At 50.4% G+C, this 60,948-nt stretch overlaps 3 protein-coding genes and 1 non-coding gene across 4 annotated transcripts; all 4 read right to left on the reverse strand.

The window, feature by feature from the left end:
• Positions 1 to 6,422: 6,422 nt before the first annotated feature.
• On the reverse strand, positions 6,423 to 11,589 carry SELENOW (selenoprotein W). The gene is made up of 6 exons (XM_063110260.1): positions 11,465 to 11,589; positions 9,950 to 9,974; positions 9,808 to 9,861; positions 9,568 to 9,642; positions 9,358 to 9,456; positions 6,423 to 6,812 (listed from the first exon to the last, which is right to left on the reverse strand). The coding sequence occupies exons 1-5, from the start codon at positions 11,509 to 11,511 to the stop codon at positions 9,376 to 9,378; spliced, it is 282 nt and encodes a 93-aa protein (XP_062966330.1). The 5' UTR covers positions 11,512 to 11,589; the 3' UTR covers positions 6,423 to 6,812; positions 9,358 to 9,375.
• A 19,708-nt stretch (positions 11,590 to 31,297) lies between these two features.
• Positions 31,298 to 40,312, reverse strand: NOP53 (NOP53 ribosome biogenesis factor). The gene is made up of 12 exons (XM_063112690.1): positions 40,089 to 40,312; positions 39,584 to 39,648; positions 37,699 to 37,807; positions 37,061 to 37,260; positions 36,594 to 36,664; positions 34,410 to 34,505; positions 33,972 to 34,076; positions 33,671 to 33,868; positions 33,044 to 33,219; positions 32,748 to 32,814; positions 31,874 to 31,950; positions 31,298 to 31,767 (listed from the first exon to the last, which is right to left on the reverse strand). Exons 1-12 carry the CDS (start codon positions 40,310 to 40,312, stop codon positions 31,707 to 31,709), a joined length of 1,449 nt encoding a protein of 482 aa, XP_062968760.1. The 3' UTR covers positions 31,298 to 31,706.
• LOC134389868 (small nucleolar RNA SNORD23) lies at positions 32,595 to 32,705 on the reverse strand. The gene has a single exon (XR_010024824.1). It is a non-coding gene; the product is annotated as a small nucleolar RNA SNORD23 (small nucleolar RNA).
• Positions 40,313 to 41,902: 1,590 nt separating the features above from the next.
• On the reverse strand, positions 41,903 to 60,172 carry EHD2 (EH domain containing 2). Its single transcript, XM_063110586.1, has 6 exons — positions 60,083 to 60,172; positions 57,491 to 57,951; positions 56,781 to 56,878; positions 52,255 to 52,667; positions 46,540 to 46,704; positions 41,903 to 43,921 (listed from the first exon to the last, which is right to left on the reverse strand). The coding sequence occupies exons 2-6, from the start codon at positions 57,892 to 57,894 to the stop codon at positions 43,370 to 43,372; spliced, it is 1,632 nt and encodes a 543-aa protein (XP_062966656.1). The 5' UTR covers positions 57,895 to 57,951; positions 60,083 to 60,172; the 3' UTR covers positions 41,903 to 43,369.
• Between the last annotated feature and the right edge of the window lie 776 nt (positions 60,173 to 60,948).

Genomic DNA, 60,948 nt, shown 5'->3' on the forward strand with positions numbered 1-60,948 from the left:
CCTGCGGAGATCCGGGGATACCCACTGGGGTCCAGCTGTGATTCCTGGTCTTCAACAGTGATCCGAGGTGAACTGAGAAGGTGCAGTCCTCAGACTTGGCCACATGTTGTCGCTGTTGGAAAAGAATTCACTGTGTCGCCTCCTTCAGCCTGAGTGATGTACTTGCTGAATTTTCTTTTCTTGTGTGAATTCTCAGTTAAGCGCAAATAGAATCACGGCACTTTCGTGCATACACTGAAATTAAAACAAAAGGGTGTGGTAGGTACTCACAGTGCTCACTAATTTCTCCAGTTCTCTCCTCCCTGAGCACAGGAAGACTAAGTCTCCGCCTGTGTTCTGCTGGTGGGCGGGGCCATAACTGGTTCTGGCCAATGGCATGTGACTAGTGAGGTGCGTCACTTCCTGTCTAATGCCTTAATAGGTAGTGCGTGATTCTCCATGCTCTCCCTGCCGTGCAGAGTGGAGATACCGTGGGCCCAGGCGCAGTAACAGGAGAAGGGATCTTCTATCAGTTAGACCTGCACTGTCCAATAAGATAGCCACGAGCACACATTACATGCATTGGGATGTAAACTTAATCATTCAGTTCCTCAGTCACACCACATCTCAAGTGCTCAAAAGAGACATGAGGCCCATGGCTATGGTTTTGGACAGGGCAGATACAGAAAAATTCCATCCTGACAGAAAGTTGTGCTGAACAGCATTGCTCTAGATCACTGACTGGGTGCACAGAGGACTGTTGCCCTGGAGAGGACTTTGCATGTGTTGTGTTAATCCACTGGGTTTGGGTTTGGTTTTGTTAGCTGGGTTATGCTTTAGTGGGAATTTGCCCTGCCAGATTTCTATCTTTAACAAAGAACTTAAGTGTCTTGTGGCTCTTAAATTATCAACGGAGGGCTGACCGGCTAGCTCAGTTGGTTAGAGTATGGTGTTGTAACACAGGTCAAGAGTTCGGATCCCCATACTGGCCAGCCAATTATCAACTGGTGCAGCAATGTGGCTTGGCTAACAAATGGAGAGTTGAGAGCAGAGGATGATACCATCCTGACCCCAACATGATCCGAGCTAGGAAAATGGGGTTATGGTCAACCTCCATTGGGCTTCAGTTGCTTACATGCCACACTTTGTGATCTGTCTCTACCTGGCTTAGAACTATCCATTAAAGAATTATCATACTAAGAAACGTAGGGTTGGCCAGTTAGCTCTGTTGGTTAGAGTGATGTTATAAGACCAAGATCAAGGGTTCATATCCGGGTATGGCCAGCCACAAAGAAAAAAAAAAGTCAGCAAAATCATTAGAAATGAAGACATGTACGGGCTTTGCTTCTTGCTGCTATTGTTATTGGTTATCTTGTAGCTTTTTCCAGATGTCACTGGGCATAGATCCGTGGAACATAGGCAGCAGTCTCATAGTCCTCAGCATATGGTTTGGGGGAGGAACTGTTTTAGTTTTGTACTCCTAGAATGAGTGGGTTAAGGTTTGAGAGTTAATCGGGTTAAAATTGTATTTGATTGAGGTAAGTGTGTACTTTGTAGCTATCAATAATTACAAAAACATTAACAGTTTCTCAATTCTGAAGATACTAAAACATCCAATGGTCTTCATGTGACCTTCTCCCATGGAGATCATAAAATATTGCTGTTGACCCAGCAGTTCCACTCCTAGGTATATGCCCAAAAGAACTGAAAACAAAACTTTATACACCACGTTCATAGAAGCACTGTTCAAATAGCTGAAAGGTGGAAACAGGGGACTGGCTGGTTAGCTCAGGTGGTTAGAGCACGATGCTGATAACACCAAGGTGCAGGGTTAAATCCCTGTACACACCAGCCCCCCCCCCAAAAAAAAAAAGTGTAAACAATCTAAATTTCCATCAAGTGATAAGTGGATAAACAAAAGGTGTTACAGCCATCCAATGGAATATTTAGCCCTAAATAGTTATGAAATACTGACACGTTACCGCTAAGTGAAAAAAGGCAAACACAAAGACACATATCTATGATTCCATTTATATGAAATGTCCAGAATAGACAAATCCACAGAGATAGAAAGTAGACTAGTGGTTGCTTAGGACTGGGGGGCTGGGAGGTGTTAAAGGCTATGAAAGTTTCTTTGCAGTGTCAAAAATGTTCTAAAATTGATTGTGGTGATGGTTGCATATATCTGTGATATACTAAAAGTCACTGAATTGTGCACTTTAATGAGTGGATGGTATGGTGTGTGAACTGTATCTCAATAAAGCTACTTTTAAAAGAAAAAATTATAGCCAAGGCTGTGACTTTTCCTTGTTCTCAGGCATATTTCTTCTCATCCTGATCACCTGACCAGTTTCTTCCAGACATGGTTTGATAGATGTTTCCAACTTAGAAACCTCAGAGACTAAAACTTTTGCATCCAGATCCCTCACTGCACTATCTGATTAATTTCCTCACCTCGCTAGGCCACCCAAAGGCTTGGCTCAGTCAGAGAGGAGAATCTGAGCACAATCAGGCATGACTGATTTACCAAAATATTTTCTAGGGTTTTTCTAACAAGATTGTTAGAGCTTCCAATTTGTCAGCCCACAACAGGATGAGAGCTGTCAAACAAAAACAGTAACACTTCTTCTGCCTTGGGGGCCTTTTATAATTATGCTGGTGGACTTTATACAGATGAAATTTGTTCATATGTGGCAGTGATCTGAATCAACTTTTTCAGGATACGTAGATGGTAGATGTTAGTTAATACAGTGGCCCTCAGTGAAAGGACATTTGAAAGAAACTATTTCTAATTTAGAAATACGTTCATTTATTAATATCCATGATGGAGTTTGGATGTGTTGTCCCCTCCGAAACTCATGTGGAAATTTGATCCCCAATGTGGCAGTGTTGGAAGCTGTTTGAGTCATGGGGGTGGATCCCTCATGAATGGATGAGGGATTAATGGATTAATGGGTTAATCTCCTCTCCCTAGGGGAAGGGAGATTAATGAGTGAGTTCTCACTCTGTTAGCTTCTGCGAGAGCTGGTTTTTTATAGGACCCTGGCACCTCTCTCTGCTCTCTCTTGCTTCCTTTCGCCATGTGATCTGCTTGTACCTGCTGGCTGCCTGCCACTTTCCACCATGAGTAGAAGCAGCCTGAGGCCCATGCCAGATGCAGCTGTCCCAGAATCATAAACCAAATAAACCTCTGTTCTTTATAAATTACCCAGTTCCAGGTATTTCTGTTATCGCAACACAAAACAGACAAACAATCCATCAGGACATATGCTTTATAAAATGGATTTTAAAGGAAGTTTTTTAAACCTCAATGATTTACCCACACCTTCATGGACCACGTCATCCAGAATCAGCTGAGGTAGTGAAATATCAAAATGGACTTCTTAAAAAATAAACTGGCTGAAGTTTGTTTGTACAGAAGCAAGACAAAAGTGGCCAGACTTCCATAGCTCTCACAATCTTGCCACGTGAAATATTAGTAAGTGGACTTGTAAGACTTCTAGCCACTTCCCACATGTGGAATATCGATGTGGCAGCTGGTACTGCATTAGATGATAATGATGCAGTAATGGAGGGTGTCGAAGCACTCCACCCTCGGCTCCATCATAGCAGCTGACCCTGAACGCTGACACAATGGTGTAACAGCTGACAGCCGGGTGCTCAGAAGACAGTCCCTGCGTCTTGATGGAAGAGGCTAATCAAACCCAACCAATTCCTAATCTACCTGTTGTATTAGTCCATTTCTGTTGCTTATAACACAATACCTGGAACTGAGTGATTTGTAAGAAAATGAAATTTATTGCTTACAGTTCTGGAGCCTGGGAAGTCCAAAGTCCAGGAAACACATTTGGTAAAGGCCTTGGTGGTGGTGACAGTGATCCAGGAGTCTCACATAGCAGAAAATGGCAGAGCAGAGAGAACTCCTGGTACACTCTCCTTTTTAAAGCCCTGAGAAATAAGTCCATGGCCACCATTTTTAATCCATTCATTAGGCATGGTTCTCAGAATCTAATCACCTCTTCAAGGCCTCACGTTCCAATTACCATAACAGGATTTCCCACCCTCAACAGTTACAGTGGGAACCAAGCTTCTAATATATGAACTTTGGGGAACACAATTCAATCAACCCACAGCAGCTGTCAAGTGCTAAGTTCTTTGTCTGGAATACATGACTCCATTATAAGACACCAGTCTCCTGTTGCATCTGTCAGCTTTTCTGCTGTGTAACAAATCACCCAAAACCCAATGGCTTACAACAATGTATAATTATAGCTCATGTGTCTGAGGGTTGGCTGGGGACCGTTTTGATCTAGGACATTCTTAGCTGGGCTAAGCTGGATTTGTTCATGTGTTTGTTCATGTGCCATGGGTTGGCTCAGGGGAGGGCGGCTCTGCTCTAGGCTGGGCTTCATTAAGGTTATCTTGCTGGGGCAACTCTGCTCCACGTGTCTCTCATCCTCCTGTGGGACCAGCAGGCTAGTCCAAGTGTGGCCTTCTCATGGTAACAGCAGGGACACACAAAAGCAAGCAGAAACACAAAGCCTCTTGAGGCTCAGAACTGGCACACTGCTACTTCTGCCTCACTGGACTAGCCATAGCCAGTCACATGGTCAAACCCAAAATTAAGAGGCAAGGAAGGATAATCCACCTGTAGTGGGAGGGCTATAAAGGAGGAAAGCACAGATACCAGAAGCATGAAATATGGGGGCCCAAAACACAATCTACCAAACCACCCATCTAGCACCTTCTTCCAATTAGCCTGTTTTTCTCCTAAATAAAGGAATCAAGGACTCACTTCCAACTGGAGGACTATACCAGTGATAGTTACAGGAAGCTTCTGATGGTATCTGAGACACCTTAACCTTGGGTGGCTGACCACCAAAAATTCAACCAAGTTACAATTACTATAACTCTGTATGTATTAATAATCTTAATATTAATAATACTGTAACATATAGCCAATGGGATAACCTTCTGGAACAACCTACAGACCTGTTAGAAATAAGGTAACCAGAGAAATTCAAGAAAATCTTTGACAGTACAAGACTTGGCTGGCCTGTTTGCCAGTAAGGAGTTCCTGCTTCTGACTGTACCTGTTTGCCCCTAAAGAGGCAAATTGGGTTTATAATTTGCTACTCAACGTGGAGGTCTAGCCAAGTTCTCCTCAGAACTGAGTCCACAGACTGCCAAAACCCAGCAGGTGATTGAATGAATGGTCCCAATTCTTGACGCCACCATTTCTACACGCTTTACCATGATTTTGCCATACCTCCCACCAAAAAGAGGGAGTATATTAGTATATTGCACTACCCCTTGATTTTGGGTTCAGTCATGACTAGCTTTAACTGATGGAATGTCAGCAGAAGCGATGTGCACGTAGGTCTGCAAAGCTCTACTGTGCCTCTTTTATCACTGTGAGAAGAACACACCCAACCAGAAGGCATTGTCTAGGGAGCTGTATGGCTTTTACTGATGCTAACTCAGCACCAGTTTTGCCATACATTGTTGGTGGAAGGAATCGTAAGCCCCCTGGATTCAGGGAGAGGGACATAGACCCCAGCCCTCAATGAGACTAGTGTTGTTATGGGATGGAGTACCCTGCAAAATTCATGTTGAAACCCTAATCCCTAGTACATCAGAATGTGACTCTACTTGGAGTCTTCAAAGAGGTGATTAAGTTTTTGAGATCATTAGGCTGGTCTCTAATCCAATATGACTGGTGTCCTTATAAGAACTGGCGGGCTGTCCAGTTAGCTCATTTGAGAGAGCGTCATAACACCAAGGTCAAAGTTTTTGGATCCCTGTATCAGCCAGTCGCCAAAAAAAAAAAAAAACTTGAAATTTGGGGGCTGGCTGGTTAACTCAGTTGTTTACAGTGTTACATCAAAGTTAAGGGTTTGGATTCCTGTACTGGCCAGCCACCCCACCCCACCCCCAAAAAAAGACAAGAATTGGAAATTTGGACAGAGACACCAGGTATGTGCAGGCAGAGGAAAGACCATGTGAGGACATAGCAAGGAGACAGCCATCTGCTAGCCAAGGAGAGAGGCCTCAGAGAAACCAAACCTGCCAGCATACTGATCTTGGACTGTGGCCTCCAGAACTGAGACAACACATTTCTGTTGTTTAAGCATCCCAGTCTGTGGTATTGTGTTATGGCAGCCCTAGCAGACCAGTAACTAGAGTCCAAAGAATTTGCAGCCACGGCAAGATTCTTATTTAAACAAAGGATCTGGGAGTCTCGGTTTGTTTAAATTAATGTCATCGTTGCACCTGCTTACCCCTTTGCATAATCTCAGAGTTGCCCTAAAGTGCTCACTTACTGGCATAGGGCCTAGCACACTGTGGGCACTCAACGCACACACAGTCATGAGTTTCTGGGACTGGGGACTGAAGGCAGGAGGCTCCAGGGGTAAAACAGGACACATTTCAGCACAAGCACATTCAGTTAAACTCATCCAATGTTTATTGAATAGTGAACCATTGTGAACACTGCCACAATCTGACACATCCTTCCCGATCCCTCTCTTGGCTTCCCCTTGAGAAGGAATCTTGGGGCAGGACCTCCCCCAAACTCCGGAGGGTAGACAGCAAGATGCAAGGAGAGATGGTGACAAGTGTGGGACAGGAAGGGTGGGCAGGGCATTGTGCAAGGGTAGATTCAGAGGAAGACACACACGCACTCCCACACAGAGGCAAAGACCAGGGGCGTCAACCTCTGCCCCCACCTGGCAGCCACAAGAACATCAGGGAAAGACCAGGTGTCCACAAGACATTTCAGTCCTTCCTGTCATGAAGCGTCAGCCAAGAGGGGCTAGGTCAAGGTCCCTGGGCTGTGGAGAGAAAAGGTAACAAAAACAGGATCAGCATGCAGGGACAGAGGCCAGGTTGGGGGTCCATGTGATGAGGAGATGGATGGAAATACAGGCCAAGAGAGAAACTGAGACACAGGAAAATCAGAAGCCCTTCGAGGGAAAGAAATTACACCCAACAAAGGGCCGGCCCGTGGCTCACTCAGGAGAGTGCGGTGCTGATAACACCAAGGCCCCAGGTTCGGATCCCTATATAGGGATGGCCGGTTAGCTCACTGGGAGAGCGTGGTGCTGACAACACCAAGTCAAGGGTTAAGATCCCCTTACCGGTCATCTTTTTAAAAAAAAAAAGAAAAGAAAAGAAATTATACCCAACAAAGCCAGCTGGGCTAAGACCTAGTTCTCAGTTGAGTTTGTAGCAAGGAATTTTGGTGAAGAAATGAGGCAGTCACGGAAGCACTGATAGGCAGCCACCTGCAGACCTTCCAGAAAACCTGCTGTGTACGTCCCACTGAGACACTTGGCTTCCAGAGAATCCATCAACAACTGGCATTATTTTCTTTGATACCCCAGTTGGCCCAAGCTCAGTGTCCCACACAGACCTCTTCAACTGATTGGTTTATCTACTGTGCAGGAGGGGAGTCACCTTGACCAAACAAAGGTCTGGCCCTTGCCCAACTCCTGGAAGGTAACATCTAAGCCCTTGGAATATCCTGCCTAATAAGAGTATCTTGCTTTACCTGGGCCATGCCAGTAGCCTAGATTAACAATGTGGTTTGTGTTGGGGGCATTGGGTCACATGGTATCAGCTTGACCTCTGGAGGGGCTGGAGACTAAGGTCAGCCACACAGGCAATCAGTCACGTCTACGTGACCAACCCCCAATAAAAACCTGAACAAGGCTGGGGTGGGCTTTTCCAGTCGGCAACATTGTTGCATATTGTCACACATCATTGCTGGCAGAATTAAGAGTTGTCTGCACAATTCCCTAGGACAGGACAACTGGAAGCTCCCAGCTGGTCTCTCCTAGACTCTGCCCCACATGCCTCTTCCCTTCACTGATCTTAATCTGTATCCTTTCAACTAATAAACTGTAACTGTGAGTACAGCAGGTCTGCTGAGTTCTCAGAGTTGTCCTACTGAACCGCTGAACCTGAGGGTGGTCTTAGGGACATCCTGAAACTGTACCCTCAAAACACACAAACAAGAACCTCTCCTCCCACACTGTCTGCAGTTTTCTTCCCCTCTCTCCTTTCTCTTATATCATCGCCTGATTGACCTCTCTGGAATCCAAGTAAACTTTGGGGTGAATTAAGTAGATGACATGCAACTTTGGAATTATGCAATTTTTTTTCTTTGGGGGAGATTCACTTCATTTCAGATCTGCACATGAGGCAAGACGTTATTTGTATTTTCATATTTCATTACTTTAAATGCCATGTCCAAATTCACATTGAACGTGACCTCATTCTACTCAGGTAAAGAATTCTAGGAAATTGGAGCATGAGGGTAAAGCATTTGAGGCTAGTCTTCCGGCAAAAAGCACACTGGGAACAGGTACTGGGATGGGACACTCAGTTATAGATTACCATGAAATGGGGACTGGTACTGAAGTTTAGAGAGTGGTAGTAAGTGGTTTTAGGCTCTGGCGTGTCAGACACCAGAACTTAGTTCTAGACTGGGTTAGAACTGGTGCCCAGTTCTAAAGTAGGTTAGGTTTGGAGCTCATCTGGAAAACATTATACATATGGCCTGAAAACTGAAAATAAGGTTCAGAGGGTAGTAGAAAGCAGTTCCATGTTCCAGAGGGTTAACACAGAAATTGCTACTTGTTCTGGAATATACTATTTTGAAAACTAGTACTTGACTCGGAGCACATTAGGAACTAGTAGTCAGATCTAGGAACTAGTAGTCAATTCCAGTGCTTAGGAATTGCAGTGCAATTCACACTTCTCAAGTGCTGCGTTGGGAAGGGGTGCCAAGGTTTACAGTGTGTTGGGAGCTAGTATTGCATTTGATTCTAGACTGTATTAGGGGAGCTAGAAGTTAGTTCTAAGGTCGTTTTGGAGCAGGTGATCCCTTGTAGAGTTAGCTTTTGTTTCTAGAGCATTCTTGGACAATTCTAAAGAGGGTGTTTCTGGAGTTGGGGTCAACTCTTGAATGCTCCTAGAACCAGATCTCAGGTTCAGAGACTGATAATTAGTGATGTAGTTGAAAGTGTTCAGCATGGGAACTCTGTCTCAAAACATGCTGGGAATTTGCACTGACACTTACACAGCCCAGTGGGTTGGAAACTGTTTCCTGGCAATGAAACAAAAACCCAAAGTTCCAGATTCTGAGTTGATGGGTCTCTTAGCACCTTTCATTCCCAAACCAGGAGACCCATTTTAGGGCAGCCTTATGACCCCACCCTGTACCACCCCAGGTCTAATTTCCATCCTCCCGCTCTAGAGACACACCTGGCATATCCCCATCTCCCAGATTCTCCACCCTAGGATGGGGAGTTAGTGCATGGGGTAGGGGGAAGATCTAAAGGGTGGATCCCCACTTCAGTCAGTTCCCCTCACCTCTGCCTTCACGGCACATTAGCCCTGAGCCAAGGCAGCTTTGATGGCGGCCACCAGCTTCAGAAACTTGCTCTCTGTGTCCACATAGCCATCACCTCTCTGAGGAGGGGAAGAAAAGGGAAGGAGTAAGCTGGGACCAAGACAGCAACCTCAGCCCCAATCCCATGCTAGCTCAAAAATGAGAAAGGACAGACGGACAGACAGACGTACCTTCTTGGAGTGAACCAACTTCCCTGCTACCATCACTTCAAAGAACCCGGTGGCCTGGGGAGTCCCCTCGCCGCACTGAGAGGGGGAGATGTTGGAGAGGCTGAGATACCCTCCTTTTCCAAGGGAACGGACAACATGGGCGAAGGGGGTAGGGGTAAACCTAACCCACCCCCACTGCCGTCCAGGCCTGAGGGACAAACTGACAATGTGTGATTTCTCTTCCCCACCCCCAAGACTCACAATATCCAAGCATCCGGGGAACTCATCTTCTAACTTCTTCTTGAGCTGAAGATACTGAAAATAGGGTGGGACGTCACAGCAGGGATCACGCTACACCTCCCCCACCTTCCAGGGATGCCTCGTGGTAGGCCACTCTGCTTACCTTGGACTTGTAGCCTCAAGCGCCACTGGTAGGAGAGAGTCCAGAGAGTGGACAGGTGGGCATCCAGGGAGAGGAGAGGCAGGCAGCAGAGGGGAGAAGTGAAGGAGGGGCAGGAAAAGATAAAGAAAAACACAAGTAACAGAACAGACGAGGCAACAGATATCCTCAAGAGAAAAGAAACACACACATCAGACACAGAGGTGGGAGGAGGTGGGGCACAGAAAAGAGGTAGACACCACACAGAGATATACAAAGAAAACCCAATGCGAGCAAGAGAGAGAAAAGGTAGAGAAGGGAGAGGTAGAAAAAGCGGAGGATGAGGAGCCCACAAGTATGAGACAGAGAAGGCAACAACAGGGAGGGGAACCAAAAGAACTGGATTAGGATAAGAACTGCATGAATAATATCCCTACCCACAGCACTTGGAGGGTCTAAGGAAAACCCTGCTTTCCTGGATTCGGAACCCCTTTCCCAGTCCCCTGGATGAAATACAAGCTTCCCCAACGCCCACAGTAGGCTATTCTGGGACTGGAATCTGGTGCAGAAGCCTCGTGAGCGCCTGAAAATGTCACTCCAACCTCTGCATTGTCGAGTAAGCAGACGTTTCTAAAGCCGGGATGGATCAGCGCCCGGTTGGGCATTACACAGACAGTGGGGCCAGAGGCCGGGTTCTAGTAACCTCCATAACCTGCAGTCTGCACCTCATGCTGCTGACCTGCCGTGCCCCACTCCCACCCAGCCTGTTTCATCATCTGTAAGATGGAGCTAAAATTCCCCTCCCTCAAAGGGTTCCTGGGAGGGGAAATTCACTGAACACGTATTTATCAAGGGCCTAGGTTTCTTGGAGGATAAAGCAGTTAACAAAACCGAGGAAATCTCCTGCCTTCCTAAGACTTTCCCTCTAGCGGGAGAATTAGATCAAACGTGTTTAGCGACGACATGCAGCACTCCACCGAGAGTAACTATTAATAACACCCTACCTCTCACTACAGATGGGGAAACTGAGGCCAGAAAAGAGGTAGGGTTAGTGACCAAGGGCACTCGGTGGGCAGAGGCCGGGAATGTATTCATTCAAGTCCTTTCCTTTCCAAACACTGGCAGGAACATCCTCGAACCTTCTCGACTCTAGGCGTCCCCACCCAGTGACTGTTCAGGATACTGGGGGAGGGGAAATCTAAGGGGGGACGCAGGCTTAGGTCCCATTACAAAAACTGACCTCCACCCCTTCATCAAAATGAACCCGAGTCGGGTGTTTAAAACGGGACACACACACGTGTCACTTCCACCTTTCATAAGCTGAGATGTCCGGCCTGTCACAACCCGGGAACGGGGACTAATGCCTTGTGCTGCTGGCCCGTCCTCGCGCCCACTCCACCCCATCCTGTCACACGGGAATCCCTCTTCGCAGAGGGTCCGCCAGCGGCCTCCCCCGACGCTCCCAGCCCCGGCTCGGGCCGGACGGAGGATGGGGCGTGAGCGGGGCTCAGGGAGGGGACCTCTGGCCGCCGCGCTTACCAATAAACGACTCGGACGGCGAGCCCCATGACTCGCGACCGCAACATCCGCGGGAGAGCGGACGCCACACCCGGACGGCTGCGCACGCGGACGCGGACGCCTTAGGTCTGCGCTGCGACGTCCGCACGTCCGCAGAGGCGGTTACTCCGCGTTCCATGGCGCGCACCAACGCCGGGGGAGCGCAGGGTGGAGCGGCACCACGGCAGGGCTAGGGGCCCCGACCGCCATCCCGAAGTCCCCACGCCGAAGCCTCCGTCCTGTCCCCCTGTCGGGCTAGACAGCGTCTCGGTCGAGGGAGTCTCCGGGACGAGCCCTGCACGTTCCCTCCCATGTTCCCCCCACCGGGCTGGAATGGTGCAGCCCCACGGGGGCGGTTCAGGACCAACCGCCCGGGACGGGACGGAAACGGAGTTGGCCGCAAGGGTGGGCTGGGAGGCGCGCCGCGCAGGGAATTGGTGGGAACGGTTCTCGGGCCCTTCTCCTCCCGGAAGAGGGCGGGAAGGGCGAGTCCAGAAGGGTTAGGGGTGGACGCTGGGGCTTAGACGCGGAAGCTGAGGCTTCCGGTGAGCGCTCAGGGGGGGACCCCAACTGCCGAGCAGCGGGGCCGGGCGCCGCCTGCTCCCCGTGCAGCCCCTCTGTCTGTGTCTTCCTGCCGAATCCAATCGGAAGGATTCATGGAAAGTGCAACTGAATGGAAGGGTTGGGGCGCGGATGCCTCTCTCTGAGCCTCAGTTTCTCCGTCTGAGAGACAAGCGTAATGGCCTGCGGGGAATGTTCATTCATTTAACAAATATGTACAGCGTACCTACATGCAGCCCTAGCTGCCAGGGACATGGCGATGAATAAATAGACAAAGTCCTTTCCCTCATGGGAGTAATTTGGGAAGTGAGGATGAAGGGCGTGAAGCAACGTGAAAATAGTACTTCCCTGCTGGGGTTGATGTGAACGTTGAATGAGGTCACACACATGGAAAGAACTAGAACAGCGTCTGGCACATGGGGATCGGTCAATAATGTTGAACTCTACCCAGGGTCTTGCTGCCCCCAGCTTCTATCTCCAGCCTCCGTGGTCCTCGCCTGTCAGAACCCTGACCAAGGTCAAGTGCCACTCCAACTCCTTCTCTGGCTGCGTGACCTCTGATCCAGGTTGTCTTGGAAAGATTAATGAGCGAATTATGTTGAGCACCTAACACAGGGCTGGGAGAAGAGTGAACCTCCCATAAATGTAGGTTTCTTTCTGTGGCTCCCAGGGCCTTCAGAACAGAAGCCCAAACCTTAGCATGACCTGCCCCTGCCTGGTCCCTTGGCTTTCCTCTTGTCTCTTCTCTCGATGCCCCAGCCACATGGAACCACTACATTTTCATGACAGACGTCACCCACTTTCCTGCCCCTGGGCCTTTGCACATGCTGTTTCTACCCTCTGCTGCTGCCTGACTCCTGCCCATACTCCAAGAATCAGCTCTGATGTAAGCAAAACTTTGTGCTTCAGTGGAAGACTATGCTTTGTCCATGGCACATCTCTTATTCATGTGCTAGGGCTGTCCTCACTAATTACCACAAACAGTGGCTTAAACTACTGGAATTTATTGTTTCAGAGTTCTGGAGGCCAGAAGTCTGAAATCAAGGTGTCAGCAGGATTGGTTCCTTCTGAAGTCTGGGAGGGAGAATCTGTTCCAGCCTCTCACCTAGTCTCTGGGGGTTCGCTGGCAGTCTTTGGCGTTCCTTGTCTTGTAGAAGCATCACCTGGATCTCTGCCTTCATCGTCATATGGTGTTCTCGGTGTATGTGTGTGTCTGTGTCTGTGTCTAAATTTCCCCATTTTATAAGTCATGTTGGATTAGTGGCCCACCCTGTACCAGTATAACCTCATCTTAACTAATTACAGCTGCAACAACCCTATTTCCACATAAAGTCACATTCTGAGGTTTGAGGGGTTAGGATGCCAACATATGAGTTTTGGATGGAGCACAATTCAACTCAACAATGCTGACCAGAGTTATCTGATTTAATACCAAAGTTGAAGGTTTGGATCCCTTTACAAGCCAGCTGCCTATATATAAATATATATATTCTATGGGATTTATTTTATAACTCTGTAAATTGTAGATAAGCTATCGCAGTGCAAAATCACTCTTCTCTACAAGCGTGCTAATAAATTCTGTGGTGGAGGGACAACCCTCACACCTCAAATGTTTTGCCTCCATTTGCACATTCATTTCAATATTCCTGATCTATTAATGTGTTCTTTGATTCTCCTTTGAACTAGTAACACCTCACGGTTCCCTCCTTAATGAGTTTAGTCAGATCTTTCACACGTGTTCACTTTTAGATCTGTAGGAGAGTCATGATTTTCCCTTTTTTTCTTGAATTATCTTTTAACAGTACTATATTCAAGGAAGCCCTCTCTGAGCCCCTTGGGCTGGTTCAGGGCCGCCTATGGGCTCCTCCATCGCTGCCCCAACCACTCTGGTTGTCATGGGTCAAGTGCCCCACTGATGTTCCCAGCACACCCCGCAAGCGGCCAGGCTCAGGGCTGAAGCTCAGAGGATGCTTTGTTGACCAGGCTCAGGGCTGAGAACTTCCCAGGGACCTGAAGAGAGAAGGGACACCCCCTCCTCTTTTGCCACTGAGAACAAAGAGGTCTCTGTTGCCCAGACGTTAGGGAGGCTGGAGGAATTAGTAATGATTTTTAGGCTTGGAAGCCAGGTCGCCTGCGTGTGCTCTCACTCTTGCTCTCGTAGTTATACACACACTTACCAACAGTAACACACAAGCACTCACCCCCATGCAGTTAAACATCCAGACAAAACCAACCCAGCCAAAGACACAACAATACATCAACACACACCTTTATTCAGCCACTCAACAACACAAAAGCACTCCAAGCTTTGACAACAGCCCAGTCCATACCCAGCCGGTGTCACAATACACATCTAAATGCACAACGCAAAATGGAAGACACCTCCACCCCGCCACATGGTGGGACACACATCTGTATCCCAGACACACGATAACACAACACACACATATACAGTCAGGGGCACAAAAGTGCACCCAGGATCCAGCTCACATACCAAGCACACACTGCCGAATTTGGACACACAACAGCACAGCAGTACACAGAGACATGATCACTAATAATGCCTACTTACACACAGCAACACACAACTCCATCTGCCCTGCAGAGAGACAGCTGCACAATAACACAATAACACAATAGCACACTCCATCATCCAGCAAGGGAAAAAACACACATGAGACTATAGAACACACGTTGCTACACTTGGTGGCAGCCATTGACATACAATGGCACAGCTACATACACACACACACACTCCACACACATTAACAATTAACAATAACCCAGCCACACTCCCAGACAAACTCTCACTCAGATACATTTGGACGTGAACACTATAGCAAACACATACAGACCCAGGCAACACCACAGGGACACACCCAACAGAGATACTGTAGTCCAGTTACACAACACACAGAATCTGCCACTCACAGCTGCACAGTGGCCCTCGCCTAGGCCTGGGGACATGCAGTAAACAGACAAAGTCCCTGCTTCCTGGGACTCACCTTCTGGTTGAGGAAATGGACCTGGGCAAACATAAATATGTATTCTGTGAGGTCATCCTGAGAGCTGGAGAGAAAGGTAGTGCCAGGGGCAGGGAACAGGGAGGGGGAGTTTTGTAAATAAATCAGGGAAGGCAGCTGATGTTATTGATAAGGGCAACCCGCTGTTGTCAATAGCACCGACTTCTGGCCCTAAGAGACAGGAACTCTTTACAGATAGGCAGACTGAGGCACTTGCCTGAGGGTACACAGAGCATGGATTTGAACCCGACTGTCTGGCATTGGAGCCTATGCTCTGATCCACCTTCCTGTGGGCAAGATGCAGAAAGGTGGAGGCAGGTGGAGTGGGGCTTGGGGGGTGTGAGGGACCCCAAATGTTCCAAGGGGTGAAGGAGGCCTAGACTTCCAAGAGGCCAGGAAGCCCAGCCTCTGCTTCATACCTGCCGCAGGAAAGATGTTGCTGTGATCTGTGCCCACCTGGTGCCCCTGCAGAGCAACGGGCAAACCCCTTCATGTATTTCGATGTCTTCAACACCTGGGTGCAGGTGAGGTTGGCGGTGGAGCCCCTTCTGTCCATCTGTCTGTTTCTCTGTAGAAGTGTCTCATTGTGATTTTAATTTGCATTTTCCTAAAGACTAATGATGTGGAGCATCTTTCCATGTGTTTATTTGCCATCATATATCTTCTTCGATGGCATGTCGATTTGTTCAAATCTTTTGCCCATTTTTTATTGGGTTGTTCATCTTATTAAGTTGTAAGAGTTCTTTACATATTCTAGAAGCAAGTCCTTTGTCAGATGTATGTTTTGCAAATATTTTCCCAGTCTGTAGCTTGCCTTTTCATTTCTGTAACACTGTCTTTTGAACATCAAACGACTTTTATTTTGATGAAGTCAGATTTATTTTTTCTTTAATTGTACTTCATGCTTTTTGTGTCATATTTGAGATATCTATGTCAAAGGTATGGTCATTAAGTCTTTCTTCTAAGTTTTTTTATAGAAGTTTTGTAGTTTGAGCTCTTCTTTTAGATCTTATGTTTCTCCTTTCCGGATCTGGCTTCTAATCTTGTCCAAATCAATCACTACCACATGGCCTCTTTGAAATAAAGATTTAGCCTGCAAGTAGTAAGGAGGGGAGGCCTGGTATGCAGAAATTAGTTAACATATTGAGATCTGAGAGATGGGTGTAAAAAAAAAAGAAAAAGAGAAAAAGGAAATAGTGGCTCAATGTGCCTAGACTGTTTGAACAAAACAACATGATCTATGCTGAGTGCCTGATTTCCTTCTGCGATTCTGGGATTTTGGTACATGCTAGGCAGAAGGTGCCTATCAACCAGCCCCCAATAAAAACCTTGAGTGCTAAGTCTCTAATAGACTTGGCTGGGTAGAAATATGGCACCCATGTTGCCACATTTTTGTTACTGGTGAAGCCCCACGTGATGGCATTTTTCCCTTATGATCTGGTGTGGGTCCTTTCTATGTCACTGTAATAATCAACCATTTGCTGACCCTCCCCCGCCCCGAGTCCCTCTAACGGATCTCCGAATTTGGGGGTGGCTTGGGAACCCCAACAAAACTGGTCACCCTAGTCAGACCCAGATGGAGAGGGAAGAACAGGAAAGAAAAAGTAAAACACAACTAGAGCCACCACTCTCCACCCCCCCACCCCTCCACACACACACTGTCCTTTTGTGTTTGGACTTCAGGGAGAAAGGCTGGCAGGAAGCGTTGGGAGTGAGCAGTACTAAAGCCATGTTGGGACCTACAATCGCATGGGCTATAGGCAAACGTTAAAAAGACACAGTTTTTTTTCTTAGCATGCATTTCTCTGAGTTCCCTCTTTTCCCATGGTTATTTGATATTTTGAACCTTGGTTATTGGACAAGATGACAATATTTACATGAATGTAAAGTTGTTTTCCAGCCACACTGCAGCTGCAGACTTGCTACAAAACATGTACTATCCAGACTCTGAGAAACCAAGGGAGACACCAATAAAGTTATGCTGATTCCACCCCCAATCAGGACCCTAAAATCTGTTTGCTATCTAAATTAACATCAAGGATGAGAACGGAAACCAGACGGACCCTTGGTGAGACCCTGCACCTGGCTCCTGGCACAGAGCCCCCACAGCTCACGTCCCCTCCCTCCTGATTTTTGCTTCCCACGTTTCGTTCCCTCAACCCCCTCTTTAAAAACCCCTCAGTATGGGCCGGCCCGTGGCTCACTCGGGAGAGTGTGGTGCTGATAACACCAAGGCCACGGGTTCAGATCCTATATAGGGATGGCTGGTTTGCTCACTTGGGAGAGCGTGTTGCTGACAACACCAAGTCAAGGGTTAAGATCCCCTTACCGGTCATCTTTAAAAAAATAAAAATAAAAATAAAAACCCCTCAGTAAACCTGAGTCTTTGAGATGTCTTTAGTCTGGCCGTTCTCCTTCAGGTTTACTGGAAAGATGGCTTAGCCCAACATCTGTCCTTAGGTCACCCGTGTTCCTTAGTAAAGCTGACTTCCTATTCCACCAATATTTGACTTTTGAGTGGTTTGTTTTTGAAACAGAGTAGGCAGCTAGACCTGGGTTTGGTAACAAGACTTCAGCAAGCCTAAGCCAGAAGCAGAATAACCTGGGGTGACAGATTTTGGCGAGTCAAGCCAGAGTTTTTGTTTGGGGCCGGCAGCCAGACTTGGGCCCTGTAACAGAATCATTTTATGAAATAAAAGTTCTACTACACTTGGTAGGGTAAGAATGGGTATTTTTCACAGGTTTGGGATTTAAGGCAAACTCCTACATTTAAAAGGTTTTTTGTTTGTTTGTTTTTGACAGCTGGCCAGTACTGGGATCCAAACCCTTGGCCTTGGTGTTAGCAGCATCGCGCTCTACAGAGTGAGCTAACTGGCCGGAAAGGTTTTGAATATAATGCAAATTCCAAATGCATATTTCCAGCCCAGGGATTTCTCCTGAATTCCAGATTTTTGCATCCTACTTGACGTCTACACTTGGGCGTCTAACAGGCATCTCAAACCCAAATTCCTGATTTCTCCACCTCTACCACACTCCTTCAGTCTTCTCCTTCTCAGGAAATAACTCCAGAACAAGACCAAAAATCTCAGAGTCACCTTTGACTCTTTTTTTTTTCCTCAGAGTTCAGCCAATTATGGTGGATCTACTTTCAAAATACATCCTGGGTATAGGGCCGGCCTGTGGCTCACTCGGGAGAGTGTGGTGCTGATAGCACCAAGGCCATGGGTTCAGATCCCCTTACCAGCCAGTTACCAAAAAAAATTTAAAAAAGAGGTGGGGGAAGTTGGCCAGTTAGCTCAGTTGGTCAGAACACAATGTTATAACACCAAGGTCAAGGGTTCAGAACCCCATACCAGCCTGCCACCAAAAAAACAAAGCAATCACTTCCCACTTCTTTCCCTCCAGACCATGGCACCATGGATTTGCTTTCTGCCTCTATGGATTTCCCTATTTTGGACATTTCACACAAATGGAATCACACCGTCTCAGTGCCCTAGTGTGTCTGATTGAGCACGATGTGTTTGAGATTCGTCCACACCGTAGCACGTATCCACCTCGGAGTTTTTGCATTACTCTTCTCTCTGCTTGGAACGCTGTTCCTACAGACAGTCGCAGGGTCCTCTCCTCACTTCCTCTAGATCTTTGCTCAAGTGTCACTTCTCAATGTTATCTTCCCTGCCATCTTAAAACTGCAACGCCTCCTCCAGCACTCTGCACTTCCTCTTCCTTGACATTCTGCGTCTCTTACCTACTATGATTTTTCTAAGTTGTTATTCGTCTCTAGAGAATACTCTAGAATGTGCATTCTGAGTTTTTCTGTTTTGTCCTCTTCCCCAGTATGTGCCTAACAACTAAAGGCAGTGAGTGGCATCCATGGGCACTCAGTAAATACTTGTCACATGAATGCATCTTTAAGAAAATACTTAGTAAGCTTACTGTTGAATCACTTGTATAAATGGATACAATGGTGGACATCATTAATTTCTACAAAAACCATCTATAAAACGACATGTCATTTATCTGAATGTTCATAAACATTTGAAATAATTGAATCATTTAAAAACCTTATATGAAACAGGAACAAAAACTCAGTCATTTGTTAACACCAAGAGAATTCTTATCTTTCCGTCCCTGTAGTCATTCTTCTCTCTCTCTCTGGGCAAGTATCAGGCACTTAGAATTCAGGCTTGGGTTTGGGGCGGGAGAGGGCATCCATTTAATTTCCTGTCCAGACAAGCACTTGGCTGATAAGAAGCCGATTTATATCCTTAAAGGGAAAAGGCTTATTTCAGATTTAATTTTTTTTAAAGTAGAGCTTATAGATTGTTCTACCAGGGGCAGAATTTTCCAAAGACCAAGTAAGTTCCCATGAGGCCTTTCAGTTTGCACAGAGTGTACTCTACCCCAACACAGCTGCACACAGTGGAAGCAGGAATACGGTGTGAATTATCCTGGTGAATATGGCACCAAAAGGAGCCAGGACAAGTATTTAGGTACAGGCAACAGAGAGGAATACTGTATCTGCAGGATCCTGGGAGCGTTCGGTGGTACTGATGACATGGGTATTTCCTGAAATGTCACCTTCAAGTGAGGCCTTCCCTGACCAATCTTTTCCTTTCCTTTTTTTTTTTTCTTTACCTTTTTTTTTTTTCTACATAGTAAAGCGCACAAATCTTAAATGTACAAGTTGGTGAACTTTTTGTATGTATAACACCATTTAACCACCTCAGATCAAGATACAGACTATTTTCAGTTACCCAAGTTCTCTTGTGCATCCTCCCAGTCAAGTAATCTCCCCACAAAGGTCACCACTGTCCTGACTTCATATCACCATAGCTTGGTTCGACCTGTTCTAGAACTTCATATAAATGCAATAATACATATAGTGCGTACTCTCTATATCTGGATTCTTTCCCTTCACATTTTGTCTACGGTGAGTGGGATGGATGGATGAATGTACGGATGAATCAGTGGATGGGTGGATGAGTAGGAGGATGGGTGGATGGATGGAGAGTGGCTGGATGGGTGGCTGGATGGATGGATGATGGGTGGACTGATGGATGGATAGATGTATGAATGGATGGATAGATGAGTAAATGAACGAACGAATGGATGGATGGATGGATGGTTGCATGGATGAGTGGATCAATGGACGGAGGGATGAGTGAATGGATGAATGAATGGATGGATGGAAGGAAGAAAGTATGAATTGATGAATGGATAAGTTAATTAACAGATGGATGAGTGGATGGATGAATTGATAGATGGACAGGTGGATCTACTGATGTATGAGTGCATAGATGGAAGAGTGGGTGGATGGGTAGATGAATGGTTGGATGGATGGGTGGATGGATGGTTGGATGGATGGGTGGATGGATGGACAATAGTCCTTGCCAGCTGATGTTTATACCCTTGTGTAGTCTCCTCCATTAAAGCAGGCTGGCCCTGTATCACCAATTGTATACATAAGTGACAGTACATGACTGCCAAGGCTAGATCATAAAGAGCACTGTGGTTTCTGCCTTGCTCTCTTGGACCACTTGCTCTGGGGGGAGCCAAGTGCCATTCTCTGAGGAAACTCAAGCAGAAAGAAACAGGCCTCCCACCAATAGGTAGCACCAACTTGCCAGATGTGTGAGGGCAACCTGGGAAGAAGACCTTCCAGCCTCACTCAAGCCTTCAAGTGACTGCAGCCTTATGAGACGCCCCGAGCCAGAAACACCCAGCCAAGCCACTATAGAATTCCTGACGCAAAGAGACCATGAAAGATAAGCATTACTCTTGTTCTAAACCACTAAGTTTTGAAATAATTTGTAATGCAGCAATAGATAGGGAAATGGGTGGATGCATGGATTGATGGATGCATAGATGAGTGGGCAGGAGTCTAACCAGGTTAGGCTTCCTCCAAGATGGAAGACTTTTGAGATGGCACCCTATTGCTCACAGCCACCTTCTCTCCCCTCTCCCACCCTCCCAACCCCCGTCTGCTGTTCAGCACTTCCTGGACACCAGCAGCAACTGCTCCTGCCTTGTGGCAATCATCTGGCTGGAGCTCCAGCTGGTGGACATCAAGACATGGTGCTGCTCCTGGCAGCCACCCTGCATCTCTATGCTCACTGAAAAAGTGCCACTCAAGCCAGAGGTAGCAGGAGGCTCCAGTGACAAACCGTAAGGAGGTGACACCCCTAAAGTAGAGAGCTGCTGGAATTCATGACATTCTGGTACCCAGAGTACCTCTGTGCAACTGGGGCTTGTGAGGGCTTGGATTCTTGTCTATTCACCACAGTGCCTTCCAGTCTCAAGATCTGTAACTGCTTTGGGAGAAGCGTGAGGGGAACCACTCGGGTTTTTTGATGCCATTCATTTGCTGAAGAAATCAGGTTGACTGAGTTTCCTGCAGTCTAGGTTTGACTGATTTTACCCTGTGGTTTATGGTGTTCCTCTGTCCCTGGTATGTCCCATAAACTGGGAGTTAGATATAAACTCTGGAATCTACTTGATCAGTTTTGGGTTCAACTGATTGGCATGACTCCTTCATGAGTAATGCTGTGTCCTTTCCTAGAGCGTCACCCCAGAAGGTACCTAACTTCTGGGAGTCCCACTTTTAGTGACGCTGAGACGGATAAGTAGGGGTCAGGTGAGGCAGCCTGTTCCCTTCATTATGAAGTTCCCTATTGACTTTTCACCTGATGGTTTTAGCAGTCACGGATGACAGTTGCCCAGATCCATTATTTTATACTGAATTGAAAATGTTAATTTTCTAATTTTATCATTCCTCTTGTATTTTTTAGCTGGAATTCTTCCCCCCCCCCCCCTGCCCATCAGCTATTTGGCTTCCACATATAGGACAGTCAAGAGAAATTTTTCAAGTGCCATTTTAGCAATAAGTGTAAATATTACACCATGTCACGGTCCCCTCCCAGATCGCATCATTTCCCATCGCCATGGCAACCAGGAAGTGGGTTGGCTCAGAGATGACTGTGTCCTCCCTGGTCCTTCTCTCTCTCTCCTTTCTCCCTTTCATTTTTTTTGAAGGTGACCAATAAGGGGATCTTAACCCTTGACTTGGTGTTGTCAGCACCACACTCTCCCAAGTGAGCTAACCAGCCATCCCTATTTAGGGATCTGAACCCGTGGCCTTGGTGTTATCAGCACCACACTCCCAAGTGAGCCACGGGCCGGCCCTCTTTCCGTTCTGAGAGCCTTATAAACACTCATATATCACTTCCAAATGCTGAGCACTGTTGTAAGCATTTACATGCATTACCTTATCTAATGCTAGATACTAGTGTTATCTCTCCTGAGGCTCAGAGAGGCTAAGTGATTTGCCCAACGTCACACAGTTGTTAAGATATGGAGCCAGCATTTGATCCCAGCAGGCTGGCTCCAGAAGCCATGCTACTAACCACTGCCCTGTACCACCTGCATCAGCGGATGTTTATTAAGCACCTCAACATGCGAGGTTTACGTTACTCCTACTTACCAGTTGCGGGTGTTTAGAATGAGAGGGAAGCTGTAGTTATCTGTTCATGGAGGACAGAGAAGAAAAATTGAACAGAGCAGACTTGAAATCAACCCCAACTCTTAAGTGGGGAGTCGAGAATTGCTACTTCATGATTCTACTTCATGTGAGCATGGTGGGGGAGAAGAGTGCAATCCATGTTGACATCCTGGAGGAGTAGAGGGGCTGAGGACGAAAGGCAGAAACCCAGGGAGCCAGGGAAAGGGGAACAGTGCTGACGTGGAGAGGGCCAGGAGGAGGAGGGGCAAGGTGGCCAGACTTGAAGGTCAGACTCAAGGTCTGGATATGGTCCCAACAGCAACAGGGAGCAGAGGAGGGGACTAGGGAAGGCAGTTGAGATGGGGGATGTGGCATCAGGGCATGTTTGAGACAAGCCTCTGGTCATGAGTGTCTGAAATCAAGTGTGGCTTAAGCAATTGGCCAGTTAGCTCACTTGGTAACAGTGCAGTGTTGGTAACACCAAGGTCAAGGGTTTGCATCCCCATACTGGCCAGCAGCCAGGAAAAAAAAAAAAAAAAAAGCAATTGGCTCCCAGTTGAAAAGTCCAAGGGAGGGCTTTGAGCACAGCTGGATCCAGGAGCTCAGATGGTGTTGCCGGCTGAGGATCTGTGTCACACCATCTCCTGTCTCTGTTTCCTCCAGTTCCCAACAGCCTGTGGTGGCTTACGGGGCTGGAAGCCCAGAAGCTCTATGTGGAATCCCCAAAGCATCATGACTTTGGGATATGTGACATCCTGAGATTCTGCCCCAGGGGTGGAAGGATGTCTGTCCGCCCCTAGCGGTTCTGGATAAGGTCTCTGACTGGCCATGGGAGAAGACAGGCTGGGGGGTTGCCAGGGGTGAGGCCTGACATCCCCTTGCCCACTGAAAAGCGACAAAGACCTGTACTTCTGGCCCTGTCCCTACCATAGCCTACCCATGCCCCTTATGGCCAGGGACCCCTGTGCTCCCCTACTCCACCCGGGAGTTAGGGATGCGTGGGAACCTCCCTCCTGGCATGGGCTCTCAGGAGCCACCTGGTGGCCACTGTCTCCCACATGTCAATTCTCCTTGAACTTGGGAAACCCTGCATTAACGGTCCACACCGGACCCTGAGGAAGGTAATGTGGGGAACGTAATGTACATGCAGGACCATGGGTGGTGCCACGAGACCACTTTCAGCACGGTGACCGGGGCGTCCCCACCCTGGACCTCCGTGGTAGTCCTAAGCAATCCATCCCCTGACCCACCCTCCTGGCCACCCCTCCTCCCTCCTGGGGGTACTTCCAGCCCTGCGGGGGCAGGTGGGGGGCAGTGGTTCATCCGCTGCCTTAATTCTCTCCCACCTCCCTGACCACCTCTGCCCAGTCCCCTTTGCTAGACTCACGCCCCACCCACCGTCGTCCTCTCCTTCCCTGCCCAACGCTTTCTTCTTCTCACCTCCTCCCTTTGTCTACACTCACCTCGTACCTGATCCCACCTCCTCAAATGCCACCCACACCCGCATCCTAGCCACTCCAGTCTCTCCCTGAGGGCCCCTGAGCTCTGACTCCTGTGTCCGGCCACCGCAGTAACATCACCATCTTACAAGCTGGACAGGCAGTTCAGGCTTAACCTGGCCAAAGCCCAGTCCGAACTTCTCTGCCTCAAACCCACTCTCACTTGAGTTGCCCCCACCTAGTTAACCTGTTTTTAACTCATGCCCCTTCCATTCACTCATTCGTTCACTTTCCATTCATTATTTGTCTCCTTCTCCACTGGCCAAGAAGGTATTAGAGCTTTACTTTCTGGAATTTGTGTTCCTTAAACCACCTATGCCCCCATCTCAGTGGGGGGCACCTCCATCCACCCAAATGCTCTGCCCAGAATATCCTCGAGTCGCCCTTGCTCTCCCTCTGGCACTCTGAGCCCACCTGCAGCCTCTTAGCTCCTTCAAACATGTCAGAATTGGCCACTTCTCACCTCCACTGACAGACTCCACCCTGGTTCTACCCACCATCTCCTGCCTGGACTGCTGCAGTCACTCTCCGGCGTCCCTTCTTGCCTCCTGCACTCTGTTCCCCACCCACAGTCAAGAGATTCTCTCCTCACGTGTCCCACATGGCCCTGCACGATGTGGTCCCAGCTTGTGTCACCAACCACACTTCTCACCCACTCACCTTGGTGCACTTGGCTACTGGCATCCTGGACTCCTTGCCCTTCCTGAGATCCCCAACCCCGGGACTTTTACACCTGCTGTTCTACCTGGGAAGCTCTTCCTTGTGACAGTCACATGGCTGCCTCCCTCATTTTATTCCAGTCTCTACCCAAAAGTCACCTTCTGAGAAATGAGTATTTTGTTTTGGTACCTGGGTGGGCGAGTGGTGAGTGGCGATGCAGACAAATGAAAGGGCTATTTTTTTTTTTTTCTTTTTTGCAGCTGGCCAGTACGGCGATCAAACCGTGGACCTTGGTGTGGAAGGAATATTTTTTCTTTTATTTTCATTGAATCATATGATTATACATATTTTGGGGGTTCAATGTTGACATACATTAATCAAATCAATATTACTAGCATATATATTGTTACAAATCGTACTTTTTATGCTCCTTGTCCAATCTCTCCCCATCCTTCCCCCTTCCCCCCTCTAATTACTCTAGATTTCTTCTCTCCCTCTGAAAGAGTAATGGTTACTTTGTTGATTTGTTGCCTAGATGATCTGTCCAGTGCTGAGAGGTGTGTTCAGGTCCCCCAATGTCATCCTAGAGCAGATGCTTCTTCTGTCACTCTGGAATGGGCTTTGTGGAGAGAAACATCCTCTTCTTTTCTTTGGACTCTGCTGGTGACTTTCCTTGTGTCAATGCACTCCAGTGGCTGGTGGACCATCTGCATGGTGGTTGTGGTGTCTGGCCACTTTCGTGGCAGCTGTGGTTATTGTGGTGGCCATGGTGGGCCACCCACATGAAGGTGATGTTTTTGGCATGCTCCTTGGCACTAGTGGTGAGGTGGTGTGCCTGGTTGGGGGGAGGGTCCAGTCCACAGTTCCATGCCCCAGGTCCCCGGGCTGCCTGATGTGCTGGCAGTGTGCCTGGGCCAGAACTAATTTGTTGTCCTTTGCTTACTTCTAAAATGGGGGAACTTCCTATGGGGACCAGTACTTCAGCTGTGTAGTTTAGTTAAACTGCTGCTTTGCTACCAATTCCCAAGGGAAGGCTTTTCGTGAGCTCAGGGTTTAATGGTTGACCTTATAGGTACTTCCAGCTCTCCAGAGACCTGGTGCAACTGGGTTGTGCAGAAACTCTGATCTGGGCCTGAGTCTTTTCATCAAACTGCACCCCATGCAATTCTATATTCCTGACCATGTCCTCTTAGTGGTCCTTCACTGATTGGGGTGCCAGTCAGCTGTCCTTGCTGTGCCCCAGTGCTCCCCCAGTGGGCCCGTCTCCCCCACCACCCGTGCTGCAAACACTTCCCATGGGACGGGCCATGTGCCAGTCCCTTGCAATGATTCACTGGCCTCTGAATGGCTCCTTTTTTTCAGTTGTTGTGGCTCCTTGGTCCTGTGTGGGTCCACAGGAACCCTATTAGTGGTCTTGCTGGTCTGTGGGCCACTAAGACTCTCTTCTCCCCTGCCGCCTCCAAGCAACTTCATCCAAGCAACTGTGGCTTTTGCCAGCTCCTGCTCCATGCCCTCAGCAGCTTCAGGCTTAAAGCAGCCGCAGCACAAAATGGTTGGAGCGGTTTTCTCTTTGTCCTATCATGGCTTCTCCCACCTTCATGCACTCCATAGGTCTCTCCTCCTCTTCCCCTGAGCTCTAGCAGCCCCAGCTTGGCTGTTGTTGCTTTTTTATAGTTGTAAATTGGTTATTTGTGGGAGAGAGAGACGCTGAGGACTGTCTATTCTGCCATCTTGACTGGAAACTCCTTCCTGGAAGGACTATTTCAAAGACGGGATGGGCTTGACCTGGGTTAGAATCTGAAATCTGGGCAAGTCACTTACCATTTCTGTGCCCCAGGTTCCCCAGCTAAAAAGTGGAGTCACAATAGCACATATCTCACTGGGACCTGAATATGGACTGTGGCAGAGACAGCTTTGTACATGTGGAACAAGTATTAATTTTTAAAATGACTTTATGATTAAAGGAATCTGTGATGATGCCAGATTTCCAGCCTGGAGGACTTATGCGTCGTTCCAGAGTTTGGGGACAATCAATCCCCCCTCCTCCCCCTGCTACCCCAGACACCATCTGCATGTGAGGCACGCAAGTCTCAAAGAGGCGGAGGCATCCTGAGCCATCTGTCTGTGCTCCTGCCTCATACAGGGAAGGCTGTATCTAACATGTGTAATGGAGAAAGTCCTGCCTGGACCTGACTCTCAGCAATTCAGTGTGGCCTTGGGTAAGCCCCCTGCCCTCTCTGGGCCACCATCTCTATTGCCTAACAAATGAAGACAGCATAAGTCTCAATTTTTCACGCTGGCTTAGTTTTATGCATACCTTGGAAAGCTCTTAGAATTTAAAAAAATAATTTTCCTGAGTAAAAAAGCAACATATGATGGCCTCATGCAGGGGTCAGAGCATACACAGAAACCACTCCAGGTGTTTTCTATTGAATACAGGGAATTGGGTGCCTACAAACTCGTGGGAGGCTGGAGGAGCGTCTCTAGGCTGGGCTCTCAGGAACAATACCCAGAGGGACAGCGCAGAACCGACCCACCTGGGGTGCTGCCGCCTCTGTGGCTGCCGCTGAAACCACTGAGGTCAAGAACACCGGACCAGGCTGTGGTCCTGGGATCGCTCCGTCCACGTCCACAGGAGGGTGTCTAATTGTTGCTGTCAGGGAGTGTGGTAGGTACAGTTGTTGCTTCCAGCCTCTGCTGAGAGGATGGATGGAGGTCAGGCAAGCCCACCCAGTGTCCACCAGGATGAAGAGCACGGTAGGAAGAAGAGAGGATGCAGAATTTAAAGAAAAATAAAGGGGCTGGCCAGTAAGCTCAGTTGGTTAGAGCATGGCATTGATAACACCAAGGTCCACGGTTTGATCCCCAGACTGGCCAGCCACCAAAAAAAAAACCATCTACCATCCAAGGATAGTCCTGTTAACACTGTGGTATATATATCACCCTCAAATTATTCTCTCTCTGGCTATTTATATACAATTTGAAGTTGGACAAGGTCATACTGAGTCCTTTTCCCCGTTTCACAGTTCTGAGATAAGTATCTCCCCAGATCACTGTAAATCTTCCCAAAGCTAGTTTTTTTTAATGGCAGTGAAACATCCCATTGTGTAGATGTACCACTTGAAAAAACCTGCTTCCTATTGTTCTACACGTGGACTGCTTTTCTTTTGTTTTTAATCTTCCAAATGGCACAACAGCTGACGTCTTTGCATATACTTTTTCAAGAAATTTTTATTATTTTGAATTTCTTTTTAAAAATGTTTTCTACACGGTAGAAAAATTGAAAATGCTGGGAAAAAGTCATAAGGAGATGGCATCCTCTGAAGTCTCCCCGCCCAAGACTTTGGCATGGGGTTTGTCTGATGAATGCCAGCGTGAACAGCGGCAGATCCTGTTTGCTTTTTTTCCACAAAGCCTGAGAACATAAACATGCCCCGGTCGTTGCACGTACTTCCGTCCCCTTGGTTAATGGCCACAGAGGCGTCCCTCCGAGTGGACAGGGCCTGCCCCATGTCCATTACCCAGTTTCCTTCCATTCTGCAGAACACTCTGATGGACTTGATTCTGCATTATGCTTTTCCCCAAGTTTCCATCTGTTTCCTTAGGGCACATTCCCAAGACTGCAATCAGTAGGTCAAAAGGTAAGAGCATTTGTGATGAGTCTCTGGCACAAACTGCAAGTTTCCACATCTTTTTTTTTTTTTAACCATCTTTATTTTTCCTCTAACATTATTATAAAAGCAAACATTCGCCTAGAGCTTACTCTGTGTCAGCCCATTCCAAGCATTTTCATGTGTAGACCCACTTCCTTCTTGTAACAACCCAGTGAGACAGGCAGTATCATTATGTCCATTTTGCAGATGAGGATGCTGAGGCACAGAGAAGGTGAGTAACCTGCAAGGGTCACACAGCTAGAATGTAACAGAGCTGGGCTCCCAAGTCCATGCTCTTCAGTTCTACGCCACTGCCTACACATGGCCTCCATCCTTTTTAACAGTCATCACGTTCATTCCACAGCATAGATGTACCGTCGTGTATTCAACCATTACCCAAGTGTTGAGTAGTCTTTCTGGTTTTTTTTATGTCACAGTTAGAGGCAGATCCAGGTTTTGTGGCACCTGAAGCTTTTACAATTTGAGAGACCCTACTTTAGGAAAAATAGTTATCAATTTACAGATTCAAAAGGAGGTGCAGGGCCTTGAAGGGACCTGTGTAAATGAGTGGCTCTCAACATCAGCTCCAACACCATCACAACAAATCCCACCATGCCTTTGCCTAGCAATTAGGAAAATTTTCAAACAGTAAAGTCGAGGGGATTTTCCTATGAACACTCCCATGCCCCAACGCCTCAATCCTACCATTTCACTGCACTTTATCATTCATCTGTCCACCCTCACCCGTCCATTAATCCACCTTATTTTACACATTTCAAAGGAAGCTGCAGACATCAGTGCACTTCAGCTTGCAAATCTTTGAGTTGTGTACTTTCATCTTTCTTTTGATGTGAAGTGCAGACATGAAGTGTCACAAGCACGAAGACACACAAATGCGCCTTTGTTGCTCACTCCCCGTTTTTCACACACATGGGAGCTGACACATTTCCCTAGGCAATAAAATAGCAAGAGCTTCCTGAGGACACTGCAAATGTCCAGGCTGCAGAATTTGCCCTGGAGTAGCTGTGCCCACCTCCACCCCCACCCCCAGGTATCTAAGAATCTGATGGACGCCCTGATGGCCATCTCTGGTTGTTAAAGTTTCCTCTCCTCTTCCAGCAGGTTCCTTCAGTCTCATTTCCCTGCATGGATTTACTGGGTCAGAGGCCAGGGATCAGGACTCCTTAGCAGGCATGGGATGGCTTTCATTTTTACCTCTCCCTACTGCCCCGTCATCAGTTCACCAACACACACACACAAAAGAGTTGTTTTCTAGTCTGTAGAACATTCCTTTTTATTTTTAAATTGGGAGAGGGGAGGAACAGCAGAAATAGCTCTCCTCAAAGTCATAATGTTCTATGGGATGTGGTCAGGGAATGGGGAAGCTCTGACGTCTCTTCCTTCATCCATTACTTTTATAAACTGCTTGCTCTATTTTTATAAACATCTTGTTCTGCAAAAACCTTCTCAAATGCCATCATATCTGGAGAAAGACTAATAGAAAACTAAAACACTGAACATTTCTGCCTGACAAAAGATACCACATACAAAGTCATAAGAACAGCAACCTGGGAGAAGTGTTTGTAACATGTACGATAGACTTCAGATCCACAATAAAGAACAACTACAAATAAACGCCCAGGAGTAAAATGGTCAAAAGGTTTGAACTGGCACAGAAGAGGAACACAAATGGCAAGTAGTTATATAAGGAGATGCTCAACCTCGTTGGTAACCAGGCACAACAAAACAGAAACAGTGAGATCACACAGTAGCAAAAGCTACGAGGAAACAGGTGGGCTCCTATGCTGTCAGAGTAAAAATCAGTACAACCAATACAGAGAGCAATTTGGCGGAAGCCATCAAATGGCCTGGTACAGATGTGTGTCCTTTAGCCCAGAGATTCACTTTCAGGTACTTACTCTACAGACTCATGTGAAAAAGCAAGTGGAAAAACATATTCATTCCAGCTTCATGAGGAGAAACACTGGTCTGGGTAAGTAACATGACACACCCATAATGGAATTCCACACGGCTGTGGAGAAGAATGAGGAAGCTGTACAGACACAGAAAGATCTCCAAGATGCACTAGAAAGTGAGCTGTAGAACCATGCATAGTATAAGCCTAAGAAACAGAAGTATCAAAACAATCCTATTTTCACATGGACATGTAATTTAACAGAATTACACAGGGAACACAATCATTCACACCAAACAGCAGTGACAGGTACCTGCACGGAAAAGTGGGGAGTGGATCTGAACAGAGGGCAAAGACCAAGGGTGACAGTCACGTTTTGGCAATAATTTACAATGAGAACATAGTTCTTTATGTCTTGTAGGATAAAGGTTTTTAAAAAACTTTAAAAACTAGGTGTAGGGGAGGGGAGAAAAATTAACCTTATTTCACGTGCTTCAGTTTCCTCACCGCTAAGATGGGAATAGTCACAGCCCTCCTTAATGGGCTGTCCTGTGGGTTCAATGATTCAATCCATCTGCTTAAAATCACAGCAGGTGCTCAGCAGACGACAGCTGCTGTCACTACTACCTCTCCCACTGTCCATGTAGCAAGAGCTGCTGCTCAGTCACCAGTGGCGGGAAGGAGTGGGCTAGTCTCCATGCCAGAAACCCGTGTGTGGATCTGGAGCTCACCTCTCCCTAACCTCTCACACATCCAGTCAGCCCAAAAGCCCTGTCCTCTCTGCCGATTTTCTTTCTAGGATCTACACCATCTCGTAAGGCTGCCAACTTTGCCACTGTTGGCCGGGACACGATTCAGCCAGTGGACGGCCCTTTGACAGACCCTGGGTTCTCTCACCAGGCTCTAGGGGAGATGAAGGTTCTGGGACCTACCTCTGTGCACCAGATAAACTTCATGGAGAGAGCAGCTGCCTGCAGGAGGGAGATAAGTCATACACAAAGCCTAAGCTGTCAGAAGGTGCTTTATTGAAAGTTAGGGGCTCCAGCATCCAGCAGTGGCTATAGCCTGGGGACAGAAGAAAAGGGGCTAAGGATGGATGAGGGGGTGGGTGCCTGTGTCCTTTCCAACTTGACACCCCTCCTTCTGGTTTTAGCCCTTCGATTTCCCTTTGGGGACACTCCCCGCCCCCATGCTGCATTCAGCTGCCTCTGGTGGGCTGGCCCTCTCCCGGGCCTGGCAGAGGGAGTGCTGCTCACCCACTAACCGCAGCTGTCGGGCTTGGGAAGGGCCCTGGGACCCTGAGGACACCACGGGGAAGGAGGACCATTCCTTTCTTTTTGTGTAAGCGAGTTAGAGCCCTGTTTCTGTCACAGCCAGACCAGTTAGGCATGGAAGGCGATGGGGAGCCCCACTCACTGGATCTCACGGAACGCCCTCTTCTCCACAAGCTTCACTTTGTACTTGCGCTTGAACCTAGAGAAGGGACAAGGGAGCGGTCAGTGACCAGTGACCCCGCCAAGCACCAGGGGCGCATTCCAGACGCCCTCACCCCGACAGGGCAGCCCCAGGGGCCTCTCACTTGGCTCTCTCCCGAGGCTCAATCATGTTTCTCCTCTGGAAGCTCTTGAACCGGTCTCGGAGAATGTTGCCCTCAGGCTGTGGGAGACAGAGAAGGAGGCCTCAGCAGGAGCCTGGCCCCAGGGAGTCCAGGGAGGGCTCAGCCCCCTGGGGTCTCCCCAGTGCTGCCTCCTGAACACCGTGGGGCTGTCTTGGTGGTTGATGAGTACTGACCCATGGCTGCCTCTGAGCTGAGCTTGGAGGAATCAACAGGAAGGAGGCTGGTGAAGAAGTGGGACAGGGAATACCAGGTGGAAGGAACAACAGAGGCAAAGGCTGTGGTCAGAAGGAGGAGGTGCACGGTTCACTACTGAGGCACAGCTGCCAGAGCCCTAAGGCAAGGCTTATACTGTGGGGTGGAGCCAGGCTTCCTCTGGGGGTACTGGGGAGCCATGGCAGGTTCTGAGCAGGGGAGGGACAGGGTCTGCTTTGAGCTTTAGGAAGACCCCTGCAGAACTGAAGGGGGTGAGGAGACAGGGGCCAGGAGACCAGGGCTGCAACCGGACCTGACTGGGCCTTCCGGGGGTCACATCACCCAGCCCCAGCCACAACCTAGCCCCACCCTCCACATGGCAGCCAGGGGACTTTCTAGTCCTTATCTTCACATCTGCTCTGTCCCTTCTGTTAAAAGACGAGTCTCTACACATTAGAGCCTACTTCAGAACTTCCAACTTAGGACCCCATGCCCTCAGCCCCCAGGCATTGGCCCAACTGGTCCAGCCTGGGGGCAGCCAAGGTGTCGCCCACAGCCCCTGAGGGGCAAGGGGAGCAAGGATGGGTGTCATCACTGGGCACGGGACCCCCATAGCACCATGTCACCCCAGGTGGGCAAATACCTTCAGGGTCCTTAGAGAGTCAGATAGCTCCGAGCTGAGCTGCACATCGATGTCGGGAGCCTGATACCTAGAAATCACAGGGACGGGGTATTCAGGGGGTCAGCCCCTGGCAGGGCACAAAGACACCAAGTCCAAAGCCCCCTCCCAAGGAAGAGTGGGCCTCAGAGAACGCAGGGCTTTGAGGGGAACAGGTGGTCTCCCAGCAGGGGGCATCCTGAGCAAAGGCAGGAAGGTGCCAGGACATGGGATCTGGATCCCTCCCCACCTCCCCAGGAAACTGTTAGCCCGGGCCTCACTTGAGCCGCCCCAGCCTACGGGGCTTGTTGGCCTCAGCCAGCCGCCGTGCCTGCCTCTTCCACTTCCGCCGCGCCAGCTCTGCCAGCCGCTGGGCTACCTGGGCCTTGATCCCACGCAGCCTAAAGAGCTCCTGGTGCCGCAGCCGGGCAGCCCGCACCACAGCCTGCTGTGCCCGCTGTGGGGAAAGAGAGGAGTCTGGGCTCAGCCGTGTACCACCTGGCCTTCGGGTGGCTCTCCCCACACAGGGGCCCTCTAAACCCACCTTCCCCAGGAAGCTTTTCCTGACCACCAATGACCAGTCACATCACACAAGCTGCCTTAGTGCCTTCAGAGCAGCAGTTTTCTGAAACTATCTCTATTATCTGTTTCTCTGTCTGCGGTTCACGAATCTCCCCACTACCCACTCCTCACCAAGTGCGCTCCCAACCATATCCCTGAGCCCAGAGTGGAGCCTGGAAGGTGCTGGGAAGTAGGTCTTAGCTGACAAGCAGCTCAGAGAAGGGGTTTAGAGAAGGCAGGCTGTGGACACGAGAGAAAGCAGGCTGAAGGCAGGAGAAAGAGAGCAGAGGAACCCCAGCAGGCAGGCTGCGGGTGCAGGGAGTGCAACCCCAGCCTACAGGGCTTACCAGCATGCGGGCAGCCTTCTCCCGCCGCCGCTGCTGCTCTGTTTTCTTCTCTGCAGGGGCCAGGCGGGCAGGTGCCAATGATGCCTTGGCTCCTCCGGCCTCAGGCTCCTCGCCCTCAGGCCCCTCACCCTGGCCAGGCTCCCCCTCCCCATCCGACTCCTCCAGAAGCCCTTCACACATCTCCTGGAACACAGACTCCTGTGGTGGGGGAGAGAGAGGGGAACAAGGTCAGGGGCTAGGCACCAGGCAGGCAGGGCAGGGGTGGTGGGTGGGTGGGTGGAATGGCAGGTGTGAGGCTCACCTGGGTGGCCATCTGCTCCCCAATGGGCATGGCCAGCTGCCGCTCCAGTTTTTCTGACTCCTTCTGCCGCTGAAGCTCAACCTCATGGGCCGCCATGAGCAAGGTCTGTGAGGGGGCAGAGGTGGGGGTGAGGAGATCCAAATCCATTCCCCTCTTCCCACAGCAAACCCCTACTCAGCCTCCACCTTGGCTCAGACATCCCCTCCTCCAATGAGCGCTTCCCTGAACCCCCAGGCTGGACTCCCAGCCTCAACCACTGTGGGTCATCACTGTCTGGGAACAGGTCTGTCTCCCCCACTGGACCACAAGCCCCCTGACAACAGGCCCAGGGCTATCTTGACCACTTGAATCCCCACAGGCACCTAGCACAGGGCTAGCAAAGAAGCACCTGGTGAGGGCAGTTTGACTAAGCAGAGAGGCCTCACCACAGCTATGTACCTGGTGGTCTTCAAAGGATGGGTTGTAGGAGGCCCCAGCAGGCGTCACCTCCACAGCAGGTGCCTGGGAGGGCTTGGTATGCAGATGCGGTGGCCGCTGGAGGAAGATAAGGCCAAGGCAGGGTAAGGATAATGCTATGGTCTGAATGTGTCACCCAAAATTCGTATGTTGCAATTTAATGGCCAATGTGATATTAAGAAGTGGAGCCTTTAGAAGATGATTAGGCCATGAGGGCGGAGCCCTCATTAATAGGATCAATGCCTTATAAAAGAGGCTTCGCACAGAGTCAGCCGCTCTGGCCCTTCTGCCATGTCAGGACACAGCGTTCAAGGCATCACTGGGGAAGCAGAGACCCAACCCTCAACCAGACATTGAAACTGCTAGTGCCTTGATCTTGGACTTACAGCTTCCAGAACTGTGAGAAATAAATCTCCATCATTTATACATTACCCAGTCCCAGGTACTTTGTTGGAGCAACACAAATGGACTAACACAGCCCAGGAGCCCTGTGATTCAAGTTCCCACAAACTGCAGTGCTGGAACTCTTGGCTTAGGAAATGGCAGAGGTCATGGAGGGGATGCACACTGGCTGGCTGCACGGCCCACCACCTTGAAGCCTGTGAGGTGCCCTGTGAAATTAGTGTCTCAAGCAGCAGACACCTAGCACCCCAAAGAGCGGCACCCCAGGGTGAGCAAGTTCCCTGTCAGCAGCAGCTCTGCCTGCCTTTCTGGTAAGAGTCCACACGGTGACCCCCCCCCACCTGTGGGGAAGGGGTGACACCTACAAAAACATAAGGTGAGGTGGGTCCTGATTTTAGTCACCGCAGTCTGTCAGTCTGAAATCTACAGCAGGGTACCGCGGAGGCTACGAGTTTGTGGTCTGTCAGAGCAGGACATGGCTGACAAACACTTTCTAGAGTCTTGCTGCTCAGTGTGGCCTGAGAACTCCCAGGGGAGCTTGTAAGAAATATAAAATCCCAGGTCACCCAGGAACTTCTAATCAGAATCTGCATTTTGACGGAGTTCCCCAGGGTGATTCAGTGCACACTCCACTTCCAGACTTCCTTCATCCCTGTCCGGTCTCTACCCTAGCAAAGGCCTTGTCAGTCACCTGCAAAAGCCTGGAGGTCACCTGGATGCCCCCCAAGCTCTCCCCACAGCCAACCACCCGTGAGTCTTGAGGCTTCTGCCCTGGGACTTTGTGCTGGGTCACAACCAGCCCTAGCCCATGCTGGCTCCGCCTCACGCCACCCTCACACCCTTGGCTCCTGGGATCTCTGGCCCTGTACACCTGCCCACCACAGTCCAACCTTAAGCAGCCACCTGGATGCCACCGCTCTCCTGTGCCAAACACCCAATGGTGGCTCCCCCATCCCTACCTTGCCTCACTCAGAATAAAGCCTGCAATATGGCCCGCACCACCCCTCAACCGCACCCGCCTCTGGCAGCTCCTGCAACATGCTGGGACCTGGCTCACACTTTACATTTGCTGTTCTCATTGCCTGGAGGCTCTTCCCTCTGACCTCTCACACCCCTCCCCAGGTCTCTAACCCCATCAGTACCTCATTCTTTCCAGCGACAGCTTCCCTAGCCTCTGTAAAGCAGGTTCTGCTGACCTGCCACTGCCCCATTCTCTCCTTCCCGGCACCAACCGAAGCCCAACATGCTGACATGTTTATTTCCAAAGACAAAACCTGCCCCCCAACACACACACCCCTGCTTTGCTCTCCACCACACCCAGTGCCTGGCAGGGAGAAGATCCTTGTTACTTGTTTCATGAATGAAGCTGGACCCCAGAGATTCTGAGGCACCTGGGTTCTAAGGCAATAGGGGCTAGCCACTCAAGAGGAAGAAGCCTACACATCAAAACCTGAAAAAGACAACACTTACATCACACGCTGGGCACTGTCTTCAACTGTTTCAGACATTACCTCTTTAAGTTCTCCCAACCACCCCACAGTTGTCATTCTCATGTTACAGAGAAAGGAACAGAAGCACAGAGAGGTTAGGCCACCTTCCCAGGATCAGTCAGCACCAGAGCTGAGACTGGAACCTGGGCCGCCTGGCTGCAGTGTGTGGGTTCTCTGTCACCAGGATGGACAGGCTGAGACTGAGCAGCTCCCATGGCTCCCAGCCCCCTCCTCAGGCCTCCCATCACCAGGATGCCCTGCCCATACATCTCACCTTCACTCCTTTCCTCTTAGTCTGCTCCAGGAAAAACTCATCCTGGCCAACCAATGGCATGTCCAGAGGGTCTGTGGAGACAGTGAGGGGCAGCTGCTGGTGGAAAAGGGTCACTTCTCCAAGGGACTCCCTCCAATCCCTCCTAATTCCAAAAAATGGCACTGAAGCCCACGTGAGGGAAGGACTGATTCTCAGACCCTGAGGGGCCTGAGAAACACAAAACTGTGTTTAGACAGGATTCAGAAAGTGAAAGAGACCCAAGGCTGAGGGCAGGAGCCCCTACAACTCAGGAAAACGGAACACAAATGGGAAAAGGGCACCTCTTCAGGACGCTCGACTTCCTGACAGAAGACCATCACAGCAACACCCACAGGGCACCCCCTTAGACACAGTCCTCTTGGGCAGTGCACAACGCACGACTGCATGGCAGTCCTGTCCCTGTACACAGGCAATGGCAGATCACTCACTGTCCGGGGCCCAGAGGTCATAGAAGGGTCGCTCAACAGTGTCCTGGGTCCCAGTCTTGGGCTTGGCCGTAGAAGGGCTGAGGAGCCGGGCCTGTGCCCTGCGCACCTCCCGGGGCAGCTCGCCCTGTTTCACCAGCTTCTCCCATAGCTGTTCCTTCCGCCTGAGTTTCTTGGCGTTGGGGACCTGGTGGGCAAGGATGCTGCATTGGGGAGAGGCAGCAGGAGTGCAGTGGGTGAGGTAACAGCCTGAGAAGTGGCTAGGCCTCCTCCCAGTCAGGCTCACCGCACCATTCATGCAGTTCCATCTCTAGTACCTCCTCTCCAAAAGGCAGGTACCCCACCGTCCCTTCATAGATATCCTCTCCCCAGGGCTGTCCCCGGCCCAGGCTTCCTCTCCATCCCCAGAATCCCCAGCTTGAGCCAGACCCATTGTCACCTGCCTTGGCCTGACACCCAGGGCACCAATCTCACTCCCTCCGATATAGTCTTCAAAGCCCAAATCTGACACATACACACATACCCCATGACCCTCACTTATCATTCTCTCTCTCACATACACACACACACACACACGCAGGAAACCCTTTAGGGCCAAGGTCTGGCAGGAAATAGCAGTCTGGAAGTGGTAGGACACTCACTCTTTGGGGGCAGGGATCTTGGATGTGTTCTCAAGGACGAGGTCAACCCGAAGGGGTTTCTTGAGAAGCAATGACTTCTTCTGGACTTTGGTCCTCTTCTTCTTCAGCTCTGAGTCAGAGAAAGGACTCGAGGCCTCAGGCCTCCCCACTACCAAAGACCAAGCCCCGACAGCCCTCCATTTCAGCTCCACTGGAGACATCAGACCTGCCATTCTAAGTCATCTCAGCACAGTCTTGGAGGTCCCAAGGCTGACTCGGACTCCCACACAAGGAAAGAGGCCCCCAAGGGTAGGACCAAAGGTGCCCAAGCCCTGGCCTCCAATACCTCCATGTCCTGGGCCAGCAGGAGGAAGGCCCTGTGCCGGGGACACAGAAGGAGTCACACCCACAGCCCTGCACATGAGCAGCTCCCAGCCACAGCAGGGGAACGGCCACAGAATGAGAAAGAGAGCAGGTACTCAGGTGAAACAGAGGCCTAGGGAAGGCCAAAGAGCTGGACTTGGGAGACCCAGGACATCTAATTCTCAGCACAGCATTCTCTGCTTTTTACTTCTAAAGCAACTGTTAGCCATCAGAGTTAAAAGCAATAACTCTAGAACAAAACATACTAGGACAGAATTGTACCATTCCATGTACTGTGAGACCTCACACAAGAGACTTCACTCCTCCGTGCCTCCAAAACGAGAACATTATACCTCCCTCATTGGGCTGTGGAGATGTAATTATTTCAGAAGAACAGAACACAAGAATCACCTATGAATACTCACAATCACTATTGTCTTTGCCCATGTTTTCTTACTAAAGTTGAACCCATAAACTGCCTGTCCTCTGTTTCCTGAAGATTTCCCACTTGCCAAAACAGGCCCTTAACTACTTCATCTGTTCACTAGGGCAGGTCACTGACTAACCTTTTCTGCTCACACACATCTACTCACTTCTGTGAAAGCTGACCTTGCATTTTACCTGCTCATTCAAAGTCTCCAGAGCTGGCTAGTTAGCTCAGTTGGTTAGAGCATGGTGCTGATAACACCAAGGTCCGGGGTTCGATCCCTGTACCAGCCAGCCGCCAAAAAAACAAAAAGAAAAAAGAAAAAACAAAACGAAGTCTCCTATGTCCCAAAGCAGGTTCTTTCACTCTTTTCTGCTCACTGAAACAGGTCTTCTTGTTTTCATTAAAACAGACTCTTTGAGTGATCTCACACATGCTTATTAGAGGTTTCCTGCTGTTAAAGCAGTTCACCATTTTGCTCATTAAAGCTATCAACTTTTCCATTAAAGCAGAAAATTAAAGCTGTACGTCCTCCAGGAACTGATTCCTCAGCCTGTTTTCAGTACCTTCATTAAAGCAGATTGTCTACTCTAAGTTTGTTTTTCTACATACTGCTATAAACCCTATTACTCATCAAACCAATCCCTAACTCACTTCTCCACTTGTTTCAGCAGGTCCTGACCCTGCATTTTGGCAAATTAAAGCAAGCAGGTATGGACTAGTTTTTTGCCTACTCATTAAAGTTCTCTTGTTCTTAATAAAGCCCATCTTATTAACGAAAACAGTCTGACTCCTTAAAGCAGATCCTTAGCTTGCTTTTCTGAAAACTAACAGAAGATCCCCTGATTTATTTCTAACCTATTTATCAAGGCAGAGCCCTACCTGGCTTATCTGTACATTGAGATCACTGATACCTAAATTAAAAAAAATATATATGCCTTCTCTAAGTTAGTCTCTGGCTTGCTTTATGAACATTCTGGGTCCTCTCGTTTATGTTAAAACTGACCCTTTTCAGAAGGTGTCTGGCTTACAAACCATATCATTAATACAGATCTTCTCAGAAACTGGGTTAATGACCAATCGCAGCCGTGCACCACCACAAAAGCCCCTCCTCACCTTTCTCCTTGGAGCCAGTGTCCACGAAGAAAAGCTTTTCATCGGGGGCCTCTGACAACAAGCCACTGGGAGATGGAAATGCAGAACGTCAATCGAGATGTTAGGGAGGGAATAGGTTCACCTCCCAGGGTCCAGCCTTCCTCTTACGTTCATTCAAGCACCCTCTTCCCACCATGGGACCCTTCCACGCTAAGGCCTCGCCCCACAGTTTACAGAATTTAATATTTAAAAAGCACCAAGCTAGGGATGTACTTCTGCTAAAAAACTATTCGTTGTTTACCTGAAGTTCAAATTTAATTAGGTGTCCTATATATTTACTTGCTAAACCTGGTAACTCCATCCAGTACCCTAGCTTCCCACCCTGAGCCCCCAGCCCATCCTCTCTGTTTCCCGGGCGGTGCTCGGAACAGGGGTCCCCAGCCTCCCGGAAGACCTCCAGGTACTCCGCCTCGCACTTGGCCACACACAACGCGGCCCAGCTCCCGGGAAGTCCCGCCCCACGCACCCGCTCGTGCGCTCCTGCAGCCGCACGTCCTCCAGGAACTGATCGACCTCCAGTCCCAGCGGCTCCTGTGCGAGCCGCCTCCAGCCCCGCTTCTTATTTCTTGGGCCTCGCCGCCGCCGCCTGAGCGCCGGGTCCACTGAAGTCGGCCGCAGACCCAGGAAGCCAGAATTGACATCGCTTTTCGAGCAGTGCCTGCCGCCACCGATGCTAGTTCCCGCCGCCATCTTGTCAAAAGAAGAATTCCTTTACTGGCGCCCCGGAAATCCGGTTTGGGGCGTGCGCGCGCAGAGCTTACACGCCCACCCGTTTCATACTTCCGGAGGCGGCCATCTTGGTAAAGTGGCGGATGGGGTAGGGGCCGGGGCGGCCATCTTGGTAAAGGGTAAATATCTCCTCCTCTCTTTGCGGGGATCGGCAGAATCTTAGTGGTGTGAGATGCAGGGTGTTGGAGGTTCTTCGCTCTTGCCCTAACTAAAACACCTTTCCCGTCCTCCCGGGGTCTTTGCTGAAGCTGACGATTATTTTTTAATCTCGCTTTCTTAAAAGTCAGAAGCGTCAGTGGCAGACTCGGTACAAGAAACTTTCCAATCTCAGAACTTTGGGCTTTTCAATGTTGCAGTCCTAGAATCTTGGAAATCAAAGAACTTTAGGAATGTCCGAGTTGGAAGCCCAGAACATTATACTCCAGGAATGTCAGAAATGTACATTATCAGGACCCTAGAAGCCCTGACTCAGAATCATTCACCTTGGGCAAGCTACTTCGCTGTGCCTCAATTTCCTCATCTGTAAAATGGGGATGATAATGGTACACCTGCCTCATAGATTGTTCTGATGATTAAACGAGGTAATATATGTAAAGTGCTTAAGGCTGTGCCTGGTATCTAAGTGTTAGCATTTGTTACTGCCTCGGCCCCTGAAACTTCATCTTAGAATCAATTAATCTTTGCTATTTACAAATAAAGAAGAAAGGTCAGAGGCTCTTGGTCCTTGGCAACCATCAAAGGGATTCACAGCCTCACAAAGGCCATTCTTAGAAAAAGGAAAAAGGCACAGAAAGGGAAGGTGCCTGGCGGTGCGGGGGGCGTCACACAGCGGAACTCAGCTAGATCCTTGTGCAGAGTGTTGGGAAGGTGACAAACCCTGGATCGTGTTCCCTTAGACTCCAGCAACGACCACCTCGGACAGGAGTTTCAGCCACCAGCCTGCCTAGCTTCCGAGTGTCCGCCAGAGGGCGCCGGGAGCCGCGAAACCGGGCGCGCGTGGGCGGGAAGAGCTCACCGCCAGCGTGTCCCGGGGCGCCGTGGGTGTGGCCTCGGTTGTGTGTCCCCCAGGCCGCGCGCGTGGGGTGGGCTGCCTAGCGAAAGCCCAGAGTTCCCCTGACGTGAGCGCGCGCTCGTGTCATCGTGGTCCTTGTCCGCAGCTCACCTCCTCCCCTCAAAGAGCCCGTTCGTCCCTGGTGTTGCGTGTCAGGAGTCGTGTACCCAGGTTGTGTGAGTGCACGTTGGCGGGCAGGGCGGGGGTTGGCGGGCCGCGCTGTGCCCACGCTTGCACACATACAGCCCCACGCCCCAGGGCTTGGTTCCCAGGCCCCGGCGGCCAGAGGTGGGAGGGAGGGATGTCCCGGAGGAACAGCCCCAGAGTAACTTTTCTATGGAAAATATGCTGCTCTGGCCCCCAGCCCAGGCCTGAGTCAACAGGCTCCACTGCATTGAGTCATGGACTCCGCCCCGCCCCGAGAGCTTGGAGGGGACTCCCCCGCCCCCACCTCCTTGAGGAGTGGGCAGCCCCCGTCCCGAGACAGCCTGACTGCAGCACAGGAAGAAGCCTTGGCTTTATTCGCTCTGTGGGGACATTATTCCATTCACAGCCCCCTCCCAGGCATGAGGTGGCGATCGATGGTGGCCGTGGGAATCCCAGCGAGCAGCCTAGAGGGGGGCACCGTCTCCGCCTTTCTTTGCTCTTCCCATCTTTTCTATGGGTCCCTACCAGGGTCAAGCACTAACACGTAGTGAAGGCAGGAAAAGGTGTGGTGGGGGGGGTCCCTTTAGGGAGGTGGGGGAGGGCTGTAGCACCAAGAAACCACCACCACCCCCCAGACTTCCCCGAAAAGGGGACTAAAACTAAGCTCTGGGGCCTTTATATCTGGTAGAGGCTCCACTTAAATATGCATCGATGAGGGGCTGTGCCCTAGCAGTCCTAAAATTTGGACCACCAGCTGTGGGGAGGCTGTGGGAAGGGGGGCGTGTGCCAGGGGCAAGCTGGGCATTTCAGTCCAGGGCAGGTGGGAAGAGGACGGAAATACTTCCCACTGGGTACAGTCTAGGAGGAGCAAGAATGGAATAAGGGAGGGCTGGTGGGTTCGCTCACTTGGTTAGAATGGGGCTGATAACACCAAGTCAAGGGTTCAGATGCCCTTACCCACCAGCCACCCGAAAAAAAACAAAGAATGGAAGAAGGGGCTTTTCTGCCTGCTACAGGATCCTTATTAAAGAAATGGGTGTGACCAGAATTAGGGGGTTTTCCCAGAGGAGAGGAAAGGCCCGAAGAGTGGTCCATCTGAGGAAATAGGAGGTTGTGTCTCCCCTCTGAGCCCCCAGTGGTCCTGAAACCTGAGGATATGATGGGGTGGGGGGTCCTTGCCTGGATGTGCAGAAAGAAGTGGGGCAAAAGGGGGTTTGTCTAAGGCTGGCCGGTTAGCTCACTTGGTTCGAGCATGGTGCTGATAACAAGGGTTCAGATCCCCATATTGGCCAGCGCACCCCCCCCAAAAAAGAAAAAGGGGTTTGTCTATTAGTCATTTCAAGCAAGTGGCCAGTGACTTATGGGGAGGGGCAAGGGTCCTGCCTAGAATCAGTATGCATTTGCCTGCTCCTGAGACTGTCAACTCTGTGAGGACAGACATATTTGTCTATTTTGTCTGCTATAATCCCCAGCACCTAGAACAGGGCCAGACACGCAGTAGGTGCTCAATAAATATCCAAGTGAATGATGAATGGATGGATGCCAGTGTGTGTGTTAATGCTGGTGTGATGTGCCTAAATGTTTGTGAAGGTAGAGGTGTGAAAGGAGGACAGAGAAGCCTTGACCCTCCCATGGTCCCCACTAAATGCTGACTGGGGTGTCTGACGGTTGGGGGAGAAGGACACCCCCAGTCTTTACAACTGGGCAGGGCGGGCAGGCAGGGCACATGTGGGCTGGGGCAGGGGTATGCGTGCAGCTGACTGGAGCTGGGGAGCCACAGCAGAGCAAGTGGGAGGGAGGGCCAGTGCACAGTGGCTGGCTTACTCAGCAGAGCCCTTGTGGCGCCGCTTGGAGGGTGGCACAAGGCGACGGGGCAAGTTGGCTGGCAGCCCATGGCCCTCGAGCTTGGCCTCAATGAGGTGGCTGGCCAGGGCGAACTCCTCATCGTCAAGCATGCCATCGCGGTCCACATCGCTCAGCTTCCAGATGCGCCCCAGCACTGAGTTGGGGAGCTTGGTACCTACCATCCAGGTCTTGGCCTTGGAGCCACTCAGCTTGCCATCGGCAGGTGCCAGGTTGTAGAAGATCTCGTCGTATTTGGACTTGTCCTTGGTTACCACCCATTCAGCCTCATCATCCGAGCCCTCCTCGCCATCTTCCAGGGCCTCATCGGGCCCCCGCTCCACAAATGGGCCCATATGGGTGCCCTCAAAAGCACCACCCTGCACGCCCACCTCAGTACTCTCCAGTTCCTCCTGCCGCAGCAGAGGCATGAGCTTGGCAATGTCATGTGTCAGCATCTCATCCAGGGCTTCCAGCAGCTTTGGTTTCAATGAATGGAACTTGGTGAAGTCGTGTGCCATCAGTAGCTCCTGTAATGGGGAACAGGGGCACCAAGAAGTCAGAGAGCACCATCCCTGAGGCTCTAAGGCTGCAGGGTGGCACCAGGACACTTGGGAAGCTCAGAGTGGCAGCTCTTTACTAACAGGCACAGAAGCATTTGAATATTTGAACAACCCATTCCACTTGGGCACCCACCACTCAGAAGACACTTGGGCAACATGATCCTGGAGGCCTTCCCCCATACCCCCAGAATTACTAAATGGTAGGGAGATTTGGGGCCCTTTACCAGCTAGTGGAGAAAGATTTCAGTATTTTGTACATTAGGTACAGCATTACCAGAGCCCATCTGCCAGACCTTAACACTGCCCACCCTCCACTGCACCCCACCTGCCCACCAGCATCCCTGCCATTTTGCAGATCAAGAAAATTCAATTCCTGCCCCTGTTACTGCACCACCCAGAAATGGCTAAGTGGCTTGCTGCCCAATTTGGAGGTTAGGTTTGGCATGGTCAGATCATTAAGGGATCCTGGGACAGCCCCCAAAAGAAGTCATTTTGTGCTAGAGCAGCTGTGGGGGTGGGTTTGTGGTCATACTGCTGCTTACATGGACCCTTCTAAGTTGCCTGCACCAGGAGAGTCGCAGCAAACGCTGATTAATTTCATGGCACCACATTAATTTCCAGAGCCAAGGCAGAGAGGACTACTGATTGCAACCATCAAGGGGCGGAGGTGTGATGGTGAAGTCGGGGGAGGCTCCAGGGTCAGGCCTCCCAAGTTCCAACCCCGCTCTTGCTTAGGAGTTGAGTGTCCTCAGGCAAGTGACTTCTCTCTGGGCCTTATTTTCCACGTTGGTAAAACGGGTGATATGTTAGCATTCTCGTGTGGCAGATGGGCAAATGAATTCATTTAGATAAAGTGCTCAATATCGTGTCAGCATAAGATTAGCAGCCACAATTTACCTAGCCCAGCAGTCCTCAACCAGGGATGATACTGCCCCCCAGGGGATACTTAGCAATGTCTGGAGACACTTTTGATTGTCATGACCTAGGCGATGATGCTCTTGGCATCTAGTGGGTTGGGGCCAGGGATGCTGCTAAACATCCTACAGCACACAGGACAGACCCCACACAATGAAGAATTATCTGGCCTCAAATGTCAGTAGTGCTGACACTGAGGAACACTAATCTAGCTCAAACTACGTGTCAGGCACTGTTTTAAGCAGGTGTGCAAAAAAAAAAAAAAAAAATTTGATGACTCAGTACCCACAATAGAGTGATACCAACATAATGTCCATTTTCGAGTTGAAGAAACTGAGACTCAGAAAACGTATGATTTGTCCAAACTTACAGAGCTAGTAAGTGGCCAAGGCAAAATTCACTCTACAAAAATCCCTCCAGGTCTAGGCTGGGAACATTTCAGATTCAAAAGTCATAGGCTTTGAATATCAGCCTAACTCAACCTCTGAACAAAAGCTCAAGCTGTAGGGCTAGTCCCCTGCCACCATGCTTGAATTTGGACCTCCCTGTCCACATTCATTTGATCAGTCCTGCCCCCCCCCCATCTCCAGTGGCTCTCTTTATCCCATGCTGCCACACCCACATCATGCATTTATAATCCAGATTACCCTAGGCCTGGACATGCAAGGAGCCCTGATAGTCCCCCAATATCCATTTGTCCCTCCTTCAGTACTGGAATCTCTGAATGTTCCCTAGGTACCTAGCCTCCTAGAGGAAAGACTACACTTCCCAGCTTCCCTTGCAGCCAGCCATGGCCATGTGACAAAGTTCCAGCCAACTGGAAGTTCTATGGAAGCCATGGCCATGTTATTAAGTTCCAGCCAATTAGATATAAGCACAAACTGCATGTGCAACTTCTAGAATTACCCTGTTTAATAGTGTACCACTAGTCACATGTGATTATTTTAATTTTAAATTAGTTAAAATTACATACAATTTGAAATTCAGTGTTGGGCCGAGCCCATGGCGCACTCAGGAGAGTGCGGTGCTGGGAGCGCAGCGATGCTCCCACCGCGGGTTCGGATCCTATATAGGACTGGCCAGTGCACTCACTGGCTGAGTGCCAGTCACGAAAAAGACAAAAAAAAAAAAAAAAGAAATTCAGTTTTAATGTGGCTAGTGACTACCACATTGAACAGTGCAACATAGAACATTTCCATCATCATAGAAGGTACTATTGGGCAGCACTGTTCTAGAAAATGTCCTTAACGAGGGAAACTGTACTCTTCTCTTTCCCTACTCACTTTCTTGCTGGCTGGAACACAGACACAATGGCTAGATCTTCTGCAGCCATTTTGTACCATGAGGTTTCTTGGGACTGGAGGCCAGGTATGGAAGAGAAAAAAGACAGAAGGGACTGAGTCCCTGGCTCTATAAAGCACCAAACCAGCCCTGGACCACCTTCTGGGACTTTAATAAAGGAAAAAAAGAAACTTCTATCTTAATTAAGCCACTGTTATTTTGGATTTTCTCTTCACTCCCTTATTCTAGTTCATAAACCCATGCTCCCACAGAACCATTTGCAGGAGGTGCTTTCCAGAATCTGCTGCTCATCCCTCCGGCTTTTGAAGCCCCATCCTGGGATTCACAGAAGCCAACCTTCCCATTACCGCCCCCAGACAGCCTCCCACCTGCATCTTCTGGCAATCAGGAAAGTCCCCTGGAGATATGTGATGCTCCAGCTGAATCTTAGCAAAGATGACGGGCAGCTTGAGGATCAGTTGCTTCTTCTTGTTCTCCTTCCCAAACACAGACGGCATCTCCTTCTTCAGGTAGCTGATGATGTATGCATGAACCTGTGGGAGGAGAGTCCTCACCTGAGCCCCTATCAGAGTCACCTGGGGGGCTTGTTAAAACACAGGTGGCTGGACCCCACTCCCAGAGTTTCTGATTCACTTGCTCTGGGGTGGGGCCTGAGAATCCGCATTTCTGACAGGTTGCAGGTGATGCTGTGCAGGTGAAGGAGCCACTCTGTAAGCCCCACTGCTTCATGCTGGGGCTCAACTTGGCTCCTCCTCTCTTCTAAGTGATCTCAGCACCTCCCGGTTTTAAATACCCGTCAAAGCCGTCCACTCCCAAAGCCACATACCAGTCTAAGCCTCTCCCTTGAGCTCGACTCAGAACTAATTGCTGTCAACATTCCTAGACATTTCCATCTTATGACACCCTAAGTGGAATTTGGGCCCAACCCCCAGGACTCAGCTGGGCCAATCTCAGGAAACAGCACCCCCAGCCCTGCCTACCCAGTTGAGGCCAGGAATCTGGAGATCATTCCTTGATTTGATTCTTCTCACTCCTCACTAGCCGCATCTAAGGACACCTGTGGGTCCTTTGCTTTTTTACCTCCTAAATCTCTCCCCTACTTTTTCATTTCTCTCCACTACAGCTGCCACCACCCCCTTCCCAGCCACCACCATCTTATGCCTGGAGAAACACCCCAGTGACCCTGCCTGTCTATCTCCCAGCTTCCCCTCGTACCCCTGCAGCCCTTTCCCTGTGCAGCAGCAGACAAAGAGGGGGTTTTTAGGAAGAAACACCAGCCTGTGAGAGACTGCTTAAAAGTCTCAAATTGCTTCTTATTCAAATTCAAAATTCCTACCATAGCCAATAAGGCCCTATAGCAGCAATTCTCAAAGTGTGATCCAGGGAACCCTGGGGGTCGCCAAGACCCTTTTAGGGGTTCCCATGGTCAAAACTATTTCAGTAATAATATTAAGGCATTGTTTGCTTTTCTTGCTCTCATTTCCTCCCGAGAGGACAGTGGAGTTTTTAAGAGGCTACAAGATGTGTGATGTCGCAACTGGTTAAATGCAGGAACAGGTATGAGAATCCTCTGAAGCAAGACATTAAAGTGATTTGCAGAAATGTAAATCAGGGCCCCTCTTCTTGCTAATTTTTGAGGGAGTTAGAATTTTTTTTTTGGCAGCTGGCGGGTATGGGGGAAACTTGTTAGTTTTTATGAAACATGTTATTTGAGTTAACATGTAATAGGTTCACTGTTATTTTTTAATGATCTTATTAACATTTGTTAATTAACACAAACTTGATAACTTATTGATAACATTGATAATAAATTACTATTTATGAATTATATAATTATTAGTTGTTGATTAAAATAAATAAATGCTCATTAAATGTTTTCTCAGTTTTAACTTCTAATATGGTGAAAATAGATTCAATCCGTGTACACTCAAGCTCTTTGGAGTCTTTGATCATTTTTTTCCTTGCTACCTGGCCAGTACAGGGAACTGACCCCTTAGACTCTATTGGTACAAGGCCGTGCTCTAACCAACTGAGCTAACCAACCAGCCTGATTTTTAAGAATATAAAAGAGGCCTGAGACCAAAAGATTTAAGCGCCGCTGTCCCACATGATTTGGCTCCTGGAATCATCCAGCATTTTCTCACCCACTCTCCCCCTCACTTACTGCTCCAGCTTCCTCACCTGCCTTCCTCGTTTGACCAGCATGTCAACCTTTTTCCCACCCCAGGACCTTTGCACGTGCCCCTTGTTCTGTCTGGAATTCTGCCTCAGTCTCCCCACAGTTGGCTCCCCCTTTTTTTTTTAGCATGCTTTACAAGTCTCCTCCTCACAGAGACTGTCCTATGGGAAGCAGGTGCCCCACCCACCACCATCCAATTATTTTCTATCTTCACCTTTATTGTTTTGTTCACAACATTTATCCCAACTCATTTTATTTATATGACAGTTTATTTATTCTGTCTCCCTCCATCAAAATATGAGCCCCAGGAAGGCAGGGACCTGTCCCCTCTATCACCAGCACTGGTACAATGTGCACAGAAAGCATTCAGGAAATACTTGTGGAATAAACCAATGAACTTGGGAAGTTGTAAGCCACAATCTCATAAGTTTTTGAAAAGTAAGCAAGGACAGCAGAGTAATAAGTATAGGTATGTGTATTTTTTACAGGAAGCTCAATAATTACATATATGTGCTTATATAAAAATAGAATATATCTGGAAAGAGATACAAGAAATTTCTTATGAGGGTTGTCTCTAGGGAAGAGAACCTGAAGCCTGGTGGGGTCAGGGGTGGGAAGGGAGCATGTTTGACGGAGCATGAATGCTTTACCATGAGACAGTCTCAAATTAGATATTCAATAAAAAACACTCGTTAAAAAATTCTTTTAGGGGGCTGGCCAGTTAGCTCAGTTGGTTAGAGTGCAGTGTTGTAACACCAAGGTCAAGGGTTCAGATGCCCTCACCAACCAGACACCACAAAAAAAGAAAAAAAAATTGTCTTAAAGGATCACAGGTTTGGAATGTTAAAAATATTAGTATTGGTGACCCCTGGCTGGTTCTGAATCCTCATCTCCTCCCACCTTCCACCACCCTGTCTCCTCCAGCCACAATGGGCTCCTTGTTTAAACTCATCAAGCACATGGCTGCCTCAGGACCTTTGCACTTGCTGTCCCCTCTGCTTGGAAAGCTCTTCCAACAGATCTCCACTCAACTCACCTTTCCCCTTCACACTGCGCTAAAACAGTCCCTCATCAGCCTCCCTTTCCTCTGTTTCATTTTTCTTCATAGCCATTCGTTTGTTTAATGTCTGCTCCCCCACTAAAAAGAAATTTTACGAGAAAATGAACTTTATCTGGTTTGTTCCCTGACGTAGCCCCAGGGCCTAGAAGAGTACCAGAGCGTGTTGTAGCCTCTCAGTCACTGTTTATTGAATGAATGTCATCGGGCCTCCTCAGAGGTCTGAGGATCGGTCTGAAGGATCAGGGCATCTTGGCCTCTTTAAAATCAAACTCTCCCAAGATCTCGGCCTCAGGTATCACAGCACCGTAGAACTGCACCCTTCTAGCAGCTATCACTTCAACCCAAGGGCAGAGCCAGAAGACTCTTCCACACCCTCCCTCGTACAGATTGGGAAACTGAGGCACTGAGGGGGAGGATGTTTACCGAGAGTCCAGAAAAGACTTGTACCGTTAGGGGAGAGCATGAAGGCAGGTAAACGGTGTGGGGTACTGTTGTGACTAGACCAAGCGTGGCAGAATCATACGTGAGGGGTGGGGGTATGACACGGGGCGGGCGAGGGGCAGTGAGGCTTCGGCACGGTCGCAGCGGACCCTGAATGTCATGCTCCTGGGACCTGAGCGGCACTGGAGGGCCATGGATGAACCTGCAGGAAGAGGGGAGGGCGCCCCCTATGGGTCGAGGCGGCCACTCAGGGCAGGGGTGTGGCCAGACCGGTGGGTGGTGCCTGCGAGAGCGGGCCAATGGGGTGAGGGGGCGGGGCCTAAAGGCGACTCCAGAGGGACCCAGAAGGTGGGAGGCGGGAGGGCGCTGACGGCTTTTCCAGAGAGGAAGCGGGGAATGTGCCAGGAAGAGATAAGGTGGGAGGGCGGAGGGCGGGGCGCGGGTCCCGGACTCCGGGGTTTGTCTCGGTTTCCGGAGCCGCCTCCTGCCCGGCGGGGCACCAGGTGTCCGGCCCGGCCCGCCCTCTGTCCCGCGGCCCTGGCTTCAGTTCCCCCAAGGGACCTGAGGGAACGAGGGAGAACCAAGGGGAGACAGAAAGACTCGGAGGAAGACGCAAGAGAGAGACGGAGAGGGAAAGAGGAGAGAGCGGGAGCGAGAGGAGGGGAGGTGGGTGGAAAGAGAAAAAAGGGAGTTAGAGACGGAATGAGAGAAAGAAACTGAGAAAGAGGCAGAGATGGGGACAGAGGGAGAGAGGACGACGACACAGACACTGAGACTGAGCAGAGGAGACAAAGGTGAATTCGGAAAGCTCCGGGGACAGCCGCCCCCGGCCGTCCACACGGGTGGCCTCCACCCAGGGAGGATTCCTGGGGTGGGGGGGCCTCTGACTCACCCCCTAGGCTGCTGCTTAAACCAACACCTCAGGCTCCTCCAACCCCAGAACCTTCTTGGCCTCCCTGCCTGCCGAGCTTCCTGCCCCACCTCCACCCTGGCAGCCTCCCCTATGAACGTTCCACTGGGCCTCCGAAATCACCCATAAACCAGTGCTCTCGCTCTCCTCTCCCACCCCAAGGCCCGTCCTAATGTAGGCGCCCCCTTGCTCCTCCAGCCTCTTCCCTAATCTCTAACCCCCTAGTCTCACTGCCTTGAATCCACCCTCCAGAAGGCAGCATGAGTCTAATCCTGTCCTTCCCCTGCTCTGAACCTTTCCATGGCTCCCCAGCGCCCTAGGGACAAAGCACAGGTTCTTTGACACAACTCACAAGATCCCTGGTGGTCCGACTCCCACCCACCTCCCCAGCCTCACATTGAGTTACTCGCACTGTCTATACTGGGCTCAAAACTGACATTTTCCATCAGATGTCCTTTCCTCTAAGAAGCCCTCCCTGACTCCCCCTGGGCTATCCAGCCCCGACCATGCTGGATGGTCATGTCCAGGCATGGGTTTGCCTGATCCGCAGGAACCCCAGCAGGGCCTGGGTCCTGGGACTGCCTTGATTATTGGTACTGGGAGCCCCAGCAGGACCAGAATTGCCTTGGTTGTTGCTATGTCCTCAGCACCATCTAGCACAAGGACAGACACAAGGAGAGTTTGTTAAATGCAAGTATCTGTTCAACGTCATTCATTCAATAAATATTTACTGAGCACCAATTCTGTTCCAGGCACTGGGGATATATCAGTGAAAGAATTTGGACAAAGGTCCTTGATTCTGTAGACCTTAAATAGGAGTCGAGGTGGCAGACAATAAACACAGAAACCCAATAAATGGATAATATACGGTCAGACAGTGATGATGCTATGAAGCAAGCTACAACAGGGTAAGGAAGAAAGCAGAACCCGCATGGGGGGAGTTAGAGTCATAAGAAGGGGAGGGCCAGGGCGGCCTTCCTAAGCAGGTGGCATCTGAGTAAAGACTGAGAGGTGAGGAGTGAGGCACGCGGACAGCCAGGAGGAGGGAACAGCAGATGCAAAGGCCCTGAGGTGGGACTGAGGTGGTCAGTATGAAGTGCAAAGATGGATGGGCAGGGAATGGGAGATAAGGACAGAGAGGAAAAGGAGTAGGGGAAGGGACGGCTTGTTGGCCACCAGGAGGACTTGGCTTTCGTCCCTTGTGACGGGGGTCGTGGGAGATAAGTGCGGAACAGAGGCAAGCCATGACACAATGTGACTGGCGGCAGGAGATGAATGAAAGAACACCGGGTCAGAGACGACGGAGGCCGGAGACAGAGAGAAGGGTGGACGCGCAAGTGGAGGAGTGACTTCACGAGGACACCTCCCACCCCGCTCGGCGGGCACCAGCGTAACCCGGCCTGACGAGAACTAACTCATCGGGGAGCCAGGTAGTAGGAAACAGAGGAAGGGCGAGAGCTGCCGCCTCCCGGCCTGCGCCCATGACTGCTCACCCTCACCAGCCGGGCCCTCTTCACCAGGTCATTGAGCTTGCGCAGGGCAGCATGGCGAGGCAGGCCCTGGATGTCGCGGAAGAGGTCCTGCTCCTCCAGCTCGAAGAGGCGACGGTTGTCGGGCACGAGGAGCGGCTGGGACCAGAAGGAGCCGATGTAGACGCGCAGGACCTCGGGCGTGCCCACCACCTTGCCCAGCGCCCACATCAGCGCCCCGTAGACTCGCATCAGCTGCTGCGTCTCCACCATGTCGGCCTTGTTGAGCACCACGCGGATCTTGTCCTCGTGGCCCCGCAGGGCGCCGATGGCCTCCGAGAACTCATCAGAGATCTCCAGCTTGTGCGCATCGAACAGCAGGATGATGAGATCCACGCGCTCCGCGAACCAGCGCAGCACGGCCGGGAAGTCGTAGCCTTGGGCGAGGGCGACAGGGACGCGAGGGGTAGAAGTCAGGCCCCCGCCCTCCACCACTGCTCGTATCCATTCCTTTGGACTGAAACTGTACTGTACAGACGTTCAGGCTGTTGACTACCCAAATCTTTGTCTCTGTGAAATAACCGAAGTCCCAAGTGTCTTCTCTGGTTCCCCAGCCCCCAGAATTTCCTCCCATCGCGGCCCCAGCCCCTCAAGCCATCTGGCTACAGGGAGCAATCACCCCCCTCCACTTTTTCATTCATTCACTAGACAGATATTAGTGGTGTGCACTGGTATGGATGTACAGGCTGCTAAAATACTAGTGTCTCCTAAGAGACCCACTCCGTGCCTCTGTAGGTGCCCCCAGCCGCCAAGGGCCTCCATCACCCCAGCCCCTCCCTATGACCTGTCTGACCTTCCCACAGTACAGCAACTGGAATTCCTGCTGTCTCTAGCTATCCTCTTACCATAGCAGATGTTAAATATCTTTAATTTATTTAACAATATTTACAGTCTTATGTGTGCCAGGGAATACCACGGAGAACACACAGACAAGGTTCTTACCCGCACGGAGCACCCGTCCCAGCATTTGGTGCCTATGTTCATTCATTCATTCCTTTCACCATTCATTTTCTCATTCACTCATTCATTCACTCGTTCTCGTCTTTGCTTTTTCACTCATTCATTCACCATCATACAATGCTGGGGAGAGCAGAGAGGAGTGGTTGAGACCCCTGCCTTGGCAGTCAGGAAGACCTGGTTTTGAATCCCTGCTCTGCCCCCATCTGCTGTGTTAACTTAAGCAAGTAGCTTAACCTTTCTGAACTTCTGTTTCCTCTTCCATAAAATAAAAATCATAATAAGACCTACCTCATAGGACTGTTGTGAAGATTAAAAGAATATAAATGAGCTGATATAAACATATATATAAAGAGCTTAAAACAATGCTTGGCGCTGAACTGTACACCTAAAAATGTGTGAACTTTATGGCATATAAATTATACCTCAATAAAACTGTTTAAAAAAAAATAAACAGTGCTGCACGCATGGTAAGTGCTCAAAAATATCAGTCATGGCGCAAGCCAGACACCATTGGGGAGTCATTCAGGAGCCATTTCCTGAGCTGCCTGCTCTGTAGTCAAAGCTAAGGCAGCCCTAGCCCTGTCCTTATAGGGTCACAGCCCACCGGTGGCACAGACCTGTCCACAAAGTGGTCAGGCTTGGATGGCAGAATCCAGGGGGCTCACTGGGGGGGGGGGTCAGGGAGGGCTTCCCAGAGGAGAGAACACAGAGAGAGGACCTGGAGATGGCAGAACAGGGAGCCATCGCTGATTTACCCGACTTCGTGCTCTCTCAGATAGAACCAACTCACTGAATCTTCAAAATGACCCCAGGAGGCTGGCACTTTTATGACCTCATTTTCTGGAAGACAAACTGAGGCACAGAGAAGTTAAGGGACTACTCAAGACACACAGGCAGGAGGTGTGACACAGTAGAAGTCCCATGGACCTCCAAATGCCCCTGGGAAGCTGGCATTGTGTGCCTGCGTATGAGAGACTCCAGGCATATATGTGTACCTGGGCTGTGCTTGTGGTTGTACCCATGTGTGACTTTTTGTGGTCATGTAGAACTGTATAGGACTTGCAGGGCTGCTGGGGACTGGATGGGATAGGGGTGGGGGGCATTTTGGGAGGGAGGAAGGGACAGGTTACCAGAGGGACAGCAGCTGGGGCCCCCTCCCTCCCTAATCCCTACACAACCACACACATTGGCCTGGATTTGGAAAGTGTGTCTCATGGGGCAGGGAGGGAAGAAGGAAGGGAGGTTGAGTCAGCATGGGAATGGGAGACGTGGCAGAGAGGAACCCAGAGTGCACAACGGCATTCATCCAATGAAAATAGTCATCATTAGCACTTCCATAGCACCTACTGCATGCCACACACTGTTCTAAGCACTTTGCACATTTCAACTAATGTAACCCTTAGGACAACCTATGAGGTTGACAGTATTATAATTCCCATCTTATAGATGAGAAAACTGAGGCACAGAGAAGTTAAATGGCTTGCCCAAGGCCCCACAGTTTAAAAGCAGCAGAGCTCAGATTTTGGCCCCACCAGTGGGCTCCATTACACTACAATCACACACAAGCTTGTTCACAGATACTACACACAGAGGAAGCCACACACCCCCACCACACACACAGATACATGCACTCACATCCAGTAGCACATACCTGGATGTAATCATAGCCATGCATTGCAGGATGCAGGCTCTCAGGCACACCCTTGCTCACAGTCTGGGACCTGTGCAGATATTCATGATCACATAACCACAAAGACACTGTGAGACCCACACACAGTCACAGACACAGACATTAGCACACACACACAAGCACAGAGACACACTTGCACACCCACCATCCTACAGAGACACCGTCATACACATATAACCCCCACACCCTCCCAGATCCAAAGGCACCACCACAGATACAAGCACACAGTTACATAAAAGATACTCCTGCACACGCAAACTCTCACGTATACACTTGCACACACTGTACACCAAGATACAATCACTTGCTGTCACACACAGTCCAACAAAATCCCCTGAATCCTGTACAGTTCTACATGGCAACAAAAAGTCACACATGGGTACAACCACAAGCATAGTCCAGACACACATATAAGCCTGGCGTCTCTCATACACAGGCACAGAATGTCAGACTTACACCCACAATTATACACCTTCTCAGACACACACGAAATTAACCACACAGTTAAATAAAAGATGCCCTTTCACACACACACACTCATGCACACATTTCATAATACAATTGTATACAGAGACACAATCAGTCGCACACAATCCCACAAAGTCCCCCATAGTCCTCAGAGTTGCACAAAGTCACATCCACCCATAATTACAGGCACAAGCAGACTCCCAGACACACATACACACACACACACACACAGGGTCTCACATGCACAGGCACACACACAATTCCTTCAAGTCACACAACCTGAGTCATGACCAAAATTCGACATGTCCACTGACACACACACAGTCACACACAAACACTTAGAACCACCCACAGCCAATCATACCCTCACAATGGCACACTTTCCCAGGGTAGATCCAAAGTCATACACTCACACACACAAATCCACACCGACAGACTCTCTCTCCTTCCTCTACCAAGGCCAGGGCAGGAGACCCCATTCTCTACTCTCCACACCCACCAGCCAGCACGCTGCCCTGGTGTGGAGACCTGGCTCCCTCCCGATTTCCCAGCCCCAGCCCCTGGGGTGGGGGCCCTGGGAATCTCTCCCCCCTCGGGCTGGCGGCGCGCCCTCAGATCGCTTCAGCAGCTGCGTCCCGCCTCTCTCCCATTGGACGGCAGCCAGGGACACGGGAGCCCTCGCAGCCCCGCTCCGCCCTGCGGCCCAGCCTCCTCACCAGTGCGGCCCGGTCCCCTCTGCCCCACACTGCAGCCTCCTTTGCCCCAGTTCCTGGACTCCGAGGCCATAGGGGACAGGGGACAGAGAAGCTGGGTGGGGGCAGGGGTGCAGATGCTGAGCCGGCTGGACAGGGGTGGGTGGGGGCCACTTCCTTGGAGGCCCCGCTGGAATTCACCCCCTGCCGCTCCCCCTGCACAGCTGTTTATAAATTCCAGGCCCGGCCTTGGCCCCCGCCCAGGTTCCCCCTCCCAGCCCGTTTTCAGCCCCATCTGTGGCCCAGACAAGGAGCCCAGAGCTCGCGCAGGCCTCCATGCCAGGGCTCTGCCTAGTCTCTGGGTCTCCTGTCTCTCTGGATCACTGCCTCACCCTCTGAATCTCTCTCTCTCCCTCTCTCCCTTTGCATCCTTCTGACCCGCCCAGACGTGCTGCTCCAGCCTGCTCACACGTGTTCACCCACACGCCTCCCCACCCCTCAACGTGTGCCAGCATGGAGGAAACATGGTCTTCCACTGGCTCCCTTCTGTTGCCCAGCCAGCTTAGGTCCAGCCAAAGCAGGCCCAAGTCCCGTCAGAGACCTCGGGCCCCTCTCTCAGACCCAGGAGACCAGGCCCCAGCCCCTCCTCCCTCAGACCCGGGAGCCCCAGCCTCACTCACCACGGCTCACTCTCTGTTTGGCCCCCGACAGGATACCTGGGGTGTCAATGATACTAATGCTCTCCAGGACCTGATTGGGGAGCTGGGCACACATGAACCTAGGGGCAGAGGGAAGGTCAGGGTCAATGCACAGAAGGGCAGAAGGAGAGGAAATATAAGAAGCGAAATCAGGGCTGGCCGATTAGCTCGATTGTGTAGAGTGCAGTGTTGTAACACCAAGGTCAAGGGTTCAGGTACCCTTACAGGCCAGCAGCCATGAAAAAAAAAAAAGGAATCAAGAACAGAGGAGGGGAGGAGGGAAGGGAAAACTCTGGAAAGAGAAAGAGGAGATCAGAAGAGAGAATTATATTTACAAAAAATAATAGCTACTGTTCACTGAGCACTTATTTTGTGTCAGTCCTCACAACAACCCTAGGTAGTGGAGACTACCATTATTCCCATTTTCCAGATGAAGATCAGAGAGGCAGAGAGGTTAAGTCATTTGCTCAAGGCTATCCAGCTAGCAGCAGAGCCAGGATTTGAACCCAGGCAGGATGGCTTCACTAGCTTAACTGCTCCCCTAGAGAAGGGAGGTCAGCAGAGGCAGGGACGGGAAGAATTGGGTAGATAGAAGGGAATTGGGGCTAACAAGGAGAGAAACACAGTTGCGGATAGGACAGAGATGAGACCCAGTGACAGGAAGATGCACCCCTGGCTTGTGGCTGCCACACCTGTTGAGGAAGGTGTTCCCGAAGGGGTTGAGTTTGCGGAAAGGCTTGTCTGGGTCGACGACGAGGGCGTTGCCAGGCACAGTGCCCTCAGTGTCACCATGCATGACGGCCACGAAGCAGTCGGTGGTGGGCTCAGGCCCCACACGGGAGCCAGGCACCTCCTGCTCCAGCAGGTACTGGATGAAGCTGGTCTTGCCTGTGCTGTACTGGCCGGCCACCAGCACCATTGGCTTGCCATCGAAGTCAGCATCCTCCAGGGCTGGCGAGTGGAAGGCCCCAAAGCGGTAGTGCTCCTCAAGGGGCAGCAGCTTCGTGCGGTACAGCTCCTTGAGGGCCGAGGTCACCGTGCGGATGGCCTCAGGCTGTTGGCCCCGGGCCCCACCCCGCTTCAGCCAGCTGAACATGGTGGCTGCGCGTTGCCCACTGGGCTAACCGAGAGAGAGGCACAGGTGGAGAGCTGTCTGTGGGAGGAGGACAGGGTACAGGTGAGGCAATGGGTGGAGGGAGCACTGATGGTGGACTGCTTGGTAGAGGAGGAACGGAGACTGCAGGTAGAATGGCTGAAGGCGAATGGGGGCATTGGTGGGGGAATGAGTGAAGAGAAGGAGGCAAAAGCAGTAGTGGTGGACTGACTGGCACAGGGGGAGGAAGAAAGGAGACTGAAGGTAGAATGTCTGGGTGGTGGAAGGGGTGGAAAAGGAGAAGCAGAGAGCACTGGTGGCAGGTGGCAGGAGGAAGAGGGGGGTTACAGTGAACTGGCTAGAAGAAGAGAAAGAGGTTAAGAGTGATATGGTTGAAGAAGGGGAACTGATGGTGCAAGACCAAGGTTTGGACAAAGGGAAGGATGCAGAAGCTGCCTGGAAGAAACGTATGCCTGAATCCCTTCATTCTTTTCTTCCTCCCTTCTCCCTTCCATCATCTGACACATTTTCAATGAAATCACTTGCTCCACGCTTCAGGAGCTATGGACCCAGAAATTTGCCAGAGACCAGCTCCTACCCAGCCAGAGCCCCTAGTGAGGTCCTGGGTGCCAAACAGTTAATGATGTGTGGCAAATGCCAGGCATCCAGGGGGGGACATGATGAACTGACCACAGGATCAGCAAAGCTCAGGCCAGGGCTGACTTTTGAGCTGCTCCATGAAGGGCAGGCAATACAAGGGTATTTTGGCAGAGAGGATGGTGTGTTCAAAGGCCCGGGGGTGTGAGAGATCCTTAGGTGATGGGAGCTGTGAAATGTCTGGGTTGGATGGCTGGACATAGGGGCACAAGGAGGAGAGATTAGGAACAAGGCAGAGGAGGTTGCCCAGGTGCACCCAGGTCAGGAGGAGCATTGTGCATGAACAAAAATAATAACTCAACATTTATGATCAGTGCATGCCAGACACTCACAAACGTCCTAACTCATTTAATCATCATAACTCTGTAAGATAGGTCTGTTATTACCCCCACTTTTCTGACAAGGAAATAGAGGCTCAGGAATATAGCAATAGATTGCCCAAGATCACTTAGCTAGAAGTGTTCAAGCTGGGACTCAAGCCCAGGCAACCTGACCTGAGAGACTGTGCTCCTAACATGGGTCTAAGGAACTGAGTTAGGGGGAGAAACAATTACCAACCCAGCAGCAATGAGCACCCCAGCACCCAGACTGTGATCTCTACATTCCCTCACTTATTCTTTTACTCACTGTAGGATTTGTAGTGATGTCCCCTCTTTCATCCCCAATAACAGTAACATGTGTCTTTTCTTTTTTTTTTTTTTTTTTTAATCTTGATGAGTTAAGTAAAGGCTTATAATTTTACTCATCTTTTCAAAGAACCAGCTTTTGGTCAGATCAGAGTCCCTAAATACCATTCCCCACTAAAAGAATCCAAGGCTCCTTGGAGAAACGGCTGATGCCCGGGCTGCAGCAGGGAAAGACCAAGGGAGCCTGTATCACATAGTGGAGAAGGGCTCAGAGATCAGGGCGGAATGCCACGGACCCAGCCCGAAGGGGCTCCCACTGGCGAAAGACGGGACAGTCTGAGTATCAAAATAACTGCCAAATATGTTAAAACCCATAAAATCGTAATGATGCTTTAAAGGGGTGGGGGGTTGATACTTCACAGAGGAGTGGCAGGAGAGGTGAGCGAGAGGCAGCGGCAGGAACCCGGACTCTGAGCAGGCGAGCGGGCCTGGGAGGTGTCCCATGCAGGGTGGGGTCTGGGGGACATCCTGCGGAAGATGTTTGGGGGCGGCTGAAGGGGTGATAGAATTGCTGAGGTAGGAGAGGGGCGCTTGGGTGGCAGGAGGGACCAAGTAGGTCAGAGATGGATGAGGACGTGGAGGGAGCCTCCAAGGAGCGGATCTCCTCTAGCTGGGAGGATGGGGAGGAGGAGAGCCTGGGAGGGCCTGGAGGAAGAGCGGGGGGACACTGTCACAAACCGAGAGACTGGTGGGGACTGGGAGGGACTCGGGACCCCTAGGGAGACCGTTACAGACTGGGGTGTGGGGTTGGACTGGGGTTTTCGGCGAGCCGGGGAATCTTCGGGAGTCGGGGCAGGCTGTGCGGACGGGGGTCGCGAGGCGACAGCGGCGGTCCGGGCAGCACTCACCGACGGGGCGCGCTGGCGGCGGGATCGGGCGGGGGTCCCGCGGGGGTCCGAGGAGCCCGCAGAGCGGCCTGGGCTCGAGGTCGGGTCCGGAGCCGTCTGAGCCGGGTGGGGCCGGCAGAGGGAGGAGGGAAGGGAGGGGCGGCGGGGCGGGACGAGGCACCGCCCCCTCCCCAAACTCGCGTCCGGCCTCTGGCGCCCCCTCGTGGCAGGAGCGGAGGGCGCCTCAGCGGGGCGGGGGGAGCGCGCGGGCTTCGAGTCTGCGGATCGAGTCCCGCCTCCACCTCGGGCTGGAGGCCGCTCCCCGGTCCCTGTTTCCCTTCTTAACATGGGAGGAGTAACAGCAGCAGCAGCAGCCGCCGCAATAATCATAATTTTGAAAGGCTGGCGGCTGGCACAGTTGGCTAAGAGAGCGGGCTTGTCACACCACGGTCAAGGGTTCGGATGCCCGGACCCGCCAACCGCCAAATGAAAAACAAGAGAGAGAGGGAGAGAATAGTAATTATTCTAAAGCTAAAGTGAGTATGAAAATCCTCTGCTCACGACCCTCCCTGGCTCCCCTCTCGCTCAGAGTAAAAGCCAAGAAACCCCCGCATGGCCCGCAAGGCCCAGCACGGTCTGCCCCAGCCTCCGCCTGTCTCCGTCCCTTACTCCGTCCCAGCCACACGGCCTCCGCCTTGTTCCGCAAACGCACAGGCAACGCCGCAGCCTCGAGGCCTGTGCCCTGCTGCTCCCTCTGCCGGAGGCGCTCTCCGACCCCCTCGCATGGCCCTCAGGTCTCCGCTCCAATGTCACCTCCCCGTCTGTCTCTCACTGCAGCTGTTTTCCTCTGCAGCCCTTACAGCCACTCTGCACATTCCACATTTCTC

Source organism: Cynocephalus volans, chromosome 10 (assembly GCF_027409185.1).
Source record: "Cynocephalus volans isolate mCynVol1 chromosome 10, mCynVol1.pri, whole genome shotgun sequence".
NCBI classification, from domain to species: domain Eukaryota; kingdom Metazoa; phylum Chordata; class Mammalia; order Dermoptera; family Cynocephalidae; genus Cynocephalus; species Cynocephalus volans.

What these genes read in the sequence shown, in the direction of transcription:
- NOP53 (XM_063112690.1), bottom strand. Translation starts at nt 40,312, where the DNA reads ATGGCGGCGGGAACTAGCATCGGTGGCGGCAGGCACTGCTCGAAAAGC. An exon ending in CACTGGCTCCAAGGAGAAAG is followed by an intron (nt 37,808 to 39,583) that starts GTGAGGAGGGGC and finishes TCTCTGACTCAG; the next exon opens with AGCTGAAGAAGAAGAGGACC. An exon ending in AAGATCCCTGCCCCCAAAGA is followed by an intron (nt 37,261 to 37,698) that starts GTGAGTGTCCTA and finishes TCCCCAATGCAG; the next exon opens with CATCCTTGCCCACCAGGTCC.
- EHD2 (XM_063110586.1), bottom strand. Translation starts at nt 57,894, where the DNA reads ATGTTCAGCTGGCTGAAGCGGGGTGGGGCCCGGGGCCAACAGCCTGAG. An exon ending in GGGAACACCTTCCTCAACAG is followed by an intron (nt 56,879 to 57,490) that starts GTGTGGCAGCCA and finishes CTCTGCCCCTAG; the next exon opens with GTTCATGTGTGCCCAGCTCC. An exon ending in CTGATTGCCAGAAGATGCAG is followed by an intron (nt 43,922 to 46,539) that starts GTGGGAGGCTGT and finishes TCCCCATTACAG; the next exon opens with GAGCTACTGATGGCACACGA.